We start from the raw sequence: 72,089 nt of genomic DNA on the forward strand, positions 1-72,089 counted from the left end.
CGAAGTGTTTAATCTGATATCAGTCGTTACAGGACTGAATATAGCAATAGAGCCGGGCCTCGCACTGCTCTCACTGGGAGCGGAGATGCTCCCCCCTTCCAAAAGAATTATAGCCGTACATATTCTTTTAAGTGCACGACTAGTAATTGCACGCCATTGGAAACGAGCACACCCCCCACCAATACAAGAGGTAATTACTACCACGCACTCTCACGTCACTTATGAAGCATTGTTAGCCTCGTCACAAAACTCCCTACTGACTACACGCCCTACCTGGCAATTATGGTTCGACTGGTACAAGCTTTACAGTACTACCTGAAAACCCGCTTAGAGATGACTTTGATGGATGAGTAATAGCTATCTTCTTCTTTATTTGTTTTATTTTCTTGTTCTTTTTATTTCTTATGTTATACACTGTTTGTGGCAAAGTGATGCTCGAAACTCGCTTACTTCCTCAAGGCTTCCACAATTAGATTCTCATCTGAAGAATTAATAAAAGAATGATAAATATATTTACTGCTTGTTGCTGTTGCATCAGCTATGGGCCTTGAGCCTTGTAATATGCCACTTGAAAAAATTTCCAATAAAAATCTAATGACTTTAAAAGGATATCTATGGTTACTGCTAGGGTTGTCCCGATACCACTTTTTTAGGACCGAGTACAAGTACCGATACTTTTTTTCAAGTACTCGCCGATACCGAATACCGATACTTTTTTTAAATGTCATGTGACCGTTTTCAAACCACAATACAGACCAAGGATATTTTCTTTAGAATTATGAAGAACTGGTACATCATGGTGTGGGGCTGTTTTTTAGCATACGGTACTGGAAAACTACATATCGTTGAAGGAGTGATCACTGCCAGTGCCACCTATCAGTGCAGCTCATCGGTGCCAGTGCCCAAAAGTGCAGCTAGCCAGTGCCACCTATCAGTGCAGATCAGTGCCCATTAGTGCATCAGTGCAGGGAGGCAGCTTATTAGTGCATCTCATCAGTGCCACCCAATCAATGCCAGTGCCACCTATCAGTGCCATCCATTTATGAGTGCCATTCAATCAATGCCAGTGCCACCTATCAGTGCCATCCAATGGCACTGATAGGTGGCACTGGCATTGATTGGATGGCACTCATAAATGTGGCACTGATGAGATGCACTAATAAGCTGCCGCCGGGCCCTGGTGAGAGAATTAAGCTTGGGCCTATATTATGATGGGGGCCTGGAGCTGCAGATCCATCATCCCCACGGTTAATCCGGCCCTGCCTCTATGCACCGCTCGATGTCACAAAAAAAAAAAAAGTATTCTATTTTGGTTTTGGGAGTATTTGCGCGAGTACGAGTACTAGCGCAAATACTCGGTATCGGTCCCGATACCGATACTGGTATCGGTATCGGGACAACCCTAGTTACTGCATAAGCTTTCATTTTCTAACATCAGCATTGTAATATCGTGACAAGCAATAGTTAACAATCCAATCTAAGTTTACTTAAAAACTCTTTTGTGTTTGGAGTCCTGCCTGTCTGCTGGCCTTCCTAGATTGTATGAATGCTTTACAACTTGTAGTCTGCTGAACCAAACCAAGCCAGATGCCCTCAACATTAGGGTGACCAGACATCCCCAGTTTCAGGGGACAGTCCCCTGATTGAGGACACTGTCCCCGGACCAAGTCTGTCTCTGTTCTTGTCCCCAGATTGGATTTAATAGGGGGCAGGGGCAATTTCAAAGACAATCAGTGCAGAATTAAAATAAAAAAATTAGAATTACACACCCCCGCTCCGCCTTGCCTACTAGCATAGGGGGGTTGTATTTTTCCCATTATCTGTGCCCCTTTCTGATGATCATATGCTGGTCGGAGCGGAGGGAATATTTCTTCAGTTTCGGGCGCATGCCCATTCAGCTTCGCTCGCATGTTCTTCTGCCTTGGCTCAAATCCTGGCCAGCCACCTGCCTATCTGCTAGCCTTCTCTGGCGGAGGATCTTCCTCCGCTCCCCATCCAGTAGTAGCCGGGGCCCGAAGAGTAAGACTTGAGAGGCTGTGAGGCAATGGGCAGACAGTCGCTGATTGTTGCCATTACTAGTAGAAAAAAAATATGTCCCCGGATTTCATTTTAAAAATCTGGTCACCTTACTCAACATGGAGGGGGTTCCCATGCTAATGGGAACAAGGACCCTTTCCCCACAACCCTGGTCCAGCCTGCTTTAAGATAGGGGGCCCCTAGATATCCAACCTTCCCTGCATAAATGAGTGAATAAGTAAGTAAGGAATACTTAGTGCCTCTACTCATTCACCAAAAAAAGTAAATTGAAAATAAACACACACAAGTTTAAAAAAAAATCCTTTATAAAACTGTAAAAACCTAGGAGCTGCTTTTTTCTACATGTTTTTACTCCTTGCAAGGACATTTATAATTTCTCTTTGACAGAGAGAGTTTGTATTTTTAAAACGCCACAATAAATCTCCCTTATTTGAAACGCCTGCACTATGGAATTTTTTTTCTGTTTCATTTCCATTGCGGCTTATCCACTGTCACTCTAATGCCGCGTACACACGATCGGTCAAACCGATGAGAACGGTCTGATGGACCATTTTCATCGGACCAAACTGATCGTGTGTAGGCCCCATCGGTTATTTATTCATAGGTTAAAAAAAAGCAATTTTGTTTTAAATTTAACCGATGGATACCTAACCGATAGAAAAAAAATGATTGTAGGCGCGTCCATCGGTTAAAAATCCACACATGCTCAGAATCAAGTGGACGCATGCTTGGAAGCATCGAACTTCATTTTTTTTAAGCACGTCGTTGTGTTTTACGTCACCGCGTTCTGACACCGATGGTGTGTAGGCACGACTGACCATCAGTCAGCTTCATCGGTTAACTGATGAAAACGGTCCATCAGACCATTTTCATCGGATGGACCGATCGTGTGTACAGGGCATGAGTGTGTATTCCATTAATCTAAACACACACCTGTGATACCCCTGGAAGGACCCGTGAGCTGGAGTCTGGAGCCATTGAGGACATGAAAGACAGAGGATTCTCTCAGCTGTCCCGCAGGACTCACTCATCTTATTAGCCTGTTTGACCCCCCTGAGAAGGGCAGTCACAGGCTTTCTGGTAAGCCTTTAATTTACCTTCAGGTGACGGGCTGGCTTCACGTTGTGGAATTATTTATCACACATTGGATGTTCACAATCTTCTTTGAATGTTTTAAATTCTTTCTTTGGATTTTCACCTGTGGATCTATTGGATTGAATATATTCATGGACTTTTTATGCTATTTGAAAATGTCACAATTTTTTATTCAATCGGTTTGATTGTCATAGATCATTTATTCAATTAGTTAGATTGATCTATTTATTATGATTTAATTTCCAGCGCTACACTGTTTTACACATTCACAATGAACAATTGATTGATGAAAGAAAAAAACTTCCAATACACCAATGCACCCACCTACGCTGCGCTCCATCGCTTGTTGTCTGGAGCTGTCATTAGTTTTATATACAAGGGGGTGGGGATGTGGTGACATCACTGACCAAAACTGACATGCAACGAGAATTGAAGTTAAAGCGCCACACCACTGCTAAGAGGTCTAGATACAACTTTATTCCATTAGAGCTCATAGGTTTTATTTTATTTTTTTGCAGTTAGTTTACATACAGTTACTTTGAAGAATTACCATTTCTGTTCTGTGTCCATTGATGCCAATATTCCCTCTCAGTCTAAGTCCTGGAGAGCAGCCCTCATCCTTGGAAAATTTTCTCTCTTAAAGTTTAGTGTTTTTGTCTTATCTGTATGTGTTCGTTGCATACATCTAACATTAAATGAAATCGTGTTATGATGATCACTGCTACCCAGATGTTCTTTTATGTGAATATTGGTAATAAGCTCTGCATGGTTTGAGATTTCCAGGTCCAGCAGAGCATCATTCCTAGTCAGGGTCTCAATAAACTGGACCATGAAATTGTCCTGTAATAGGTTTATAAATTATAAATTGTTGCCCTTTAACTGTCCCAGCAGTGCCATTACTCAATTTCCGGGTAGTTAAAATCCCCCATTATTATCACTGTTCCAGCCCTTGCAGCCCTTCCCATCAGTGCAAAGAGCTGAGTCTCTACCTCGTCACTAACACTGGGAGGTTTATAACAAACTATAACTATTACAAACTCCAATGACAACCTTTGGAGTACGCACACACCCATGTACAGTTTCACCCATAATGCTTCAGACAGATCACACTCTCCATCAACTAGGTCCTCTTTCCCACTCGCTTTGAGATCACTTCTCACAAAGAGACAGACACCAGCACCCCTCTGTTTTACTTTTCTGAAAGAGAGCAAAGTCAGGAATATTAATAGCCCAGTCATGAGAAGAATAAAGCCAAGATTCAGCAATACCAAATCCAATTAGATCATAGTTCACCTTGTGCACCAGAGCTTTCAACTCACTTATTTTTTTTGGCAGACTTCTGACATTGGTGAACAACAATTAAATTCATTGTCACATTTTGCAAACATATGTTGCATATTTTTTAATTTTAGTACAAAACAAATAGTACCATGATTATAACATAGGAACCTATTATCTTCCATAGCCCTCCCCATCTATCCCCTTTCCACCCACCAATAGGGGCTGACTCCTGTCTGACCTGTCTGCCCCATTATAATTTAATTCACCCTCACCACACTCCTAGTTAAAACACACCTCCAGCCTTCCCATAAACCTCTCCCCCAGCACAGAAGACCCCCTTCCATTTAGGTGCAAACCTGTTAGGGAAGAAACCAGAGAAGAACTGGCAGATATGCCAATATTCATTATGGCCATGCTAATCCGCTCATGCGCATTAGCAATCAGCGCGTCACGAACGCACGTTAGCAACGGCTAATGTGTGTACGCAAAACGTGCTAATTAACAGTGTTTGGCTGGCCAATATAAGGACTCCAGTTGCTCTCATAAATCGCTGGATTATCGTCAGCTCTGTAGTCTGTGTTCCTTGCTCCTGTTTGATTACCTGTTACCGACCCTGCTTACCCTGACCTGCTCTGGCTTCTCTCCTGGCTCTAAACCTGGCTTGTTTCACAGACCTGCTCCTTGAATGTTCCAGATTGACTTCCCGTGTTTGAGCCTGGCTTGATCACAACTATACATCCTGCCTCTGCTTCAGACTGCCTTCCGTTGTTTGACCCCCGGTCTGGCTTCTGACTACGTCTCTGGTTTTCCACCTGTTAAGATCCGCCAGTACCTCCAGGGAACCAATGGCTGTGACCAACTTCTCTGCTTCTGGGTGTCCGCTTCTGGAACCATCAGACAGCTTCACTGGCAGGCAACCCGTGCATCTCTGGGCATAGCACCCTCGGTCTCCAACTCCAGGGGTACTCTGCACTCAGAAGCAAGGGGAGCCCTCTTGTCACCTCAGCCTCTAGTCTGGTATGTGACAAAACCATCTTTAGCATCTTTTTCCAAATGTATGTGCTTGCTGTTCTTTATTTTCTCCACACCTGTGACCCACAACAACCAGAAAGCGCATGTGCTTATTCATCACTCCCCTTGTGAGTAGCACTCACTGAATAATGCACAGAGAAGAAAGCATGAGCTCAGTTAAATTTTTCGGTTCATATTGTTTTTTCCTTTTGGGACTTTTAATATTATAATCATCCATTGCCAATTTTATTCATATATTGATTGGGACTAATTTTTATCCACATATTGTTTTTTGATCCTTTTGGCACAGGGTTTACCTTGTTATACTCTATTTGTGTATGGTTTTCTATCACCATTTACGGTTTTGGTTTATGTTGATGCACCCTTTCTGTTTGCACTGACAACGCTTGGGGTTGAGCGCCTATTCTTTTTTAATTCCCACCTCCCACTCATTTTCTGAAGTCATGTGGTTACTTTTCTGGATTTTGACTGGATGTTAGTGATCATAGCAGAATTTAGTGTAAGGAATACACAAGAGAAAATGCATGTTGACAAGGGGAGTGTAAAGGTGGGCGGGGAGTCTACTGACATCACGACTCCACCCACCGAGCTCCAGACAACAGACCCACCCACAGAATCTGCAGTTTTTCAGTTCTTATAACAGACATAGGGGAGACATTTGACAGGTAAGGATACATGCAGGAGGCATCTATATCCTTATAGATCAGCACTATGGCAGTAGTTTAGAAAGGATGAGAGTGGGTTTACATCCACTTTAACAGTGAAAACAGTAAACTGCAGCAATAATCATAAACATTTATTAAGTCATCTCACCGACACTTTCAGCTTTACTTTATATCCAAAACATCAGTTTCATGTCTCAAATTCACATTGCCTTGACCCTTATCACTGTATTAAGTTTTACCATACGTTGGTGCATTATTCTATATTATATTAGTATTCTATATTATACAAATGTAAATACAGCCCACAATTCGACTAAACTATGTCAATAGCTCATGTTAATTAGGCAGGACCTCGGGGTCATCCTAAAGTTCAAATATTTTCATCTTGACAGATCACGCAGGCACAGTCCTCCACATGGGTGTAGGTGTAAGATTGTGTTTCACCATACAGACAACTGAGTTCAATGGTCTTGGTGCTTGTTTCTGTTTCCTGGCAGCAAGAACACGTTCGCATCATTTTTTGATATTCAAGAGAAAACCTGGAAAGTTTTGAAAATGAAAATACATATAATTAATACATATCACTAATTCAGTATAAATCCATCATCATCATCATCAGCATCATAAAAATAATTACGTCACTTGTAATTATTTCTGCAACCTCAACTTTGCCTCTGTGTCAACAATGAAAATATAAATCTTGGTAAATCTAACGCTAAAGCCGCGTACACAGGATAATTTTTTGGGTTGTAAAAAACATTGGTTTTTAAAAATGTCATTTAAAGTGGAGGTTCACCCAAAAAATCAATTTTTAACATTATATTGGACCTAATTACAGGAAGCAGAATCGGGTGTTTTGTTTAAAATCAATGCAGTACTTACCGTTTTAGAGATCGATGTTCTCCGTGGCTTCCGGGTATGGGCTGCGGGACTGGGCGTTCCTATTTGATTGACAGCCTTCCGACCGTCGCATACAGCGAGTCACAAGTTTCCGAAAGTAGCCGAACGTCGGTGCACAGGCGTCGTATAGAGCCGCACCGACGTTCGGCAACTCGTGACGCGCTGTATGCGACCGTCGGAAGGCTGTCAATCAAATAGGAATGCCCATTCCCGAAGACCATACCCGGAAGCGGCGGAGAACATCTATCTCTAAAACGGTAAGTAATGCATTGATTTTAAACAAAACACCCGATTCTGCTTCCCGTAATTAGGCCCAATCTAATGTTCAAAAAAATATTTCGGGTGAACTCCCGCTTTAAAATGATCGTGTGTGGGCTTCAGAGCATTTTTTTGGTTCTGAAAAACGACAAATAAAAAATTTGAACATGCTCTATTTTTTAACGACGTTTTAAACGATGTTGTTTTTCGGGTTGTAAAAAATCATCGTGTGTGGGCTTTAACGACGTGAAAAACCTGCGCATGTTCAGAAGCAAGTTATGAGACGGGAGCACTCGTTCTGGTAAAACTACAGTTCGTAATGGAGTAAGCACATTCATCAATCGTGAAAAAACAGACAGAAAAACGCGAATTGTCTTTTACAAACACAAAATCAGCCCCAAGGGTGGCGTCATCCGTATGGAACTTCCCCTTTATAGTGCCGTCGTACGTGTTGTACGTCAGCGCGCTTTGCTAGAGCATTTTTTTTCACGATCGTGTGTGGGCAACGTCGTTTTAATGATGAAGTGGGAAAAATGATCGTGTACACGCGGCATTACTGTTAATGAAGCCACCCTGAGGTACCATACCATCTCACTGTTTTCCTTCAATTGGTCTTCCTGCCATCAATACAAACCTCAATACTGGTTAGTGAAGCCAACTGATGGGTCACAGTAATGGGTCAATGCCAAACTTTGGGAGGTAGGACAAGGCGGGCCCAGCTTTTAACCCTGATGGTTGTGGATGCAGGGCTGGTATGGGGGGGGGGGCAAAAGGGTTGGATTCCCTGGGCGGTACAATTTCCTGGAGGGGTACAATTTTGGTACAATTTCCAGCAGTGTGCTTCACAACTGTGTCTCACTATACACATTAGTGATCGCCGCTGTGCCTGCAAAACTGTCTGTAAGATGTGCCGAGTGCACTCCTGCACCCAGCACAAGCCCTTCACCTCCATTCTCTCTCAGCAGCGGCGTATCATCCATGTATGCAGGGTGTTTACTGCACAAGGGCCTCCAAAGGAGGGGGCCCACTGTGACCCACCCTGCACACATGGAAGATTTTTCCTTGACACCCAGGGATGATTGGTGTGTTGAGGGGACAGTTGCAAGCATCCGGCATGGCTTTTCAAACAGCCGCTTCTTCTCCTCTCCCTTCTGCAGCTGTCAGCTAAAATACCATTCAGGGAGATCGATGCTTGCAACTTTCCCCCGCCGCACCGGTCATCCCCCCAATGTCCGCCATGTCCTCCTCCTCCAGTCCCCCCACAGCCTGCTTCCCTCCTCTCCTGCGGGGGATGTGTCAGGATGGAGAGCGGAGGAAGGGGCCGGTAAATACCGGCTCCTTCCTTTTCTGAGTTGGATACAGTGAGCAATCGCTCCTGTGTCCTGTAATAACTGAGCAAAGTAAAATGTGTGTTATTCTGCTTAAGTTTATAAATGAACAGGAGCCTCTGTCTCCTGTCCATTCATCTTCAATGCTGAGAGGCTGCTGAGAAAGGGACTGGAGAATCTCTGTCCTCATAAAAATAAAATTGCAATAAATAATACAAAATTAAATGACACCCCCGCCCTATCGACAAAAAAATCAAATTAAATTGTAAAAACAAAACATAAAAATGACACTGTCCACTGCTCTACTGACACTGTCCATGTTTCATGCAATTTAAGCCACGCCCACTTTCTATCTTGCACACGGACCCACTCCTTTCATGATACACCCCTGGTCAGCTCGCTGCGCTTCATACCCACTTAAGGAGGCTCCTCGTAGTCCTTGGAATGTGCGCGGCCGTCACAGATTTTTTTTTATAATAACTTGATTCTTGATGACTCACTGCTCTCTCCACCTGTACATGTGCCCTGTCTGTGTTGTATCTGGCCGTGGGGCAGCACCTGCACCCCCCTCTAGTCCTGCTGCATGCGGAGTGATCTCTCTGTTGGAGGGAGGGACTGGTATTTAGTTGTTTTGAAATAACACTGACTCTTTCTTTACACCCAGTAGGGAGGGGCACAGTTTGCCATCTTCACCATGGGCACCGAATGATCTAGTCTCGACACTGGGTGGATGTACTGTATATGTGTCAAAGCATCCCAATATTTATGGCTCTTAAGCATTGTGCAAAAAGTCTCACTTGACCAATAGGTGTTACTAAATCCAGGACCCTGCATTCATTATATCTCGTCTCCCACAGTACACAAAACATAGACATGCAATTATTTTAGTAAATATAAACTGTTAAATACCTTTTCTCATCATCAGTATATAGCAGTCTTGTGACTTCTATCAGTGTCCAGCTGAGCACTGGTTAAAACTTGTAGGAGGAGTTTTCTGACTGTCCTATGATACTGCAAGACACCTGACCCTTTGTCTGGACAGTGCTGATTGGCCCTGTGCTGACACATGCACTCCCCCAAGAAAAAAAAAACCTCTCTAGCAATACACACCAAACTGAGCATGTGCAGCCTGACTCCGTAGGCTCTGTGTTATCAGGAAATTATCAGAGGACAGTGGAAGGAGAAGAGGATCAGAGAAGACAGGTTTAGTAACACTTTAAGCCAGCGTCAGGGATTTTTTCTGCTCAGTTAGACTGGGTTCACACTGCTGCGAATTCTTTTGCGAATTTGAGCCGTTGCGATTGCTCAAATTCGCAAGTCATTAAAATAACATCGTTTTCCATTAGTGCCGTTCACATCAGTGCGGTGCGAATCTAAGCTGCGGGAAAAAAGGGTCCTGTGCGAGTTTGATCTGTGTGTGATGCGAATTCAGCTCCATAGACTGGCATTTCCTGAAATCGCCACCGCCAATCGTGGCAAAATCGCAGCAGAAGCACAGCCGCAAAATCGGGGTAAAATCGTGCGATTTTGAAGACGCAGCAGTGTGAACCTAAAACACAAAGAGAGGGGTAATCTAAAAGTGATTAAATCGTGAGGCAATTATGTGAGCTGCCATTATAAATTTTCTTCTGAAAATGCTAGTTAAATATCTAAGTCTGCCTTCAATGCTTTTCAATCACAGATGCTGAATGATTTAACTGATTGTCAGAAAAGTGCGAGAATTCATATTTCTATAAAATCAAGTCAATGACTAAGAACATTTTAAAAAGCAGTGGCATTGATCAGCAATTACACATTTTTTATTTATGTATTTAATAATATTATTCAGGGTTTATATAGGGTCAACATTTTGCTCGGTGCTTTACAAAATTACTTTCTCACAGTGAGCCCTGGTTCACCTTGATGCGATTTGGCATGCAATTTGACATGTCAAATTGCATGCCTAATCGGTGGCAATTGCCGGCAAGGGCAGCGTCCGAATCGGCGCAATGCCACATTTGCCGTTTCTGTGCTGTACTACTTTTGGCAATATCGGGTTGTGGTTTCCATTGACATATGTGCAGAAACCTGCACAGATGTCTCTGAAATCGCCCCCCGAAGACATGACTGACCTGCGGGAATAAAATTGTGCGAATTAAGCTGAACTCGCACGATTTCATTCCCGCTGTCAGTGTGAACTTAGGCTTATGCCGCGTACACACCATCACTTTATGTGATGAAAAAAAATGACGTTTTTAAAAACGTCACTTTAATTGACTGTGTGTGGGGGAAAACGTCGTTTTATGTCTTGTAAAAAACGACCCAAAAAAATTGAAGCATGCTTCAATTTTATGTGTCGTTTTTCAAAAGTGCACTTTTTACTTCACAGAAATTGACCGTGTGTAGCAAAAAACGTCGTTTTCTAAGACGTTTTTTCATCCACGCATGCCCAGAAGCTACTTATGAAGCAAGCTTCAATGGTAAAACGTGGTGGAACGTAACCTCACTTTGCAAGATCATTGTGAGAAAACGATGGTGTGTAGGCAACTTCGTCTTTGAAAATTGAAGTTTCAAAAACGTCATTTTTTACTTCACAGAAAGTGTCGTTTTTTTTCATCACATAAAGTGATGGTGTGTATGCGGCATTAGTCATCATTTATAATGGAGTTTGTAAAGGTCTTTTAGGAGATCTATGCAACAGAGTCCTTTTAAAGGGGTTGTAAAGGATAATTCTTTTTTCCACTGTGCAGCTCATTTTGCACAGAGTGGCCCCGTACCTGGTCTTCTGGGGTCCCTCGGCTGCTGTCTCAGCTCCTCCCCGCAAGAACTAACCCCCTTCATGGGCGCTCTCTCCCATGGGGGTTAGTTCTTGCGGGCGCGCACCCGTGATACAGCCGGCGGTTATAGCGGCTCACTGTATCACTTGGCCCCGCCCCCGGCATGCTGCGTCATTGTATTTAATTGACAGCAGAGCGAGCCAATGACTGCGCTGCTATCAATCTATCCACTCTAGCCAATCTACGGCCAGACTGAGCGGATAAGAGGACGTCAGGGGCAAGCGCAGCAGGTGAACGGGCTCAGGTAAGTAAAAAGTGGGGAGAAGGGGTGGGGGGGGTGTAACTGTCTGCATTAAGGTGAAACAACATGAACCTTTACAACCCTTTTAAAGGGGCTGTAAAGGTAAAAAAAAAAATCCCTAAATGGCTTCCTTTACCTTAGTGCAGTCCTCCTTCACTTACCTCATCCTTTGATTTTTTTTTTTTTAAATGTCCTTATTTCTTCTGAGAAATCCTCACTTCCTGTTCTTCTGTCTGTAACTCCACACAGTAATGCAAGGCTTTCTCCCTGGTGTGGAGTGTCGTGCTCGCCCCCTCCTTTGGATACAGGAGAGTCAGGACGCCCACTAACACACGAGCAAGCACGACACTCCACACCAGGGAGAAAGCCTTGCATTACTGTGTGGAGTTACAGACAGAAGAACAGGAAGTGAGGATTTCTCAGAAGAAATAAGGACATTTAAAAGCAAAATGGAAGGATGAGGTAAGCGAAGGAGGACTGCACTGAGGTAAAGGAAGTTATTTTGGGGGAAAAGTTACAGAGTATGACCATTTTGTTTTTCAATAGCTTACTTGCCTGTTTTTTTTTTTTTTTTCCTTCAACCTGTATTACACATGTACAATTAAAAAACAGAAGGGAAAGGGAATTCCTCACCATATGTTATTTCATTTACTTAATTAAATTCAGTTTGTTGCTGCTTAGAACTTGCTAAACTGATATATTTATTCTCTAATATTTAATACCATTATCTATATAACTCTGTTGTCATTGTGAGGGCTTTAATAAACTTGTTAATGTGAGAAAAAAAAGAGGAAAAGTGAAGCAAGCAGTATTTAAAAATATGTGTACTTACTTGGAATAAGTAGTACAATGTCCAACACAATAATTCATAGATATCATTTCTGGTGTGCTGCATTCTCCCACCGTTATAGTTATGTTGTACGCCTTTGGATAACATTCAACTGGCAGGATAAAATACAAAGGAATCAGACACAATGTTTCAAAAGCAGAATCAGCATATTGCAATACTATTGCATAAAACATCATACCATATTAAACATTTCTGCACCACACTGCAACTGTTTTTTCTTCTTTTCTTTCTAAGACCCCTTTCACGCTGTTGGCGTTTTGCAGGCGCTATATCATTAAAAATAGCGCCGGCAAAGCGCCCTAAAACAGCTGCTCCATTAACTCCTGTGTGAAAGCCAGGGGGCTTTCACACTGGAGCGGTGCGCTGTCAGGGCATCAGAAAAAGTCCTGCCAGCGGCTTCTTTGGAGTGCATTAGGAGCGGTAAACTCACTGTTTCTAATGCGCTCCTGCTCATTAAAATCAATGGGCAGCGCCGCCATGCCGTTGGCAAAACGCTGTTTGCTGCAGCCGGCGGTTTTAACCCTTTTTCTGCCGCTAGCAGGGGGTAAAACTGATCCGCTAGCCGCTGAAAAGCACCGCAAATCCGGCGGTAAAGCGCCGCTAAAAATATTTTAAACATGTTATCTTTTTCAGAATTAAAAAAAATATAAAAAAAATGGAACTTGCAAATACATCAATGGGTGTTATTTATTTAGCTGCAAAGATGTTTGTTTAGTCAGTTTGTAAGCACTCTGGGGGAGATTTACTAAAACTAGAGTGCAGTTGTGCATAGTAACCAGTCAGCTTCTGACTACAGGTTGTTTGAGTTAGCTTTGATAATAAAACCTAGAGGCTGATTGGCTACCATACCAAGTTATGTGTGTTTTAGTAACTCTCCCCCTCTGTGCCAGTGAAGTAACGCTAATTACATTACCTGTTCTAGGACAAAAATGCAGAAGGCTTGTTATTTTTTAGAGACTTTACAACAGTAACATTTGGATATGGAGGAGCTTTTGACCACCTCTCATGGGACAGTGCGTACGTCTATCAACCAATCCCTAGCTCTGAATCCAGAAAAAAACACATGATACAAATGATAAAAATTGAGTTGCAGTTCAGTGAGTGAAATATGTATTTGATCCCCAAGCAAAACATGACTTAGTACTTGGTGGAGAAGCCCTTGTTGGCAAGCACAGAGGTAAAGACTTTTCTTGTAGTCGGTTACCAGGTTTGCATACAATTCAGAATGGATTTTGGTCCACTCTTCTTTACAGATCTTCTCTAAGGGCCAGATTCACAAACAGCGGCGCAAATTAAGTTACTCAAAACGTATGTCATTTAAGTTACGGCGCCTTAATTTTTTTGCGGCCCAAATTGCGCAAGCGTAACTTAAATCCCGAGGTGTAAGGCTGGGTTATTGCAAGTGGGAAGGAAGTGGGCGTGCTCCATTGTAATGAGCCGTGACCCCATGCAAATGAAGGGCCGGCCGTACTGCGCATGCGCGCACGAATCAGCACCTCACTGGGCATGTGCAGAACTTGGCTCAGCGCAATCAGTGAGATAGGAAAAAGGCCAAGCGTACTTAGTTTGAGAATCGCCCTGTGTATAAATAGCCCCAGACAAACAGACTTCCCTTGCAAAAGTACATCCCTGTGTTCCCCTTTCCTAGAGCAAGTTGCTTCTGCTCTGTTGTCTGTTGGTGTGTGTTGGTGAGTTTCGTGTTAGTTAAAAGATTTGGAGGAGTAGTAGAGTGTAGTAGTTGTGTGTTTTTTCTGATTGTATTTTCTGTTTGTTTTTTCCGTGTTTGTTTTTTGCTGATTGTTTTTTTTCTGAGTTTTTTTTCTGTTTGTTTTTTCGGAGTTTGTTTTTGAATTTGTAGTAGCTGTCTGCTTGTGTGGTTTGATTTTTGTGTTTGTTTGTTGTGTGAGTATTTTTGTTTGTTTGTTGTGTGAGTATTTGTGTTTGTTTGTTGTGTTTGTTTTTTGTTGTTGCTGAGTGGTGGCTGTTATGGCACCGAAGCGCAGGAAGCTCAATTTTTCGAGCATAGAGGAGCAGATTCTTGCTAGGGGCATCGCCCAATATGGGCGTTATTTACATGGCCCTGAGAGCCGGAACACCCCTCCGGCCAGGAGGAAGGCGATCATCCAGAAAATTACGGATCAGATCAATGCGGCGGGGGGGGGAGACGAGGACCCCCGGTGGGATACAAAAGAAGATCAACGATTTTAAGAGCCTGGTCCGTGAGAAGATGGCCAAGATCAATGCCCATGCCAGGGGCACTGGAGGAGGCGCACCCTGCCCCATCAGGCTGAGTGAGGAGGAATAGGCAGTGGCCCGGTGTTTCCACCCACAGCAGGTGGTGGGCCTGCCTGGCTATCAATCTGATTCTCCTGTGAGGACAGGTACGTTTTGGCTTTTTCTATCTGGTGATTAGCATGTGTGGGTGGGGGAAGGGAAGATGTGCCAAGTGTGTGGATCCTCCAACCTGTGATTGTTTTGTGTCCTCCACAGATGGCCAGGAGATTGCTGGCCCATCAGGCCAGGAGGTTGCTGGGCCATCAGGCCAGGATGCACCATCCCCTGGACAAGAGGCTGCTGAGGAGTCCCAAGAAGGGCAGGAGTCCCCAGGGGAGGGGAGTGGCCACACCTCCCCTCATGAGGAGGTTGAGGGGAGGAGGATCAGGGGTTGGAGGATGAAGATATGGAGATAGCCAGGCAAGTCCTTTTGGCCTCGGATTTGTTGACCCCTGAGGCTACCCCTGAGGCTGGCAGCAGTCAGGCCACCATCAGGGGTAGCCCCTCCCACTCCTCCCCCAACAGGCCTCAACCCACAAGGGTCTCTCTCTCCCCTCCTCCCAGGCCACAAGACTCAGCTGCAGGCAGGATGGGGACCCATGAGACCAGGGGGGTGGCCGAGCGTCTGGCTCACATTAAACAGACTCTGAGCCAGATGGAGGACAGCCTGGGTTCAATGAAGGAGTCACTCACTGATGTGGCCACAAACTCCTTGGCGGTCATCACATGCTTGTGTGACCTGCAGACCGCCACAACAGGCGTGGCCCAAGAGGTTAGTGCCCTGACCCAGGCTGTCCAGGACAATACCCGGGCTGGCCAGGCCAATACGGCTGCCCTCACAATCTGTCTGACCAGGATAGCAGTGGCCTTGGAGGGCAGGCCAGCAAGAGGACAGTCACCAGGGGAGGCTCCTCCTTCCCCTGCTCACCCACCCCCCCAGGATGATCCTCCTTCCCCTGCTCACACCCCCCCAGGATGATCCTCCTTCCCCTGCTCACACCCCCCCAGGATGATCCTCCTTCCCCTGCTCACCCCCCCCCAGGAGGCTCCTCTGGTTGGCCGTGCCCGTGCCCGTGGGCGGCCCAGGCGTAGCTTACGCCGCCGCCGTTAATTTTGCAGGGTACTTTTGATTTTTTATTTTTATAATTTTTTTTGGTATACTGTACTTATGATTTGTTTAATGTGTGTGAATGATGTGTGAATGTGGGGGTGGCATTCCTGATTAAATAAGGGTGTCACCCTCAGTTTTGGTGGAGTAGGGATCCCCAGGACCAGGGAGAAGTGATCCCAAGTCCATGTGAATAGTGTATGAATGCACAGTGACATAATTGGAGCCGTGGCGGGGCGTTACTGCTCCCAAGTACCATTGGGGGGGTACTTGGATCTAATCCAATTAGATGTGCATGTGATGTGTCTGTGCTAGGGACCACAGTGGTGTGCATTCATGCATTCTCATTGTGACATAATTAATGTGTGTGTTTACTGTGCAAAGATGCATTCTGCGAGGCGTCTCCTGACTGCTGTTCCCTCAGAAGAGGGGGTACCCTCGGTTACTAAAGTCACTAGTCTAGCTATGCGCATGGATGCCCCTGGCATGTTGGCATACAGATTGTTGTCCTGCAAGTGTGTGTTCTCAGCTCTTCCTTAATGGTGTTGCTTTAGCTGACATTTACACGGCAGGTGTAAAGTTAAGGCTGCTTTTATAAAGTGTAATTTTACACCATGAAACTAACAGAAGCGCACAGGGCGTAATCTATGCCGCACACACTTAATTTTGTGGATCGCCTTATCTCCCTCATTTGCATCTTTGCCTATCAAAACAGCGGCGTGTCTATCGTATTTTGCGCTCGAAGAAGCGCTGGTGTAATTTTTTTAGGTAGGATGGAAAAAACTGGATTTCAGGCGTAACTCGTTTTCAGGATCAGGCGCAAAAATACGCGCGGCGAGTTAAGTTAAGTCGGCGCAAGTGCTTTGTGAATCTGGCCCTAAATCTTTAGGGTTTCTAGGCTGTTGCTTGGCAACTGAAAGTTTCTGCTCCCTCCATAAATTTTCTATAGGGTTAAGGTATGGAGACTGGCTATGCAGCTCCATGACCTTAACCACTTCCATACCGGGCCTATTTTGGCACGTCTCTCCTACATGCAAAAATCATTTTGCTAGAAAATTACTCAGAACCCCCAAACACTATAAATGTTTTTTTAGCAGACACCCTAGGGAATAAAATGGCGGTCATTGCAACTTTTTATCTCGCACGGTATTTGCGCAATAATTTTTCAAACGCCTTTTTTTGGGGAAAAAAACGGTTTCATGAATTAAAAAATAACAAAACAGTAAAGTTAGCCCAATTTCTTTGTATAATGTGAAAGATGATGTTACGCCGAGTAAATAGATACCTGACATGTCACGCTTTAAAATTGTGCACACTCATGGAATGGCGCCAAACTTTAGTACTTAAAAATCTCCATAGGCATCGCTTAATTTTTTTTTTACAGGTTACCAGTTTAGAGTTACAGAGGAGGTCTAGTGTTAAAATTTTTGCTGGCGCTCTATCGCACGCGGCGATACCTCACATGTGTGGTTTGGACTGCGTTTATATATGTCAGTGGGACTTGCGTGTGTGTTCGCTTCTCAGCGCGAGCTACCGGGGATAGGGGCGTTTTAAATATTATTTTTTTTACTTAATTTATTTTATTTTTACACTTTTTTAAAAAAAAAAATTTTTTTTGGATCACTTTTATTCCTATTACAAGGAATGTAAACATCCCTTGTAATAGGAATGGTTTGTGACAGGTACTCTTTATGGAGAGATGCGGGGTCAATAAGACCCCACATCTGTCCTCCAAGCTGGAAAGGATGAGATTGTGAAAAAAAAAATCACGGATCTCATGCTTACAGCCGCGATTGCGGCTTTGTTTACATTCCAGGACCCAGGCGTGACGTCATAACATCGCTCCTGGGCCTCCGGCAATCATAGAGATGACCAGTCATCTCTATGCCTCCCATCCGGCACGGGCAGATCATTTTTCCGGGTCTCCGATGGCACGGGAGAGCCCAGAGAAGCACCGGATGGCGGCGGGAGGGGGGGCGTCCCCTCCCGTCGCATATAAGAACGATCAAGCGGTGGAACTGCCTCTATGATTGTTCTTATGGTGCACAGGATCGCCGGCTGAAGAGATGGATATCTGAATGATGCCTGTAGCTGCAATGCGAACAATGCGAGTCAAGTTAATGCCAAAGAGCTTAATTTTAGTCTCATCTGACCACAGCACTTTCTCTCAATCATTCTCTGAATCTTTTAGATGTTCATTGGAAAACTTCAGACAGGCCTGTACATGGGCCTTCTTGAGGAGGGGGACCTTGTGGGTGCTGCAGGATTTCATTCCATTGCAGCATATTGTGTTACCAATGGTTTGTTTGGTGACTGTGGTCCCAACTGCCTTAAAATCATTCATAAGCTCCTCCCATACAGTTCTGGGATGATCCCTCACTTTTCTCATGATCATCCTTGCCCCAAAACTGGTGCTCCAAACCGAGGACGATTGATGGTTATTTTGAATTTCTTCCATTTGTGAATAATTGCTATAACAGTTGTCTCCTTCTCACCAAGCTCCTTGCTGATGGCCTTGAAGTCCATTGCAGCCTTGTGCAGGTCTACAGTCTTGTCCCTGACATCCTTTGACAGCTCCTTGGTCTTGTCCGTGATGATAAGGTGTGAATGGAAGAAGGAGATTTTGAGGACAGGTGTCTTTTATACACATGAGTTATTGTAGGGCACACCTTCTTAAATTGACATAACTAATCTGTGTACCACATGAGCACATACTGTAGCCAGTCTGTAGGGGCCAAAATTATTGTTGGTTGATAAGGGAACAAATACTTATTTTCAGTGGGTCCACCCAAAGCTACTCATCATAAAAAATAAATAAATGATAATAATAACAAAAAAAAAATACTTTCCCTTCATTAAGTGTGTGTGGGATGCCGGATGGTGACATCTAATGTAAAGGGGGATTCTTTTTTTTTTTACACTTCAGACTCATAGAGTGTGCGTTTATACGCTCATGTTCTGTTTGCCAGCCCTTAGCGTCTCTAATTTGGTTTCGCATCATTAGTGTGATTCTTTTTCTTTAATTACTTTTCTCTTTCCAATGTGTAAGTTTTTTGTTTTTTGTTTTTTTCCTTGTGTGATCTGTTGCTCATTCGCTATTTAGTTTATGAGTAAATATAAAAAAAAATTCAGATTTTCTCCTTATCATTAACCCTCCCTCCCCCTCTCCTCCACCACCCTCCCCATATCTCACCACAAATAATCCCGGATGCCTCCTGATGACTTCTTCTCTATTTTTAAATCATCACTAGGTCTCCTCCCTAAGTTTTTCAGCGTAACTCTAAGATCTCTTAAAAGCCCTCCAGTTATCCCACTTCTTGTCTTGGGCTATGTTATTGCCTTCGACTCCTTCTCTCAGTTCTTCCATTCTATAGGTTTCTTCCACTGAGTCTATCTATTCCCAGATTGAGGGGCAGTCTACCTCCTGCCATTTTCTCGGTATTATCCTTTTGGCAGCATTAAGTAAGTGTGGGACTAGGGTTTTCCGATATTTTTTGATTCCTTCCTCTCCCCCATGAAACAGTACGACCCAAGGGTCCAGCTTAACTTTCACTTTTGTGATCTCTTCAATGCATCCCAGGATTTTTTTCCAGAATTCCTCGACTTTAGGGCACTTCCACCACACGTGGGCCATGGTTCCCGGGAGCCCACATCCCCTCCAACAGTCTCCCGTTTGTCCCTCTTTAAATTTGGATAGTTTATCCGGGGTCATGTACCATCCAGCCATACATTTATAGCTCATCTCAGCTGTACGGCTGTCTACCGCCGAGGAGTGTGCCAATGTCAACATTTTCTCTATTGTGGCCCTATCCCGTTTTGATCCAAGTTCCCTCTCCCATTTTTTAACGAATGGGGGAACAGTCTGCTCGTCCACCTTTAGCAAGATCTTGTATAGTTTTGAGATAGTTACCTTGACCTTCTCAGAAATACATAATTTTTCCAGTTCGGATAACTGCTCCCCTGACCTCAATGGGTGCGGCAGTTTTTGTATAAAGTGGGCTAGCTAACGGTATCTCCATTCGTTGATTTCAATGACATTTTTTTTCCCTTTTAATTCTTGTAGTGTTACTATGTGTCCGTCTTTAATTACATCTCTTAGTTGCATCGTGTCCTTTTTTATCCAGTTTCCTCCAATCTGTGATTTGCCTGGTGCAAAATAATCGTTATTTTTTAGTGCTAATAGTGGTGAGTTAAATTCCTTTTCTATTTTTTTATACATAGTGTCCCAGATTTTTAGTGCATTTTTTGTTATCTCATGTGTATTCTTATCAAGTGCCCTATATTGGGGTGGGTTCCATATGATCTTGTCCAACCTTGCCTTCGACATTTCATTTTCAATATTAACCCACCTTTTTTCTTTACTGGCCCTAGCCCACTCCACCACCCTCGACAATACCACAGCCTCGTAATATGTTTTAATATCCGGTACAGCTAATCCCCCCTTATTTTTAGGTTGTCTTAGAGTCTGGAAAGATATTCTATGTTTCTTATTTCTCCATATGAAGTTCATGATCTGTTTTTTGAGAACTGAGAAGAGTATTCCAGGCTTATAGGTATCATCTGAAACTTGTATGTAATTTTTGGTAAAATAAACCATTTTACAAAAGTTTATTCGTCCTATCCAAGATATTGGTCTATTTTTTATCCTCCCTATCTCTCTCCTAATTTTATTTAGCAAGGGAATGAAATTTATTGCATACATTTTTTTAATTGATTTTGCTAGCAGAATACCGAGATACTTAAGTTCTTTTACCCAAGAAAAGCGGTATTCCATTTTTAAATCCCTTTCCTCGCGTCCGTTAACGTTTATACTCAGGATCTCGGTTTTGGCAACATTGATTTTAAAATTTTATATTTCTCCGTATAACATGCATAGATCTAGTAGCTTTGGAATTGAGGTTTTAGGATCTGTCAGATAGAAGAGGACATCATCTGCAAACGCAGAGAGTTTGTGTTCGTCCTCTCCTATTTTAACTCCTCTTATATCGGGGCACTTGTGTATCCTAGCCAGCAGTGGCTCCAAAGAGAGCACGAACAGGAGTGGGGACAGGGGGCACCCCTGCCTTGTTCCATTTTTCATTGTCAATACTTGGGATAGGCTGCCATTTATTTTTATTTTTGCCCTCGGCTCCTGATAGAGAGTCGCTATCCATTTCCTCATCCTTTGTCCGAACCCCATTTCTTCCAGGGTACGTAACATGAGTCCCCAGTCTACCCTGTCGAATGGCTTTTCCGCATCTATCGACAGGAGTAGACTCTGGGACTCAGTCACTTTCATTTTTTGAATTATCAATAGTGCTCTAACTCCGTTGTCCATCCCCTGTAAAGGGGGATTCTGATAGTGACATCTAATGTAAATGGGGACTATGATGGAGGTATCTAACGTAAAAGTGGACACTGATGGGATTATCTAATGTAAATGGGGACAGTGATGGTGACATTTAATGTAAAGGGGGACTCTGATGGGGACATCTAATGTAAAGCGGGACACTGATAGAGACATCTATGCAAAGGAGGACTCTGATGGAGACATTTAATGTAATGTAGGACAATGATCTAATGGTGACATCTAATGTAAAAGGGGGCTCTGATTGTGACACCATTTTTACATTTATTTGTACTGTAAAGCCCTGTACACACGATCGGTCCATCCGATGAAAATGGTCTGATGGACCGTTTTCATCGGTTAACCGATGAAGCTGACTGATGGTCAGTCGTGCCTACACACCATCGTTTAAAAAAACGATCGTGTCAGAACGTGGTGGCGTAAAACACAGCGACGTGCTGAAAAAAACGAAGTTCAATGCTTCCAAGCATGCGCCGACTTGATTCTGAGCTTGCGTAGATTTTTAACCGATTTAAAACAAGATTTCTTTTTTTTAACCTATGGATAAATAACCGATGGGACCCACACACGATCGGTTTGGTCCGATGAAAACGGTCCATCAGACAGTTCTCATCGGTTTGACCGATTGTGTGTACGCGGCACTAGATTTACTATTTATCACCATTTTTCCCATACATGATTTCATGTTTAGCACTGCACTGTTTATATCCATTTCTTTTGCACACGTCATCTATTGTAGTGCTGGCTGCTGCTTTACATTTATTTTTAACCACCTAAAGGGGAGTTCCACCCACAATTTCACTTTTTAAATATAAATACCCCTGTAATACACAAGCTTAATGTAGTCTAGTAAAGTTAGTCTGTAAACTAAGGTCCGTTTTCTTAGGTTGTTCGAGCATTTAGTTAGTTTATAATCTAGAAATAGACTGTGGCCATCTTAAGTGTGGGCATCATGAAGCCAGACTGTATGACTTCCTGGATTTCAGCCTTGCAGATCTCGCACATGCTCAGTGCTGCACAAGCGATGTAATAGGTTTCAGTCAGGTTTCCATAACAACGGGAGTGTCAGAGAAAGTTGCCGCCCCTTCTCTATGCAAATAGGCTATTTGCAAGGACTACTGGGATACATGATGCCTATCCCAGAAACCCTTGCGAATAGCCTTGTGACTTAATAGCCTAGGCTAATAAGGAGGAGGAAGTAATGAAGGACTACAAAATAAAGGTATTTACAAGCAACAAAATAAATAAAAATTGTCCATTCTGAACACTATGATATTAGGGCATGCAGCACAGACAAACATAAAAAAATGGGTGGAACTCCACTTTAAGACTCGGACCATTAAGCAGATAAAGGACCTGGCCAGTTTTTGCGATTCGGCACTGCGTCGTTTTAACTGACAATTGCGCGGTCGTGCGATGTGGCTTCCAAACAAAAGTAGCGTCCTTTTTTTCCTACAAATAGAGCTTTCTTTTGGTGTTATTTGATCACCTCTGCGGATTTTATTTTTTGCACTATAAACAAAAATAGAGCGACAATTTTGAAAAAAATTCAATATTTTTTACTTTTTGCTATAATAAATATCCCCAAAAAAGATATAAAAAACATTATTTTTTCTCCGTTTAGGCCGATACGTATTCTTCTACCTATTTTTGGTAAAAAAAAAAAAAACGCAATAAGCGTTTATTGATTGGTTTGCGCAAAATGTATAGCGTTTACAAAATAGGGGATAGTTTTATGGCATTTTTATTAATATATTTTTTTTACTACTAATGGCGATTTTTTTCTTTCAAATAACAGTTTTTTATTTTCGTGAAAGGTCAATACAGAATATAGCAGCATTTCAAGTGTAAGAGAAAAGAGGAGGTACAAAATTCCAGCTTAGTGTACTTACACAGTGGCTTCATACTTGTTTATACGATCAGTAACATGTAAAACAACTAGAGATCAAAGAAGAGGGAAAGAAAAAAGAGGGGATGGGGTGAGGAGAAGGAAATGGGAAAGAAGGAGAGGTGAGAAGGAAAAAGGAAAAGAAGAGAAAGGAAAGAGGGGGGCAGGAAGGTCGGGGATAGTAATGTACCTTGGCGACCTGTCGTCGGCTCACGGCGGGTCCTCCTCCACGTGCCACCTCTCCCAGACAAGATCATGATCCTCCAACCTGTCCCGGATCCTAGCCGTCATCTTTTCCATGAGCTCTACATCCTTGACCCTAGCATAGAGGGCTTCTTGGGATGGGGGCATTGGTTTCTTCCAATGAAGTGCTATCAAGCACCTTGCAGCTGTGGTAATGTGTCTTAACAGTTTCTTGTAGGGTTTAGCTATGCGAGGTTGGGATAGGCCCAGTAAAAATAGCTTCGGGGAGAGGGGTATGGGCGCCTCCAGGAGGCGAGACAGGAGCTCTCGTGTCTGAGTCCAGAACGGGACAATCAAGGGGCAAGTCCAGTATATATGGAACAGTGTGCCCTTGGTTTGTTTGCAACGCCAGCATCGGTCAGAGGTGGAAGGGTAAATCTTATGGAGAACGTCCGGGGTCAGGTACCAAAAGAACAGCACTTTGTACGTATTTTCCTTATAAAGGGTGCAAATAGAGCTTTTGGCCGCCTGCCTCCAAACCGCTCTCCACTCCTCCTCCGAAAGCACCTCCCCCAGCTCCCTCTCCCATCGGAGCATATAGGCGTGTTTACCTTTGTTTTGTAAGGGGTATTCGTTTAGGATTTGGTATATATCTGATATAAGGCCCCTTCGGGCTGTGCCCTCGAGTATGATACGCTCAAATGGGGTCGGTTTTGAGAAGAGGAGCCGGGGGGCAATTGTGTGGGCGTAATGGCAGATCTGTAAGTAGCTGAAAAAAGCTTGTCGTGGGATGTCATGTTTGGCTTGGAGATCAGTAAAGGAGTGCAGGGTGCGGGACCTGGGGTCTACTAAATGGCCAAAGTGAAAGAGGTTTCGCAAAGCCCAGGGCCATGACATCTGGTGGGTGAGACTTGTCGGTAATTTAGGGTTATAGAGAAAGGAGGTCAGCAGGGAACTATCGGATTTAAGTCGACAGTCTTGGGCTAGCCTCCTCCAAATGCGTTGAAGCTGCTGCATGGAGCCCAGTAAACGTCCGGGCTCCACTGCCGCATTCGCGTTCCATAGGAGATTATTAGGGTGTATTGGTGCCAGCCAGATCTTTTCCACCTCCATCCATTTATTGTAGGACTTCTGGGGAAACCATGATGCCACCGCTCGGAGTTGTGAGGCCTGGTAATATTTAACCAGGTCTGGGAAGGCCAGGCCTCCCTCAGTTCGCGCCGCCGTCATGACCGAGCGTGGGATCCTGTGGCGCTTGTAGTTCCACACATACCGGAGGAGATCCGCTTGTAGGGCACGCAAATGAGTACACGGGACCGGGACAGGGAGGGTCTGGGAGAGGTATAGCAGTTTTGGGAGGATCACCATCTTAATGGCCGCTATGCGGCCCAGAAGGGATATCTGATGGGACTTCCATTTAAGGATCAGCACCCTGATCAAGCTGTTTAGGGGGGGAAATTGGCCTGGTATAGGGATGCAAAGTTCGTGGTCAAATGGACCCCCAGGTATTTCAGGGAGGTTCGCTCCCAATGGTACGGGAAGACGGACTGCAGGTGTAAGGTCTCTGGTTCGGGCATGTTAATCGGCATAGCCATGGACTTGGACGTGTTGGTTTTGTATCCCGAGAGGGCCCCGTAGCGTTCCAGTTCCCCGTGTAAGTTGGGCAGGGAGATGCGGGGACGCGTCAATGTCAAAATGATGTTGTCGGCAAAGAGGAAAATCTTAAATTCCCTCCCCCTTACTGGTAACACCCCGAATATCCGGGTTGCCGCGGATCGTCGCTGCTAGGGGTTCGACGCAGAGAGCGAGGGGGGAGAGGGGGCACCCCTGACGGGTTCCATTAGTGACCGGGAAGGTGGATGAAGTGGCAAAGGGAGTTTTCACCTGTGAGATCGGATTGGTATAGAGGTGTCGGACCGCCTGAAGAAAAGGTCCCCTAAACCCCATATGTCTTAACGTGGCGAGCATGAAGGGCCAGCCAAGGCGGTCAACCGTCTTTTCTGCGTCCAGGCTCAGGAGCAAGGACTCAGAGCCCTCCCTGCCCGCCACGTCAATTAGGTCAATCACCTTTCTTGTGTTGTCCCCCGCTTGGCAGAGGGGGACGAAGCCCACCTGGTCTTTATGGACCAGGGAGGGCAAAACTACATTTAAGCGGAGGGAAAGGACCTTCGTAAAGATTTTGAGGTCTGAGTTTAGCAGGGCTATCGGCCTGTAGCTAGCGCATAATGAGGGGTCCTTGTCTGGTTTAGGGATGAGGGTGATAAACGATCGCTGCATATCTTGCGGGATGGGGGTCTGTTGTAGAAAGGCGTTGAAAAGCTTAGTCATGTGGGGGAGAAGTGTGGGGAGGAAAGTCTTGTAATATTCGTATGGGAACCCGTCTGGGCCTGGGGATTTGTGAGCGGGCAGGGCCCTAATGGCCAGGGTCAGCTCCTCTTCTGTGATGGGGACGTTAAGAGAGACCAAGTCGTCCGGTTGTAGCTGAGGTATGCCCGCCCGTGTCAGGTATTGTGTCATCCTATCTAGCAGGTCGGGGGAGGGTGGGTTATGGGGGATTTCCGGCTTGTTGTACAAGTCAGCGTAAAAGGTGAGATAAAATATTGCCTGATCTGTCCTGGACCTGGTGCGGGGTGGAGGCGAGCGAACGGTCCGTTAATTTCCTCGTCAATAGGGCTTGCGCCTTGTTGCCCTTGTCATAATATACCTGTCGTAGGCGAACCAGGGCTTTCTCGACTCGACCCAATGCGAGGTCCCGGAGTGTCGACCGTACTAGGGCAATGCGCTTGAGGAGCGTCAGGGAGGGTGAGTCTTGCAGATGGGTTTCTAGGGCTCGAAGCTGCGCTTCCGCCTGCTTTCTAGCCGACTCGGCATTCCTCTTAAGGGCCGAGGAGATGGCCATACAGCATCCCCTGATTACCGCTTTATGAGCGGCCCACAGTGTGGTGGTGGAGATGTCCTGCGTGTCATTTTCGCTGAAGTAGAGTTGCAGGGCAGAGTCTATTTCCATTTTGGAGGGGGTGTGCTTCAAGAGGAAATCATTCAGACGCCAGTTATAGGGCCTGCGGGTGGGAGCGTTCAGGTCAAGGGTCAGGGTAATGGGGGCGTGGTCGGACCAGGACATGGGCAGAGTCTGTGCGGAATCAGTAACGCGTAATGTGGCATTATTGACTATAAAATAATCTATGCGCGAGTGTGTGTGGTGGGGGGATGAATAAAAGGTAAACTAGCGATCCCCTGGGTAAAGCGCCCTCCATGCGTCAAATAGAGTATGCTTCCTTGTTAGCTGGCGGAAGAGCTTTGAGTCCCGCAGGGCCTTAGTCTGAGAGGCCCGGGGGTTCACTACCAGGCGATCCCAGGTCACCGAGTGGGATAAGTTAAAGTCCCCCCCCCCACCACCAATAGATCGTGAGGGGATCTGGCTAGGCGGGCGAGAACCCGGCCCAAAAATCTGTGCTGATGTGCATTGGGGGCGTATAGGGTGCACAGGGTTATGTCCCGCGAGTGCCATGTTCCCCTTAGGATGATAAAGTGGCCCAGGGGGTCAATGTAGGAATCTGTGCAGGTGAAGGGGGTGCCCCGTTTAACCAGGATTGCCACCCCTGCCCGTTTACGCGAACTAAAGGCCTGGTATATTAAGGGGGAGGATCTGGACGCGAACGTAAAGGAGTCACCCTTGGAGAAGTGCGACTCCTGTACCATTATGATCTCCGCCCCTGACTGCCTGAATTCCCTAAGTGCCAAATGACGTTTCCTATTGGAGTTAAGCCCGTGGACATTCAAGGATAGTAACTTAGCCATACTGTGGGTGGAGTGATCGTGAGTTATACTTAGCTGGAGTCAGGCGCGCTGCATCTGGTTCTGGGAGGGCGAGTGGGGGGGCCGCCAAGCCGACAGCCACCAAGGCGTGTCGTCGAGTCCTGCCTGCGTGGAAGGGGAGAGAGAGATATCTGAAGAGAAAGATGAGAGCAAAAAAACAAAAGGAGAACACATCAACATTCAACAATGGAGGCCGGAGTGGCCCGAGGGCCCTCGGGTCCCAACAGTTCCTTAAGGACCTCCCGACCAGAAAGTCCAAAAATGTGGGTCGGGGGGGCAGGGGGTGGTGTGGAGAAACTCCACCGTGGGGGTTGGGAAAGAAGGAACTCTCAGGCTATCAGCCATGGGGGGGGTCCGTAAACAGAAGGACAGCCTCTTCGGCGTCTCGTCCGAGACAGGCCCGATGTGTGGCGTAGGGGTAAGGCTGGGGCAACCGGGGGTAAAGTGAAAAAGCAAAAGCAAAAAGCAAAAACAAAACAGGAGGGCTTCATGCAGCGCTCAGGGCGGCACTTGTGGCCAGGATGACCGTCTCATGTGGGCCTGTGCCTGGGGGAGTTGCGGGCAGGGTCCCGGCCTCTAGGGCATTTGGGTGGGGGGACTCTCTGCCAGACCGCTGGTGGAGGGGGTGGTGTAGCCACGAGGTCCCAGTCCGGCAGCTGGGGGACGGGGATGTCCAGAGTATTGCAGAAGACGTCCAGGTCTTCTGGGTAATGTAAGGTGGCGGAGGTCCCCTGGTGGTTGGCGGACAGGCTGAAGGGAAAGCCCCATCGGTACACAATGTCTTTGTCCTGTAAGGTGCGGAGCAGGGGTTGTAGTAGACGTCGTTTTTGCAGGGTGATCCAAGAGAGGTCCGGGTAGAGCTGTAATGGGTTGTTGTTGAAGACTAAGTTACGAATGGGGCGAGCTTTAGGCATTATGGCTTCCTTCAGTGGGTAGGAGTTTACCCGGGATATGACGTCCCGCGGTTTGGAGGCAGGGCCCTTTGGCTTGAGGGCTCGATGAGCTCTATCCATCTCAATGGGCTTGTCTGTTGGTTCGCCCAGTATGTTATTGAATAATTTCTGGAGGGTAAGTTGGAGGTCCTCCGCCCCATCTGCGTCAGGGAGACCGCGTATGCGGACGTTGTTGCGGCGCCCCCTGGTGTCCAGGTCTTCAATGTGCCGCTGCATGTCTCTAAGCATAAGATGATGGTCTGATGCCTGAATTTGGGTGCGATGCACCGCCAATTTAGTCTCTTGGATCTCCTCCTCCGCCATCTACACTCTATCAGCTAAGTGTTTGAGGCCTGTGTGGAGAACCTGGATTTCAGCGCGGCAAGTTGCCTTAACATCTTCAATCAGTTGTTTGAAGTCGTCTTTCATGGGGAAGGCCTGCATGTAGGACTGCCACGGCGGGGGAGGATAATGGGGGGGGTCCCCTGGTGTCATGCGGAGGGTGTAGTGGGTTGGTGGGGGATGGCCGGTGGCTGGGAGCTGATTCTTCATGCCTTCTGGTCTCAAGGGGAGGTTGATGGGATGAATCCCATGGTGCGGACCAGGCCTCAGCCTGATCTCCCATTGAGGTAGGGGCGCCCCCGTGCCGCAGGGCGCTGGTGCTTGCCATAGAGGCATATGAGGGGGGAGAGATCCCTCTCCGATCCCCGACCTCGGGATGGATGGCCGGATGGATTTGTCCCCGGGCTGCAGGGGAGGTGTGTTGCGGCCTAGCATTGGCGGAGGAGCTGCCATGCTCAGGAGATCCGATGGAGGCCTGGGAGTTGGTGGGGGCTTGCAGGGCCGGAAAGTCCTCCCGGGTGAACGTGGGAGAGGGGGAGAGCTGAGCCCCGTTTTGTGGTTCAGGGTCTGGGGCAGTGCGGAGCAGGCGGGGGAAGGCCCCCGTGCATTGAGTCATGGGGGCTATGGAGAGCCGCAGCCTGTGCCGCATGGTCCGGGGCGGGGGTGCGGGGATCCACTCACCCGTAGCTGGGAGCCATCTGGGCTCAAGGAGGAGGCCGAGGTCGGCGATCAGGTCGGGGATGGCTCTGGATGGTGAAGCCGAGGCGAGCGAGGGGGAGATGTCCCTATGCTGAATGTGGCTGCGTCTGGCGCCATCTTGTCTCCTTCACCCGGCGGCATGTCGGGTGGCTTAAAATAGCGTCCGAAAGTCGTGGAGGAGCCTGGCGGGGGTTGAGATGATCCCCGTGCCTTGGTGGATCTGGTGGTCCGCGATTCGCCCATGGATGGCTGCAATAACCCCCGTTTTTTTGCCGATTTGCTGCGGGCAGGAGAGGAGCTCTCAAGGGATGCTTCCTTCCAGGCTGGCTTCCGGTCACGCCCCCCGGCGATTTTTTTCATGACATGCGACATTATGGCGGACACATGGGACAATTTTGACACATTTTGGGGAAAATTGTCATTTTCACAGCGAAAAGTGCTATAAAAATGCACTGATACTGTGAACATGACAATTGCAGTTTAGGAGTTAACCACTAGGGGGCGCTGTAGGGGTTAAGTGTGACCTCATATGTGTTTCTAACTGTAGGGGGAGTGGCTGGAAATGTGACGTCAGTGATCGTTGTTCCCTATATCAGGGAACAGACGATCACTGACATTGCCACAGTGAAGGTGTGTTTATACACACCTCTCCCCGTTCTTCAGCTCCTGTGACTGATCATGGGACACCGGCGGCGATCGGGTCCACAGGTCCCGCGGGCGCAGTCATGGAGCTTCGGAACAGGCCACGTGTGCGCGACCCACGGTTGGGCTCTTAATAGCGACGTACCTGTACGTGCCTGTGCCCAGCCGTGCCATTCTGCCGATGTATATCAGCGTTAGGCGGTCCTTAAAGTGGAGGTTCACCCTAAAAAACATCTATGTACCATCCCATCCAGCTGACTTGCGTCATATATAGTATGTTTTTTATTTTATTTTTTTGCGCTGTATTTACCGTTTAATCATGCAGTTTTGTTTCAAACTCCCGCGGGGAGTAGGCGTTCCTATGAAGAGGGGAACATGATTGACGTCCGGCTATGGCGCGTCATGCGTTCCGAAAATAGCAGGAGTAGGACTTGGCTCTTCACGGCGCTATACGGCGCCTGCGCACAGACTAGAAGCTGACTGTGCAGGCGCCGTATATATCCGAGTCCTATTTCGGCTATTTTCGGAACGCGTGACGCGTCATAGCCGGACGTCAATCATGTTCTCCTCTTCATAGGAACGCCTATTTCCCCGTCGGACTCTGAAACGAAACTGATCGATTAAACGGTAAATACAGCGGCAAAAAAAAAAAAAACATACAGTAGATGACGCAAGTCAGTTGGATGGGATGGTACATAAAAAAAAAAAAAGTTTTAGGGTGAACCTCCGCTTTTAGTGGTTAAACACTAGCGCGGTATAACATTATACTTTCTTTTACTAAACACCTTGGACTGTCTACTTTTCAAAAAGGGGCCATTTGGGGGTTATTTGTACTTTCCTGACATTTCAGGGCCATAGGCTGGGTTCACACTTGTCCTACAACGGTCCTACATTGGGAGCTCATGTAGCATGACGTGTGAAAATCAATGTTTCCCTATGAGAGCTGTCTTAACTGGTCCTACACAAGTCGGTCCGACTTTGAAAATGCTCCCTGTACTAATTTGGTCCTACATTGATCCTACTTCAACCCATTGAATATCATTGAAGTCGGACCAAAGTAGGAGCCTTGTCCTAACCATCCGACTTTTGACATCCTACTTGTGATTACAGCAGCAGTAAAAGGAATTTATCTCACTCTGGGATTGTTTTGATTGGTCAAAGAACAAGTCAGACTATCACAAAGTCGGATCAAAGTAGTATCCTGTTCATGAAAGTAGGATGGATGTAGGACCAATGTAGGATCAATGTAGGACCGATGTAGGACCAATGTAGGATCAGTGTAGGACCAATGTAGCAGAGCAAAGTAGGATCAAAGTAGTGTAGTAGTGTGAACCCAGCCTTAAGGCTGGGTTCACACTACTACACTACTTTCATCCTACTTTGCTCTGCTACATTGGTCCTACATTGATCCTACATTGGTCCTACATCCATCCTACTTTCATTAACAGGCTCCTACTTTGGTCCGACTTCAATGATATTCAATGGGCCTGAAGTAGGATCAATGTAGTAGCCTTAGGCTGGGTTCACACTACTACACTACTTTCATCCTACTTTGCTCTGTGTTCAATGTTTCCCTATGAGAGCGTCTTGTAGCGTCCTACACAAGTTGGTCCGACTTTGAAAATGCTTCCTGTACTACTTTTGGTCCTACATTGATCCTACTTCAGGCCCATTGAATATCATTGAAGTCGGACCAAAGTAGTATCCTGTTCATGAAAGTAGGATGGATGTAGGACCAATGTAGGATCAATGTAGGACCAATGTAGCAGAGCAAAGTAGAATGAAAGTAGTGTAGTAGTGTGAACCCAGCCTCAGAAATTAGATAAGCCGTCAGTGCATCAGGTGTGATCAATTTTCAATGATTTGCACCATAGCTTGTAGATTCTATAACTTGCACACAGATCAAATAATATACACGTATTTAAATTATTTTTACCAAAAATATGTAGCAGTATAAATTTTGGCCCATATTTATAAAAAAAAATACTTATTTGCTAAATTGTATCATAGAAACTAAAAAAAGTGTTGTTTTTTCAAAATGTTCGCTTTTTTTCTGCTTATGTCGCAAAAATATGAAGGGGGTATAAGTGCCCTGTATTGAAGTGGTTAAAGGCGCAGCAAGACGTAAAATGCTAAAAAAAATCCAAATGTGTGTGGATGTCATCTTTTTTAATCTCCTGTGAGCTTTTAGTATAAGTTTAAATACCTTTGTTTGATAACTTTGTCCACCATTTTTGACTGCTGCCAATTTTATATTTAACAGTAGAGAGCAAATCCCAGTTTCATAACAGTAAGGCCCCAAACACACGACCGAACATGTCTGCTGAAACTTGCCCGCGGACCAGTTTCAGCAGACATGTTCGGTCGTGTGTACGGCCGACCGGACAGGTTTCCAGCGGACATTTCTCCAGCCGACCGTTTTCCAGCGGACAAATGTTTCTTAGCATGCTAAGAAACATGTCCGCTGGAAGCCTGTCCGTCGGACATGTTCGGTCGTCTGTACAGACTCACCGTACATGTCCGCTCGGCCGCCATCCCTCGCATGCGTCGAAGTGATACGACGCATGCGTGGAAGCATTGACCTTCCAGGGCCGCGCACGTCGCCGCGTAATCGTCGCGGCGACGGCGCGGCCACGTCACTGCATATCGTGTACGCGCGGATTTCTGTCTGATGGTGTGTACAACCATCAGACAGAAATCTCCGGGCGGACATGTCCGCTGAAAACGGTCCGGCGGACCGATTTCAGCGGACAGTCCGTCCGTGTGTACGAGGCCTCAAAAACAGAGACATAAATGCAGGTGTAATGATTGGAAACCTCAAGAAATGATAACCAAATAGGTCATTTAAACAATAGCTTTCACCACAAAACGAATTGAGGTCAGTATAACCTTTAATATCTCATTTGAATAGACTTCAATTGGACAGATATTAAGGGAACATTCACACAATGGACACAAATTATAAATAAGAACTCCAATATCAGATAGGCATTAATAATTAACTATAGAAGCAATACCTGTTAGTGTTGTTTTGCTTTCAGTTGTTGAGGCGAAAGAGCTCAATCCAGTTTTTAGTTCTTCAGTGGTGGCTAAAGTTTTTAAGGTTTTGGTCATCTTAGACATTGTGGTGTAGAAGGGAAACCTGGTTGTGTTGAAAGAAGATGTGGTTGAAGGGATTGAATAAGCAGTAATGGTGGTCCGAGTTTGAGTTCTTAATGTTGTATAGTCTGGTTGAGGCAATGAAACAAAGGTTGTTAATGCTGTGGTAGGTGTAGTTCTTATTTTGTGTGTAGAAGAGCTTAAGGTTAGAGTTGAAGGTGGTGACTCAGTGTAAGTATACACTGTAGTAGCAGGAGTAGTTCTTTTTCTGGGTGACGATGAGCCTGTATACATTTCTGTGGTGGCAGTAGTTGTTTCTCTTGGGGAAGATGAGCTTAACGGTACAGTCGAAGGAAGTGAAGAAGTTTCAGCAAAAGAATGCACTGTAGTCATTGTTTTTCTGGGTGAAGATGAGATTAATGGGACAGTCATAGGTGATGGAAGTGTTTCTGCATGTGTATGCACTGGTGTGGCAGGAGTGGTTGATTTTATGGGTGAAGACAAGCCTAATGGGACAGTTGTAGGTAATGGAGATGTTTCAGCAGAAGTAGTAGTTTCTTTGGGTGAAGTTGAGCTTAATGAGACAGTCGTAGGTGGTGGAAATGTGTCAAAATATATATGCACTGGTGTGGCAGAAGTGGTTGTTTTTATGGGTGAAAATGATCTTAACGGGACAGTTGTAGGTAATGGAGATGTTTCAGCATAAGTGTGCACTGTTGTGGGATAAGTAGTTGTTTTTCTGGGTGAAGATGAGCTTAATAAGAAAGTTGTAGGTAGTGAAGATGTTTCACCATAAGTATGCACTGTTGTAGCAGCGGTAGTTGTTTTTCTGGTTGAAGAAGAGCTGAATGGGACAGTTGTGGGTGGTGGAGATGCTTTAGCATAAGTGTGCACTGTTGTGGCTGAAGTAGTAGTTTCTCTGGGTGGAGTTGAGCTTAACGAGACAGTGGTAGGTGGTGGAAATGTGTCAAAATATATATGCACTGGTGTGGCAGAAGTGGTTGTTTTTATGGGTGAAGACGAGCTGATTGGGACAGTTGGAGTCATTGGAAAAGTTTCAGAGTAAGTATGCACAGCTGTAGAGGGAGCAGTTATGTTTTCAGGTGAAGATGAACTTTTAAGAACAGTGGAAGACTGTGGATATTTGTCAAGTCCTGTTTGTCCGGCAATAGTTGTTTTACTAGGCAAAGAGGAGCTTAATGAGACTGTCATTAGTGGACTTGTTTTGAAATAAGTATGCACTGTTGTGAAAGAAGTCGTTTTTGTTTGTTTTGCTGAAGATGAGCTTAACAGGACTGTTGTGGCAGAAGTAGTTGTTTTTCTGGGTGAAGGTGAGATTAATGGGACAGTCATAGGTGATGGAATTGTTTCAGAATATGTGTGCACTGGTGTGGCAGGAGTGGTTGTTTTTATGAGTGTAGACAAGCTTAATGGGACAGTTGTAGGTAATGGAGATGTTTCAGCATAAGTGTGCACTGTTGTGGCAGAAGTAGTAGTTTCTTTGGGTGGAGTTGAGCTTAATGAGACAGTCATAGGTGGTGGAAGTGTGTCAAAATATATATGCACTGGTGTGGCAGAAGTGGTTGTTTTTCTGGGTGAAGACGAGCTTAATAAGACAGTTGTGGGTAGTGAAGATGTTTCACCATAAGTATGCACTGTTGTAGCAGTGGTAGTTGTTTTTCTGGTTGAAGAAGAGCTTAATGGGAAAGTCGTAGATGGTGGAAAGGTTATAGAGTAAGAAGGCACTGTTGTGTAGGCTGAACTTGATTTGACAAACATAGGTGGGAAAAATGTATAATCAGCATAAGTAGGTAATCCTGTGGAAAGAGCTGTTATTTGTCTGGGTGAAGATGAGATTAATGGGAAAGTAGTAGGTAGTGGAGAGGTTATAGAGTGAGAAGGCACAGTTGTGGAGGGAGTCATTTTTTTACTAGGTGAGGAGGATGAGTGGAATGGAAAAGTCATAGGCAGTGAAGATGTTTCAGTATAAAAATGCACTGTTGAGACAGAAGTAGTTGGTTTTCTGGGTGTAGATGAGCTGAATGGGACAGTTGTGGGTGGTGGGGATGTTTTAGCATAAGTGTGCACTGTTGTGGCAGAAGTAGTTGTTTTTCTGGGTGAAGGTGAGATTAATGGGACAGTCATAGGTGATGGAATTGTTTCAGCATATGTGTGCACTGGTGTGGCAGGAGTGGTTGTTTTTACGGGTGTAGATGAGCTGAACGGGACAGTAGTAGGTGGTGGAGATGTTTCAGCATAAGTGTGCACTGTTGTGGCAGAAGTAATAGTTTCTCTGGGTGGAGGTGAGCTTAATGAGACAGTTGTAGGTGGTGGAAAAGTAGTAGTAGGTAGTGGAGAGGTTATAGAGTGAGAAGGCACTGTTGTGTAGGCTGAACTTGATTTGACAAACATAGGTGGGAAAAATGTATAATCAGCATAAGTAGGTAATCCTGTGGAAAGAGCTGTTATTTGTCTGGGTGAAGATGAGATTAATGGGAAAGTAGTAGGTAGTGGAGAGGTTATAGAGTGAGAAGGCACAGTTGTGGAGGGAGTCATTTTTTTACTAGGTGAGGAGGATGAGTGGAATGGAAAAGTCATAGGCAGTGAAGATGTTTCAGTATAAAAATGCACTGTTGAGACAGAAGTAGTTGGTTTTCTGGGTGTAGATGAGCTGAATGGGACAGTTGTGGGTGGTGGGGATGTTTTAGCATACGTGTGCACTGTTGTGGCAGAAGTAGTTGTTTTTCTGGGTGAAGGTGAGATTAATGGGACAGTCATAGGTGATGGAATTGTTTCAGCATATGTGTGCACTGGTGTTGCAGGAGTGGTTGTTTTTCTGGGTGTAGATGAGCTGAATGGGACAGTTGTGGGTGGTGAAGATGTTTTAGCATAAGTGTGCACTGTTGTGGCAGAAGTAGTTGTTATTCTGGGTAAAGGTGAGATTAATGGGACAGTCATAGGTGATGGAATTGTTTCAGTATATGTGTGCACTGGTGTGGCAGGAGTGGTTGTTTTTATGGGTGTAGATGAGCTGAACGGGACAGTAGTAGGTGGTGGAGATGTTTCAGCATAAGTGTGCACTGTTGTGGCAGAAGTAATAGTTTCTCTGGGTGGAGTTGAGCTTAATGAGACAGTTGTAGGTGGTGGAAAAGTAGTAGTAGGTAGTGTAGAGGTTATAGAGTGAGAAGGCACTGTTGTGTAGGCTGAACTTGATTTGACAAACATAGGTGGGAAAAATGTATAATCAGCATAAGTAGGTAATCCTGTGGAAAGAGCTGTTATTTGTCTGGGTGAAGATGAGATTAATGGGAAAGTAGTAGGTAGTGGAGAGGTTATAGAGTGAGAAGGCACAGTTGTGGAGGGAGTCATTTTTTTACTAGGTGAGGAGGATGAGTGGAATGGAAAAGTCATAGGCAGTGAAGATGTTTCAGTATAAAAATGCACTGTTGAGACAGAAGTAGTTGGTTTTCTGGGTGTAGATGAGCTGAATGGGACAGTTGTGGGTGGTGGGGATGTTTTAGCATAAGTGTGCACTGTTGTGGCAGAAGTAGTAGTTTCTTTGGGTGGAGTTGAGCTTAATGAGACAGTCCTAGGTGGTGGAAATGTGTCAGAATATATATGCACTGGTGTTGCAGGAGTGGTTGTTTTTCTGGGTGTAGATGAGCTGAATGGGACAGTTGTGGGTGGTGTAGATGTTTTAGCATAAGTGTGCACTGTTGTGGCTGAAGTAGTAGTTTCTCTGGGTGGAGTTGAGCTTAACGAGACAGTCGTAGGTGGTGGAAATGTGTCAAAATATATATGCACTGGTGTGGCAGAAGTGGTTGTTTTTATGGGTGAAGATGATCTTAACGGGACAGTTGTAGGTAATGGAGATGTTTCAGAGTAAGTATGCACAGCTGTAGAGGGAGCAGTTATGTTTTCAGGTGAAGATGAACTTTTCAGAACAGTGGAAGACTGTGGATATTTGTCAAGTCCTGTTTGTCCGGCAATAGTTGTTTTACTAGGCAAAGAGGAGCTTAATGAGACTGTCATTAGTGGACTTGTTTTGAAATAAGTATGCACTGTTGTGGAAGAAGTCGTTTTTTTTTTTTGCTGAAGATGAGCTTAACAGGACTGTTGTGGCAGAAGTAGTTGTTTTTGTGGGTGAAGGTGAGATTAATGGGACAGTCATAGGTGATGCAATTGTTTCAGGATATGTGTGCACTGGTGTGGCAGGAGTGGTTGTTTTTCTGGGTGTAGATGAGCTGAATGGGACAGTTGTGGGTGGTGGAGATGTTTCAGCATAAGTGTGCACTGTTGTGGCAGAAGTAGTAGTTTCTTTGGGTGAGGTTGAGCTTAATGAGACAGTCCTAGGTGGTGGAAATGTGTCAGAATATATATGCACTGGTGTTGCAGGAGTGGTTGTTTTTCTGGGTGTAGATGAGCTGAATGGGACAGTTGTGGGTGGTGTAGATGTTTTAGCATAAGTGTGCACTGTTGTGGCAGAAGTAGTAGTTTCTTTGGGTGAGGTTGAGCTTAATGAGACAGTCCTAGGTGGTGGAAATGTGTCAGAATATATATGCACTGGTGTTGCAGGAGTGGTTTTTTTTCTGGGTGTAGATGGGCTGAATGGGACCGTTGTGGGTGGTGTAGATGTTTTAGCATAAGTGTGCACTGTTGTGGCAGAAGTAGTAGTTTCTTTGGGTGAGGTTGAGCTTAATGAGACAGTCCTAGGTGGTGGAAATGTGTCAGAATATATATGCACTGGTGTTGCAGGAGTGGTTGTTTTTCTGGGTGTAGATGAGCTGAATGGGACAGTTGTGGGTGGTGTAGATGTTTTAGCATAAGTGTGCACTGTTGTGGCTGAAGTAGTAGTTTCTCTGGGTGGAGTTGAGCTTAACGAGACAGTCGTAGGTGGTGGAAATGTGTCAAAATATATATGCACTGGTGTGGCAGAAGTGGTTGTTTTTATGGGTGAAGATGATCTTAACGGGACAGTTGTAGGTAATGGAGATGTTTCAGAGTAAGTATGCACAGCTGTAGAGGGAGCAGTTATGTTTTCAGGTGAAGATGAACTTTTCAGAACAGTGGAAGACTGTGGATAGTTGTCAAGTCCTGTTTGTCCGGCAATAGTTGTTTTACTAGACAAAGAGGAGCTTAATGAGACTGTCATTAGTGGACTTGTTTTGAAATAAGTATGCACTGTTGTGGAAGAAGTCGTTTTTTTTTTTGCTGAAGATGAGCTTAACAGGACTGTTGTGGCAGAAGTAGTTGTTTTTCTGGGTGTAGATGAGCTGAATGGGACAGTTGTGGGTGGTGGAGATGTTTTAGCATAAGTGTGCACTGTTGTGGCAGAAGTAGTTGTTTTTCTGGATGAAGGTGAGATTAATGGGACAGTCATAGGTGATGGAATTGTTTCAGCATATGTGTGCCCTGGTGTGGCAGGAGTGGTTGTTTTTATGGGTGTAGATGATCTGAACGGGACAGTAGTAGGTGGTGGAGATGTTTCAGCATAAGTGTGCACTGTTGTGGCAGAAGTAGTAGTTTCTTTGGGTGGAGTTGAGCTTAATGAGACAGTTATAGGTGGTGGGAAAGTAGTAGTAGGTAGTGGAGAGGTTATAGAGTGAGAAGGCACTGTTGTGGAGGGAGTAATTTTTTTACTAGGTGAGGGGGAATAGTGGAATGGAAAAGTCATAGGCAGTGAAGATGTTTCAGTATAAAAATGCACTGTTGAGACAGAAGTAGTTGGTTTTCTGGGTGTAGATGAGCTGAATGGGACAGTTGTGGGTGGTGGGGATGTTTTAGCATAAGTATGCACTGTTGTGGCAGAAGTAGTTGTTTTTCTGGGTGAAGATGAGATTAATGGGACAGTCATAGGTGATGGAATTGTTTCAGCATATGTGTGCACTGGTGTGGCAGGAGTGGTTGTTTTTATGGGTGAAGACGAGCTGAACGGGACAGTAGTAGGTGGTAGAGATGTTTCAGCATAAGTGTGCACTGTTGTGGCAGAAGTAGTAGTTTCTCTGGGTGGAGTTGAGCTTAATGAGACAGTCGTAGGTGGTGGAAATGTGTCAAAATAAATATGCACTGGTGTGGCAGGAGTGGTTGTTTTTCTGGGTGAAGATGAGCTTAATAGGACAGTAGTAGGTGGTGGAGATGTTTCAGCATAAGTGTGCACTGTTGTGGCAGAAGCAGTAGTTTCTTTGGGTGAAGTTGAGCTTAATGAGACAGTCGTAGGTGGTGGAAATGTGTCAAAATATATATGCACTGGTGTTGCAGAAGTGGTTGTTTTTATGGGTGAAGATGAGCTTAATGGGACAGGTGTAGGTAATGGAGATGTTTCAGCATAAGTTTGCACTGTTGTGGCAGAAGTAGTAGTTTCTTTGGGTGGAGTTGAGCTTAATGAGACAGTCATAGGTGGTGGAAATTTGTAGGCATATATATGCACTGTTGTGGCAGAAGTGGTTGTTTTTCTGGGTGAAGATGAGCTTAATAAGACAGTTGTGGGTAGTGAAGATGTTTCACCATAAGTATGCACTGTTGTAGCAGCGGTAGTTGTTTTTCTGGTTGAAGAAGAGCTCAATGGGAAAGTCGTAGATGGTGGAAAGGTTATAGAGTAAGAAGGCACTGTTGTGTAGGCTGAACTTGATTTGACAAACATAGGTGGGAAAAATGTATAATCAGCATAAGTAGGTAATCCTGTGGAAACAGCTGTTATTTGTCTGGGTGAAGATGAGATTAATGGGAAAGTAGTAGGTAGTGGAGAGGTTATAGAGTGAGAAGGCACTGTTGTGGAGAGAGTCATTTTTTTACTAGGTGAGGAGGATGAGTGGAATGGAAAATTCATAGGCAGTGAAGATGTTTCAGTATAAAAATGCACTGTTGAGACAGAAGTAGTTGGTTTTCTGGGTGTAGATGAGCTGAATGGGACAGTTGTGGGTGGTGGAGATGTTTTAGCATAAGTGTGCACTGTTGTGGCAGAAGTAGTTGTTTTTCTGGGTGAAGGTGAGATTAATGGGACAGTCATAGGTGATGGAATTGTTTCAGCATATGTGTGCACTGGTGTGGCAGGAGTGGTTGTTTTTATGGGTGAAGACGAGCTGAACGGGACAGTAGTAGGTGGTGGAGATGTTTCAGCATAAGTGTGCACTGTTGTGGCTGAAGTAGTAGTTTCTCTGGGTGGAGTTGAGCTTAATGAGACAGTCGTAGGTGGTGGAAATGTGTCAGAATATATATGCACTGGTGTTGCAGGAGTGGTTGTTTTTATGGGTGAAGACGAGCTGAACGGGACAGTAGTAGGTGGTGGAGATGTTTCAGCATAAGTGTGCACTGTTGTGGCTGAAGTAGTAGTTTCTCTGGGTGGAGTTGAGCTTAATGAGACAGTCGTAGGTGGTGGAAATGTGTCAAAATAAATATGCACTGGTGTGGCAGAAGGGGTTGTTTTTCTGGGTGAAGATGAGCTTAATGGGACAGTTGTGGGTAGTGAAGATGTTTCACCATAAGTATGCACTGTTATAGCAGCGGTAGTTGTTTTTCTGGTTGAAGAAGAGCTTAATGGGAAAGTCGTAGATAGTGGAAAGGTTGTAGAGTAAGAAGGCACTGTTGTGTAGGCTGGACTTGATTTGACAAACATAGGTGGGAAAAATGTATAATCAGCATAAGTAGGTAATCCTGTGGAGCTTAATGGGACAGTCGTAGGTGGTGGAAATGTGTCAAAATATGTATGCACTGGTGTGGCAGAAGTGGTTGTTTTCATGGGTAAAGATGAGCTTAATGGGACAGTTGTAGGTAATGGAGATGTTTCAGCATAAGTGTGCACTGTTGTGGCAGAAGTAGTAGTTTCTTTGGGTGGAGTTGAGCTTAATGAGACAGTCGTAGGTGGTGGAAATGTGTCAAAATATATATGCACTGGTGTGGCAGAAGTGGTTGTTTTTATGGGTGAAGGCGAGCTTAATGGGACAGTAGTAGGTGGTGGAAATGTTTCAGCAGAAGTGTGCACTGTTGTGGAAGAAGTAGTAGTTTCTCTGGGTGGAGTTGAGCTTAATGAGACAGTCGTAGGTGGTGCAAATGTGTCAAAAAAAAATATATGCTCTGGTGGGGTTGTTTCCATGGGTGAAGATGAGCTGATTGGGACAGTTGGAGTCATTGGAAATGTTTCAGAGTAAGTATGCACAGCTGTAGAGGGAGTAGTTATTTTTTCAGGTGAAGTTGAACTTTTCAGAACAGTGGAAGACTGTGGATAGTTGTCAAGTCCTGTTTGTCCGGCAATAGTTGTTTTACTAGGCAAAGAGGAGCTTAATGAGACTGTCATTAGTGGACTTGTTTTGGAAAAAGTATGCACTGTTGTGGAAGAAGTCGTTTTTTTTTTAGCTGAAGATGAGCTTAACATGACAGTCCTAGGTAAATGAGATGTTTCAGCAGAAGTATGCACCGTTGTGGCAAAAGTAGTTGTTCTTGGAGAAGATGAGCTTAAGAGGACAGTTTTAGGTAGTGGAGATGTTTCGGAATAAGTTTGCATTGTTGTTGCAGAAGCAGTTTTTTCTCTGGGTGTAGATGGGCTTAATGTGACACTTGTAGATTGTGGAAATGTGTCAATGTAAATATGTGTTGTTGGAATAGCTGTTTGTGTGGATAAGGGGGGGCTTAATGTGACAGTTGTAAGTGGTGGAAATGTTTCAGAAGAAGTATGTGCAGTTGTCAGGGGAGCAGTTGTTTTTCTAGATACTTTTTCTCTTGTTGTGAGCGTTGGTGAAACTGATGTAAGCAAAGTGTAATATTGGGTACTGGGAATTGTGATCTCAGTTGCTGTGGTTCCAATGCTTGTCTCTATTTCAGATACTGAAGAAGTCGTGGTGGAAAAGGGCTTGGTGGAGGTCTCCGTCGTTTCAACTGGAGCTTCAGAAAGAAAAAGCTCATGTTAACTAAATAAGCACAGCTGAAAATACTGAAATAATTGCAAAACACACAAACATAAATAAAGCTGCACTCCAAGCAAGATATGTAGCCAAGGTTTGCTACTATGCTTATGATTAAGGGTCAGTTTCTTTATTGTTGTATGGGTTTGGTTCCCTCTAGTGCATGCTGGACTCTATATGTGTGTGTTTCTTTTTTACACTGTATGAAGATTCAGAGCAAAGCATCATGGGACATGTAGTTCTGGATCAGGAAGTGACACTATCAGCAGGGTTAATCTGGACCACAGGTAACAGAATGCCGTGCGCACAGAACAGCCTGCTGGGAGAGGAAATAAAAAGGCGGATGTGGCCTGATTTCTCTGGACGCCATTCTGAACCTGCTAGCAGGAGGTCTGTGTGACAGGGAGTGCTAAGAATCTGTGGCCTACACAGTAGGAAGCCGGATAGCCAGCCCAAGAGGGATCTCTGGGGACATCATCGCTATTCCAGCCCCAGCGGACCGAAGCGTGTTCCAGACCATCTGGAGGTGCCTGCAATCCAGTCCACCGGGAGCTGCAGTGTGGTGGGGTGCTGCCATTTCCACAGGAAGAGGGATACAGAGGCAAGGAATTCCGGTTTGAACCATTTATCCATCTGATCCATTCATCTGATGGTCGTAGTGGTGAGCTGGCATAGCCCTTTTGTTAATTAACACCTATACAGACTGGCTGGTGATACTTGTAGTTCCACGAATGTGAATAAACTTCTACACAGGCCATACACAGCAGGCGCTTGGTTTATATACCCTTTGTGCTTTAAAGTCAGTATTGTGAACACTTCTTTGTCACAGTAAAGGAGGAGCACACACTGGTTATCATTTCTTGAAACAAATTGCAGTCTAGTTCACTTCTACTACCCTTTCTATCATTTTGGATTACAATTAACTGCAGTATAAAGAACTCAGGCTAGCTAAAGATAACCGGAAACAAGGAACATTGCTTATTTTCTCTCTATTGTGTACAACTTCTTTAAACCCATTTGTATACTGCATCGATTCACTTCAGGGAGCCACCCTATAGGAGATTATTTGATTTGTATTGTAATTGTTATATTGCATTTTCTTTTGTTGGTCTCTGCATGGAGGACCCAGAGGGGAGAAATCCAATGCATGTGATATAGTATTGGATATTTATTCCTCTGTCCATCCTGTTCACATAGGCCTCTTATTAGATTTATGTCATGTATAGATTTGTGTTAATGCATAATAACTTACAGTCATGTCCGAAATAGTTGGCACCCCAGAAATCTTTCCAGAAAATCAAGTATTTTTAACTGCTTGCCGACCAGCCGCCGCTCGCCCCTGACGCTGATGCGCGTGCCCGGTGGTCGCGATCACCGCCGGGCACCCGCGATCGCTCGTTACAGAGCGAGAACCGGGAGCTGTAAACACACAGCTCCCGGTCATGTCAGGGGGGGAAATTACCTATCGTCTGTTCATACAATGTATGTCAGTCCACCCCCCCTTCAGTTAGAACACACCCAGGGAACAAACTTAACCCCTTTCTCACCCCCTTGTGTTAACCCCCTTCCCTGCCAGTGGCATTTTTATAGTAATAAATGCATTTTTATAGCACTGATCGCTAAAAAAATGTCAATGGTCCCAAAAATGTGTCAAAAGTGTCTGAAGTGTCCGGCATAATGTTGCAGTACCGTTAAAAATCGCTGATCGCCGCCATTACTAGTAAAAAAAAATATTAATAAAAATGCCATAAAACTTTCCCCTATTTTGTAAACGCTACCAATGTTGTGCAAACCAATCAATAAACGCTTATTTCGATTTTTTTTTTTTTACGAAAAATATGTAGAAGAATACGTATCTGCCTAAACTGAGGAAAAAATATATTTTTTATATATTTTTGGGGGATATTTATTATAGCAAAAAGTAAAAAATATTCATTTTATTCAAAATTGTCGCTCTATTTTTGTTTATAGCGCAAAAACTAAAAACCAAAAACCACAGAGGTGATCAAATACCACCAAAAGAAAGCTCTTTTTGTGGGAAAAAAAGGACGCCAATTTTGTTTGGGAGTTACGTCGCAATTGTCAGTTAAAGCGACGCAGTGCCAAATCGCAAAAAGTGGCCTGGTCTTTGACCAGCAATATGGTGCGGGGCTGAAGTGGTTAACAGAAAAGTATTGCAGTAACACATGTTTTGCTATACACATGTTTATTCCCTTTGTGTGTATTGGAACAAAACAAAAAAAGGGAGGAAAAAAAGCAAATTGGACATAATGTCACACAACTCCAAAAATGGTCTGGTCAAAATCCTTGGCACCCTTAACTTAATAATTGGTTGCACACCCTTTGGAAAAAATAACTGAAATCAGTCGCTTCCTATAACCATTAATAAGCTTCTTACATCTCTCACCCGGAATTTTGGACCACTCTTCCTTTGGAAACTGCTCCAGGTCTCTTTTATTGAAAGGGCGCCTTTTCCCAACAGCAATTTTAAGATCTCTCCACAGATGTTCAGCGGGATTTAGATCTGGACTTATCGCTGGCCTCTTTATAACTCTCCAGCGCTTTGTTTCAATCCATTTCTGGGTGCTTTTGACGTATGTTTGGGGTCATTGTCCTGCTTGAAGACCCAAGATCTTGGACACAAACCCAGCTTTCTGACACTGGGCTCTACAGTCCGACCTCAAAACCTTTTGGTAATCCTCAGATTTTATGATGCCTTGCACACATTCAAGGCACCTAGTGCCAGAGGCAGCAAAACAACCCCAAAACATCATTGAACCTCCACCATATTTCACTGTAGGTACTGTGTTATTTTCTTTGTAGGACTCATTCTGTTTTCGGTGAACAGTAGAATGATGTGCTTTACCAAAAAACTCTATCTTGGTCTCATCTGTCCACAAGACGTTTTCACAGAAGGATTTTGGCTTTACCAAAGTACATTTTGACAAACTGTAGTCTTGCTTTTTTATGTCTCTGTGTCAGCAGTGGGGTCCTCCAGGGTCTTCTGCCATAGCATTTCATTTCATTTAAATGTCGACAGATAGTTCGCGCTGACACTGATGCTCCCTGAGCCTGCAGGATAGCTTGAATTTCTTTGGAACTTGTTTGGGGCTTCTTATCCACCATCCAGACTATCTTGCGTTGCAACCTTTCATCAATTTTTCTCACGCCCAGAGAGATTAGCTACAGTGCCATGGGTTGCAAACGTCTTGATAATGTTGCGCACTGTGGACAAAGGCAAATTTAGATCTCTGGAGATGGACTTGTAACCTTGAGATTGTTGATATTTTTCCACAATTTTGGTTCTCAAGTCCTCCGACAGTTCTCTTCTCCTATTTCTGTTGTCCATGCTTAGTGTGGCACACGCAGACACACAATGCAAAGACTAAGTGAACTTCTCTCCTTTTTATCTGCTTTCAGGTGTGATGTTTATATTGCCCACACCTGTTACTTGCCCCAGGTGAGTTTAACCACTTAACCCCCGGACCATATTGCTGGTCAAAGACCAGAGTACTTTTTGTGATTCGGCACTGCGTCGCTTTAACTGACAATTGCGCGGTCGTGGCTCCCAAACAAAATTGGCTTCCTTTTTTCCCACAAATAGAGCTTTCTTTTGGTGGTATTTGATCACCTCTGTGGTTTTTAGTTTTTGCGCTATAAACAAAAATAGAGCGACAATTTGGAAAAAGATGAATATTTTTTAAATTTTGCTGTAATAAATATCCCCCAAAAATATAATAAAAAAAATGCAATAAGCGTTTATTGATTGGTTTGCGCAAAAGTTATAGCGTTTACAAAATAGGGGGTATTTTTATGGCATTTTTATTATTTTTTTTTTACTAGTAATGGCGGCGATCAGCGTTTTTTCTCGGTACTTGTGACATTATGGCGGACACTTCGGACACTTTTGACACATTTTTGGGACCATTGGCATTTTTATAGCGACCAGTGCTATAAAAATGCATTGGATTACTATAAAAATGCCACTGGCAGTGAAGGGGTTAACACTAGGGGGCAGGGAAGGGGTTAAGTATGTCCCTGGGTGTGTTCTTACTGTGGGGGGGTGGCCTCACTAGGGGAAATCACTGATCTTCTTTTCATACACTGTATGAACAGAGGATCAGCATTTCCCCCCCCTGACAGGACCGGGAGCTGTGTGTTTACACACACAGCTCCCAGTCCCCGCTCTGTAACGAGCGATTGCATGTGCCTGGCGGCGATCGCGCCCCCTGTAGCCTGCGAGAGAGCCGACGTAGAGCTACGGGGTCTCTCGCGCAGGAGAGCCAACCTGCCGCCGTAGAATGACGGCGGCAGGTCGGCAAGCAGTTAAAGGAGCATTACATGCTTGAAACAATCTTATTTATCCACAATTTTGAAAGGGTGCCAAGAATTTTGACCAGCCCATTTTTGGAGTTTTGTGTGACATTTTGTCCAATTTGCTTTTTTTCCTCTTTTTTTGTTTTGTTCCAATACACACAAAGGGAATAAACATGTGTATAGCAAAACATGTTTTACTGCAATACTTTTCTGTGAGAAATACTTGATTTTCTGGAAAAAATCTGGGGTGCCAACAATTTCAGCCATGACTGTATAGGGTATCTTTACTGTTGACCTAAGCTGAGTGTACTTATGCAATTCTTTGTGTTTCTTTACTTCCGTAAACGTATCTTATTTGTTTCTTGACATTGTGTGAAGCCTCGTACACACGGCCGAGGAACTCGACGTGCCAAACACATCGAGTTCCTCGGCCAGTTCAGCACTGAAGCCGCCGAGGAGCTCGGCGGGACGAGAGCTCCCATAGAACAACGAGGAAATAGAGAACATGTTCTCTATTTCCTCGTCGAGCTCCTCGTCGGCTTCCTCGGCTGAAAGTGTACACACGACCAGTTTCCTCGGCAGAATTCAGCCAGAAACTCGGTCGGAAGCTGAATTCTGCCGAGGAAACTGGTCGTGTGTACGGGGCCTCAGTCTTTAATTACTATCACAGCTGTGACAGGATGGACCCCAAGGTGTCTGAGGTAAGAGATGATTTGCAGAGTCGAGGTAACCAATGGGGTATTAAGTCTACTAGCAGCCCTCACAGAGGTACTGCTAAATATAATAAAACAAACTTTAACCTTTTTGCTGCCAGGCCCTGTGCTCCACTTTTAAACTTAGCTGGCCGGATAATTTTTGCAATTTCTCAATTGCTTTTTTTTTTCTTACAGCTTTCAGAGTTTGCAACAGACCCCCCAAACCATATATTTTCTTAAAGCACATGACCTGTAGGATAAAAAAATGTGCTACAAATTTTTAAGGCCCCGCAATTTTTGCGCAAATGTTTATCAAACCAAATTTCTGCTGAAAATACACTAAAATCATTATTAGCAGATAAAAACACAGCAAATTTTATAAAACTCATGCTATATTTAAAAGCTTAACCTGTATAAATAACAAATATTTGTAAATTGTAAGTTGTGCCTTTTTGCAAAATGGTGAAAATCGAACATACGCAAAAATGTAAATTTCCAAAAGCCTCTAAAAATCTAGAGGATTTTATTTTTCACTTACCGCTTTCAGAGTGTGTAAAAGACTCCCCAAACCATACATTTTTCAAAAGCACATGACCAGTAGGATAAAAAGAAGGTGATATTGATTTTTAATGCCCCTAAATATTTGCGCAAATATTTATCATATAAATATTTTCGCTGAAATCATTAGCAGATACAAACACAGGAACGTTTACAGAATTGCTGCTAAATATAAAAGCTTAACCTGTATTGAGTTAATAAATAACAAATATTTGTAAATCTTAAGTTGTGCATTTTTGCAAAATGGTGAAAATTGAACATATGCAAAAATGTAAATATCCAAATTTCTCTCAAAATCTGGAGGTTTTAAATTTTTGCACTTACATTTTTCAGAGTGTGTAAAAGACCCCAACAACTATACATTTTCTAAAAGCACATGACCAGTAGAACAAAAAAGAAGGTGCTATTGATTTTTAATGTGCCTAGAAAATTGCACAAATGTTTATCAAAAGAATTGTTTCGCTGAAAATACACTCAAATCATTATTAGCCGATACAAACACAGGAAATTTTACAGAATTCCTGCTAAATTCCTACTAAATATATAAGCTAAACCTGTATTGAATTCATAAATAACAAATATTTGTATATTTTAATTTGCTCCTTTTTGCAAAATGGAGAAAATCGAACATATGCAAAAAGATCTCTAAAAATCAGGAGTTTTTACTTTTTCACGTATAGCTTTCAGAGTTTATAAAAGAATCCCCAAACTATATATTTTCTGAAAGCACATAATCAGTAGAATAAAAATAAGGTGCTACTGAATGTTAAGGCCTCATTATATTCACACAGATGTTTATCAAACAATATTTTTGCTAACAATATCAATACTAGCAGATACAAACACATCATTTTTTACAAAATTCCTGCTACATTAAAGTTAAACCTGTATTGAATTCATAAATAACAAATAAATGTAAATTTTAAATTGTACCTTTTTGCAAAATGGGGAAAGTCAAATGTATGCAAAAGATCTAAATAACCACATTTCCCCAAAATCTGGAGGTTTTCATTTTTCCCTTATAGCTTTTAGAGTTTGCAAAAGACCATCCAAACTGTATATTTTCCTACAGCACATGCCCAGTAGAACAAAAAGAAGGCTCTACTGATATTTAAGGCCACACAATATTTGCGCAAATGTTTATCAAATCGCTATCCCCCCTCCCAAAAAACAGTAAAATTCCTATTTGCACACATAAACAAGGCATAACTTACAAGACTCTTGCTAAATTCCTACTAAGGCCTCATTCACATAGGGTGTAATTAAGCGTATGCCCATGGAGGGCCTTGTTTACCTGTACTTGGATGCACAGTTGCTCTGTGTATCACTGAGTAGGCAGTCCTATTTGTGTCAGTTTGGACACAATGGCTGCATAGACAGGTCTGACATCTGTGCGGAAGTAAATGCAGACAGTGTGAGTTCAGGGACATGCACCCACATCGATGTCACATGCAGCTGCTGCATCCCAATTGATATGGATGGGACTGCCTGCACAGGAATGCACGGAACACCTGCGCATTCCCATGCAGCTGCTACTGGGATGGCCTGCATGGGGATGCATGAAATACCTGTGCATCCTTGTGTAGCTAAACACTGCCTGGCTGTAGTATGCCCTGCATGAATGAGGCTTTAGGCCTTGTTTACACTTGCGGTTGGGGGCAGAAAAAATGTGTGGCTGAGCTGCGTTTCTGCTCCCCGCTAAACGCCCCCCCCCCCCTTAAGCTGCAATTGGCAGTGGATGGGGGTGTTTACATGCTGTGGGCATGATGTTTTACATGACTTGTTGACCTGACTTGTAGTGATGCCTCCTTCACAATGCTACACATTCAGAATGTCCCACAACTGCGTGCAATGCATGCAGTTTGCACCGTATTTGTTGCCAAAAAGGGGGCTAAGACAGGTGGTGAGGAGGCATCGCATTACTTTCTCACTGCCTCTCAGTAGCCTCTGGAGTGCAATCCGAACACGGATCAGGCTTCAGAGGCAAGGGAGATTTGGACACCTGTCTAAAACTATCCATACCATTTTTTTTTATTTTTATTCTTTTTTTCAATTGTTAGAGAGGGTAGGGGAGGCATTTCAGTATCGTACAGCAGGGGAAGTGGAGGACAGGAAGGGATGGGAGAGAGGCAAAGAAGCAGCAGTGGCATGGTGGGTGTCTGTCTTTTTGGGGAATAGCTCTTATGAGCGGCTTGGTTGGCGCTAATCAGACCTATTGTTTTGTTCAGCAGAGTCTGCTAAAAAGTTTGGCTATAAGCTCATGGTCATTTAAGTGACCATGAGCTTATAGCAGAAGGTGGAAAGACCTAGCCAGCTGGAAGCAGTGCTATAGGGCCGAACGGACCAGGCAGTGAAAGGGTATGTTTTTTTTTTTTTTTTTTTTTTTTTAAATAGGTAAATGTAATTTTTTTTCATACAACTAAAATAGGTATGTGTTTGAAATCAACCTCCAGCTATTGCTTGGACTCAGACTGGGAGGGGGAGCAGAAGTAGAAGCCAACTGGACTTTGCAACATACACATGTCCTGACAGGGAATAGCAAGTAAGGAGCTGATGATTTATCAACATCATACACTCCTCTCCTGCACATAATACTCACCTCCATACACTGCATACTTCTCTCCTGTACATACTACCCACCTCCATACACTCCACACCCCTCTCCTACACATACTACCCACCTCTATACACTTCACACCCCTCTCCTACACATACTACCCACCTCCATACACTCCACACCCCTCTCCTACACATACTACCCACCTCCATACACTCCACACCCCTCTCCTACATATACTACCCACCTCAATACATTCCACACCCCTCCCCTGCACATACTACCCACCTCCATACTAGAAGTCGACCGATATATCGTCAGGCCGATATTTCGGCCGATATTTGGCCGTTTTGAAGAAATCAGGATCGGATGATTTTCATCCAAATTAGGCCGATATTTAACATGGCCGTTAGCGGTGCCTCGGATCCGGAGCTAGACCGAAGCTGCGGCCTTTACTGATGCTGTGACCGCGGCGGCAATCCGCGGATTGCCGCAGCAGTCACAGCATCAGGAAAGGCTTCGGCCTAGCTCCGGAGCCGCGGCCATCTTGGTACACCCAGCACGGCGGCCCTCCCCTCTGTTTACACCCAGAGGAGGAGGGGCCCGCTCGCTGCTATCTGCTGACTTTTTTTTTTTTTAGTTTAAGGAAGTCGGCAGCGGGCCTGTAACAGCCAATCGGCGGCTGCCGCTGCCGACATCCTCCACTCTGCAATAAAAACGTCCCCTGACCTGCTGCGGGCCTTTCCATCTGCCTACAAACCCCAGAATGCAGTGCAGGCTGGCAGTTACCGGCCCGCGCTGCATTCTGGGGCTTGTAGGCAGGGCGCGCAGCAGTCAGGGGACGTTTTCTTTACAGTGGAGGATGTCGGCAGCGGCGGCCGCCAATTGGCTGTTACCGGCCCGCTCTGCATTCTGGGGATTGTAGGCAGAGGCAGGGCAGCAGCACGTCAGGGCCAGGGACGAATGGAGTCTTGTGCTAGGCTGGTGGGCATTGATGAGTGAATGACATTGGGCTGTACTGGTGGCCACTGGTTGGCACTGATGAGGTGATGCACTGGTTGGCACTGATGAGGTGATGGACTGGTTGGCACTGAGGTGATGCACTGGTTGGCACTGATGTGATGCACTGGTTGGCACTAATGTGATGCACTGGTTGGCACTAATGTGATGCACTGGTTGGCACTGATGTGATGCACTGGTGTTATGCGCTGGTGGGCAATGATGGGATGCACTGATGCATTGGTGGGCATTGATGAGGTGGCACTGATGGGCTGCATTGGTGGGCACTGATGAGGTGGCACTGTTGGGCACTGATAGACACCAATGAGGTGGCACTGATGGACACTGATAGGCTGCACTAATGAGGTGGCACCGATGGGCTGCACTGGTGGGCTCTGATGTGGCACTGACAGGCTGCACCCCACCTCTCCACCCTAAACAATTATCTCCTCTCCACTTTAGGTTTTTTGAGATGAGGGAAAAAAAATTGGCCTAAAATATCGGCCGCAACACATATCGGCCATCGGTCGCCCCGATTTCCAAATATCGGCATTGGCCAGAGAAAAACCCAAATCAATCGACCTCTACTCCATACACTCCAAACCCCCTCTCCTGCACATACTTCCCACCACCTTACTCTCCTCTGTACATTCCCTATTTAACATTACCACATTCTGCATTATGTAAGTAATCTCAGACCCTATTAAACCACACCCCTTTAAGCCACGCTGAACATTTCACGCAATTTAAGCCACGCCTGCATTTTGTTTTTATTTTATCAATGCCTGGGGCCCACTTTTTATCTTGCCCACAAACCCACGTATTTCATGCTACACGCCTGTTGGAAAGGTATCTAAGGCCTTCTTATCTGTATATTTTAGATCAGTAAAGTCATCTGAGTTTCACCTATCATGCTGATCATGACTATCAATATGCTGAACAATTGTGCTATTAAAATTGCTAGAGATTAATCACCATAGGAAGCAATCAATTGTTAAGCAAATGGAAAAAATAGTTCACTAATGTGTTCAGTTAAACAATTCAAAGTACCTTTTAGTACCAGTCACTAATTTCTCTTGATCTCACAATGCATTATAAATGTGTAGTCGATTACTAGTAGATGCTATTTATGTAGCTTATATCATAAGGAGCCATTTTGTTCATCTATATAACTATCGTTTACTATTCAAAATTGTTATTACATGATTGTTACTAAAATCACCCCATTGTAGCTAGGGCTGTCAAACAGTAATTGCAACTGGGTCCTTTCTCATATTGGAGGAGTGTATTTACACAAATGTTCCTGGTACCAGTACCCAAAATCTCCATACTCCAGCACCACACTAAATTTAGTTGCACCCTGACAAATCCACAGGTAGACCTGAAGGGCTAGATTCACATAGATCAGCGGATCTTTCGATCCGTGTGACCTATGTGATTTAAGATCCGCCACCGCAAGTTTGAGAGGCAAGTGGGTAATTCACAAAACACTTACCTCCAAACTTGCGGCGGCGGATCGTATATCCCCCGGCGGAATTCAAATTCCGCGGCTAGGGGGAGTGTAGCATTTAAATCAGGCGCGTCCGCGAATTTAAATGCACATGCGCCGTCCGCGAATTTTCCCGGCGTGCATTGCTCCCAATGACGTCGCTTGAACGTCATTGGTTTCGTCGTGAGCGTAACTTGCGTCTAGCGCATTTGAGAATCGGCGTATGCAAACGAGGTAAAAAAAAGAAATTACGCGGGAACGACGGCTATACTTAACATTGGCTGCGCCTCATAGAAGCAGGGGTAAGTATACGCCGGGAAAACCGCTACGTAAACGTCGTAACAACACTGCGTCGGGCCCGCGTACATTCGTGAATTGGCGTATCTCGCTGATTTACATATTTCTCAGCGTAAATCAGCGAGAACGCCCCCCGCGGCCATTTTTAAGCTGCAGTTAAGATCCGACAGTGTAACACAGTTACACCTGTCGGATCTTAGGCATATCTATGAGTAACTGATTCTATGAATCAGTCGCATAGATACGACGGGCCTAAGTCAGAGATACGACGGTGTATCAGGAGATACACCGTCGTATCTCTTTGTGAATCTGGCCCCTAAGGTCCTTCTTTTAGTAAGAACTAAAGTTATTTATTTTTCCTCAGTCCCCAGTCAGCATAAGACCTGAATAAGAATATGTGGATGCATGAGTCCCTGTGTACTCTGAAAATGGGAAATAATGAAATGAGTACATCTCCAAAATGTTACCTGTTGTACTTGTAAATCCACAGATTGAGTCAGTAATTTCTATCAGACCAGCATCCATGCAATATCCAATCACACATTTCTCTCCATTAATTAAAACAATTATGTTCTCTCCTGTCTTGTAAGTCTGTCCCTCGTAGCAACACAAGCATTCTGCACGTAAGAACAGGAAATAAGGGTAATCATGTTACTATCCGCAGTTAATGGTATAAATAGCAGTACATATTTGATTTCACAATAAATACAATTTTTTACATAGTTTTTTGGGCATAATGGCAACAAGCAGCATGTAAGGCTTCTTACACACGACCATTTTCCTCGACAGAATCCATCAAGAAAAATGGTGGCAGAGCTTTTTTGCTGAGGAAAACGGTCGTGTGTATGTTTTTCATCGAGGAAACTGTCGAGGAACTAGACGAGAAAAAAAGAGAACAAGTTCTCTTTTTCCTCGATGGGAGTCTCAATTTCCTCGTCGGGCTGGTTTTCAATGAGAAACACGTTCATGTGTATGCTAAGAAACACGCGCATGCTCAGAATAAAGTATGAGACGGGAGCGCACCTTCGGTAAAAGTAGCGTTTGTAATGGAGATAGCACATTTGTCACGCTGTAACAGTCTGAAAAGTGCAAATTGTCTCTTACCAAACTTTTACTTAACACGCAGCAACATGAGATTAACAAAAGCAGCCCCAAGGGTTGTGCCAGTGGAATCAAACTTCCCCTGCCGTTGTATGTGTTGAACGTCACCGCGTTTGAGAACAAGGAGATTTGGTCTTGACAGTGTGTACGCAAAGAAAGCTTGTCAAGTTTCTCCACAAGCCTGACAAGGAACTTGTCGAGGAAAATTATGTTTCATTTACTACGACTTCCTCGGTCGTGTGTACGAGGCCTAAGAAACTTGCTGGGAGATATTTTTTTGCAGAGGAAACCGGTCGTGTGTACATTTTCGTTGAGGAAACTGTCGAGAAACTCGACGAGCCAAAAAGAGAGCATGTTCTCTATTTCCTTGACAGGAATGGAGAAAATTGGCTTGTCGAGTTTCTCGACAGCCTAACAAGAAACTCGACGAGGAAAACTGTGTTTCGCCCATCGAGTTCCTTGGTCGTGTGTACAAGGTTTAAGAGTATATAACATGGAATCTAGCAAGATTTAATATTGTGTGCTGGTAAGAGTTTTGAAAAGGCTTCTCTCCAGAGATGTAGCTCGAAGCTTGTGGGCCCCAATGCAAAAGTTGACGTGGGGCCCCCCCAATATCACCTGCCGCTTTCACTGTGTGCCAAGATACACCCACCACGCAGCTGTACGTGCACACACGGTGGGGGTAGAAAGGCCACACTCTGAGCTGCTGGGTAAAAGCGGTAAGTAGTTTGGCTCCAGAACAATTTTTGTTCTTTGTTGCATACATTTAAAAATCCAAATTGTTGTCAATAAAATGACATAAACCCCCAGAACATTATATATTGTCTGTAAGCATAGAACCTGTAGAATAAAAAGGAGATCATTGCAAATTTTTGTTTCAATATTTGCACAACTGTTTATTACATGCAAATTTTCAGGAAAATGTATAATACAATAAATTTCAGTGCAAAATCACACCATATAATACACCTTTTTGGTTAAAATATAAAAGATGAGGTAGCATTAAGTAAACAGATACCTTACATTCCATGTTTTAAAACTGCGAGCGCCCGCGATATCGCCAAAAACTATGATGTCCAAAAATAATTATAGGTGATGCTTTAAATGCCGTTATAGCTCATCAATTTAGCTCTTCTGCTAGAATTAGTATTCTCACTCTACCGTTGGGGGTGATATGTCATATGTCTGGTGCGACTGAGATTTACATACACGTGCGCACCCTGGGCTTGCGTTTTCGCAGGTGTGTGGGGCAACAGGGGTTTTGCTCATTTTTGTTTTACAATTTTAATATATTTTATTATCATTTTTGCTATTACAGGGGGTTAATAAACCCATATGTGATAGCATTGGGCAGGTGACAGGTACTCTTTTTGGAGACATTAAGGGTCTAATAGTCCCCAATGTCTCCCTTGCCATTCACACCATCTAACTAAGCACATATCTGTTGGTTAGATGTGTCTCCTGGCTGTACTGGCCAGGAAACTGTGCATATGAAACTCGAAGTGGCATCACTTTATTGTTTGAGCGGGAAGGGGGGCACAGCGTGGCCGGCTGTGTAAAAGTGGTTGGCAGCAATGCTTTGCCAAATCGGGGAGCAGTAAAACTGGTTGTTAAGGAGCAGAGCCAGGAGGCTGGTCACGACATCCTTAACAACTGATGAGACATCAGCTGTCAATTGGCTGCCCCGCTGACAGCTAATTAAAGAAATTATAAAAAAATAAAAAATAAAAAAAATAAACGGAACAGGGTCACCCCCAAAATCCATATCCAGACCCTTATCTGAGCATGCAGCCTGGCAGGTCAGGAAAGGGGGGGAACGAACTCTACTAGGTGGGTGCCCCAAAGCACCTTGATCCCATGTTTATGGAGACAAGGGTCTCTTCCCCATAGGGCTGTCTTAATAGCATCATGGGCCCCTGGGCAAAGTAATGCACTGGGGCCCTACCAGCTTGTCCCAATTTACACACCTACTCTCAAGAATTATAGAAGTATAAATAGTTGATAGAATTAAACATAATACAATTTATTTTAAACAATGAGAAATTGCCATAAATCAAAGACTAATCAACACAAAGGGCACAGTACAGGGGGAGTCAGGAGGGAAGAATACTGGGATCAGGAGGGCACAGTACAGTTTATGGGATGCTGGCCAAGAAATGGCCACCCCAGGACAGCTTAGTAGAAAACGTGACTGTCCCGGGAAGTATCATGCAAGATCATGGGGCCCCCATGCACCTGGGGCCCCTGGGCAGTGCCCAGAGGGGCCCATGCATTAAGACAGCCCTGTTTCCCCATAACCCTGAGCTGTGGTTGTGGGGGTCTGTGGGCAGGGGGATTATCTGAATCTGGAACCTCCCTCTAAGTAGGGGGGCCCCCTAATCCCATGTGAATGAGAATGTGGTACATAGTACTCAAAAAAATCCCATGTGAATGAGAATGTGGTACATAGTACTCAAAAAAATACCACAATGGTCACTCTCCTGCGCTGTGCAGTAAACCCCAACATAGTCACCGTCTTCTATCCTGACACATTTGAGTAGATAACGCACAGCTTTTTGTCCGGTAAGGATTTTAGGGGAGCCCCACGCCAAAAAAAAACGGCAGGGCCCCCCAAAATCAATACCAGACCCTTTTTCAAGCATGCAGCCTGGCCGGTCAGGAAAGGGCGTGCCTTCAGAAATGCAATTTTTTATGCTGCATGTTCTATATATGCTACAAATGTGCCACTACGGGCAGACTAAGGGGACCCCCAAGCACTATATTAAGAGCCCTTTCACACTGGTGCATTTTTGCGGCAAAAATAGCGCTATTAAAACGCTCCAAAAACGCCCCTCTCCATTGAAATGAAATGAAAACGCTGTAAAAACGCGGTAAAAACACGGTAAAATTGTGGTAAAAACGCGGGAAAATAGCGGTGTTTTACTGCTATTTTAACGCTCCACTATAGGCGTCTCCAGTGTGAAAGGGCTCTTAAGGATATTTTTCATTTTTATTGTTTATTGTTTTTAGGCATCATTAAAATCACTGCTCCTAAAAAAACTGTTTAAAAAAAAAAAGGGACAACTAAGGAAGAAAAAGGGACAAAGAGATTTGGTTCTAAATGAGGGACAGTTAGAACCTAAGCTTGTTTCTAATTGAACATTGCAACATCTAACCAGTGCCGGTGATACCACTAGGCAAACCAGGCAGGGCGCACTGCTCCCAAGAGCACCCGGCCACTGGTGTTCCTAGTCTCTTCAGCATTGATGGACGCTGGTGAGGCTGCATTGATGGGCGCTAATGAGGCTGCATTGATGGGCGCTGATGAGGCTGCATTGATGGGCGCTGATGAGGCTGCATTGATGGGCGCTGGTAGGCTGCATTGATGGGCGCTGGTAGGCTGCATTGATGGGCGCTGGTGAGACTGCATTGATGGGCGCTGGAGAGGCTGCATTTGATGGGCGCTGGAGAGACTGCATTTGATGGGCGCTGGAGAGGCTGCATTTGATGGGCGCTGGTGGGCTGCATTTGATAGGCGCTTCTTTAAAAAGATGGGGAGGGCAAAGGGGTGGAGTCAGGTGTGGAGCCAGGGGGCAGTAAAATAGGTGTCAAAAATCCTTGCACCAGCCCTGCATCTAACCTAGATTCATATCCATCCTCGTATTTATTTTTAAAGAAGAAATCACATTTTTTTCACAGAGCAAGGCAAGCCCCTAAAAAAATAAAAAATAAAACACCCACCTCCTGTATATGACATTGGTGATTGAATCTCCAACTACTAAATACTGAATTGTTGGAGGCAGGAAGACTGTGCACATTTGCTCCATATCTGGAAGTACCAGGTACAATGGGCCAAATCCACAAAGACCCGGCGTAACGGCGAATTTCTAATTTAAGTTACACTGCCTTAAAATTTCTACCTAAGTGCCCGATCCACAAAACACTTACCTAGAAATTTCTGGCCGTGTAACTTAAATTCCGCCGGCGCAAGGCGTTCCTCATTTCATGGGGGCGATTCCCATTTAAATGAGGTGCGCTCCCGCGCCGGCCGTACTGCGCATGCTCGTGACGTCATTTTCCCGACATGCATAGCGCGAAATTACGTTACGTCGGGCTTTGTGGATTGCGACGGGTCAATAAAGTTGCGTCGAAAAAAAAAAAAGATACGGCGCGAAAAAAAAAATTCAAATTCGAAAAAAAAACGCGTCACTAGACAGAAGGGTCTGCTTTTACATGGTGTACTAACTTTACACCATGTAAAAGCAGCCCTAATTTTGCGTATGCAACTTAATACTTACGGAGAAACAACGAAGCAGAAAAGCTTTGTGGATCTCCGTAAGTGTTAATTGGCATACCCGAGGCGGATGCCCCCAGCGGCGGATGCGGTACTACATCCTAAGATCCGGCAGTGTAATTCAATTACACATGCCGGATCTTCTCCCTAACTATGGAAAACTGATTCTGTGGATCAGTTCCATAGTTAGGACCAGGGATACGACGGAGTAACAGCAATTACTCCGTCGTATCTCTTTTGAGGATTTGGCCCAATGTATTTTACAAGGATTCTGGTAGCACATTCCATAAGCTGGGGTGGGGGTGGCTGAGGCATTCACAAAAAAACAAGAACTTTATGGTGCCTGCTGTGTATTGGCAAGTCTTTATTTATGTATGTACTTTTTGCAGATTTGCTTTATCTATGATAGCATGGATACTGGACTGTGTAAATCCCCCATGTTAACATGGTCCAGAGACTGCTATAATTATATGGGCTTACCTCCTGTGTTTTCATCGCAGAGTCCATTGCCTTCAATACTTTATAAAATAAAGAGATAAACATTATTTGCCGTACATATTTAAAAAAAAAAAAAATCAAGTAGAGCAACATATCATATAGCACTAAAATGTAAAAACAACTTGAAACAATAAAAAATATAGGGTACAACAACATACACATACAATACAATATAGTGGGGAAGGGTTAAAACCTCTGTTAGTTTACTTTTGCTGTCTGTGGGGTCAATTGACTAAGCGTTAAATGCTGCATGAATTTTTGTGTTAAAATACCTTGGGGTAGATTCAGATAGATTAGCGGATCTTTAGATCCACGTAATCTATCTGATTTACGATCCGCCGGCGCAAGTTTGAGATGCTAGTGCTGTATTCAGAAAGCACTTACCTCAAAACTTGCGCCGGCGGATCGTAAATCCCCCGGCGGAATTCAAATTCCGCGGCTAGGGGGAGTGTAGTATTTAAATCAGGTGTGTCCCCGCGCCGATTTAACTGTGCATGCGCCGCTGGCTAAATTTCCCAGCGTGCATTGCTCCAAATGACGTCGCTAGGAGGGGCCCATGCATTAAGACAGCCCTGTTTCCCCATAACCCTGGGCTGTGGGCAGGGGGGTCTGTGGGCAGGGGGCTTATCTGAATCTGGAACCTCCCCCTTATCCCGCCCACCCCCATGTGAATGAGAATGTGGTACATAGTACTCAAAAAAATACCACAATGGTCACTCTCCTGCGCTGTGCAGTAAACCCCAATGTAGTCACCGTCTTCTATCCTGACACATTTGAGTAGATAACGCACAGCTTTTTGTCCGGTAAGGATTTTAGGGGAGCCCCACTCCAAATGACGTCGCTAGGACGTCATTGGTTTCGACGGGAACGTAAATTCCGTCCATCCGTCCAACCGACTTACGCAAACGACGTAAAAAAATCAAAACTCAGCGCGGGAACGAAGTCAATACTTAACATAGGATACGCCGCATATAGCAGGGGTAACTATCTGCCGGAAAAAGCCGAACGCAAACGGCGTTCGTTTCTGAATCGGCGGATCTCCTCATTTATATATTCGTTGCGTATACAAATGGAAGCGCCACCTAGCGGCCGGCGGGAGATTGCAGCCTAAGATCCGATGGTGTAAGTCACTTACACCTGTCGGATCTAAGGGAGATCTATGCGGAACCTGATTCTATGAATCAGCCGCAATAGATCCGACCGTCGGATCTCAGAGATACGAATCTACCCCCTTGTGCGTATTTATCTCAGAAGCACTCAATTTACTAAAAAAATATAAATATATATTTTTATTTTGCAGTACTTATCAAATTTTTTGTCACCTTACTTTTTTTGGAGACTGGACCTCCAGTTGCATCCGAATGTGATACATTTAGCATTGATATTACAACTACTGCTAAATATGACACCTCCTTCTCAGGGATGCTGGCTGTCAGGAAGACAGCTCCAGCCCACATCCTTCAGCTATCAGCCAGGGATTCCTGGCTACAAATAAAGGAGTGAATGAGGAGTAAGGGCTACTTATTCATAAAAAAATAATAATAAAAAAATTGAAAAGGGACACAGAAAACGAATGTAATAGAAATGGTCACCCAAACGTTTGACAAGTTCTTTATATTCTTTATTATATAAAAAAAAAAGACAAAAATCCAGTTGCCCACAGGTCTATCTCTATCATGATTAACAATGCCATAAATGTGGGACATTTTTTTTTAAATAAAGGACTTATCAAACAATGGGGGTTATTTACAAAAGGCAAATCCACTTTGCACTACAAGTGCAAAGTGCACTTGAAATTGCACTGAAAGTGTACTTGGAAGTGCAGTCTCTGTAGATCCGAGGGGGACATGCAAGGAAAATAAAAACCGTTTTAGCTTGCACATGATTGGATGATAAAATCAGCAGAGCTTCCCTTCATTTCAGATCTACCCCTCAGATTTACAGCGACTGCACTTCCAAGTGCACTTTCAGTGCAATTTTAAGTGCACTTTGCATTTGTAGTTTACACTTGTAGTGCAAAGTGGTTTTGCCTTTCGGAAATAACCCCCATTGTTTTTTGTTTTTGTTTTTAATGTGTAGGGGTACTCATTTGCATGGCAGATATTAACCAGTATAGAGGGGCTTCCTTTTTGTTGAAAAGGGCTACTAGATTCTGATAAGCCCACAGATTCTCACAACCACCGAGCCAGGGTAGTGGGGAAGAAGAGGTAATAATGCCATTTTTATTTTCTGATGTTCTTGAACGTGTCAGGTCTCGTACACACGACCAAGTTTCTCGTGTCTTCTTTTTCCTCTACGGGAATGGAGAAACTTGCCTTGTCGAGTTCCTCGACAGCCTAACAAGGAACTCGACGAGGAAAACGATGTGTTTCGCCCGTCGAGTTCCTCGGTCGTGTGTACGAGGCTTCACTCTGATATCCATCCATCTGCCAAACCTTTAAATTGATTATCCCTCACTTCCCAACAGCTCAAGTTCCACACCTTTCTAAAAATACTTTTCTACTCCTATTCTGATTCTGTCTTGCAAATATTTTAACTAAGTAGATGTCTTAAAATAATTGTTTAACCTCCCTGGCGGTATGATTATGTCAGATTTTAGGTGCTGAAAGCGTTACAATTATTTTGCATGGAAATTTGGCGTTTTATATTGTAGGCCTGTAATTCTTAGGAATGAATCACTTAAATCTGTCCAAACCAGAGTCTAGTAGACATCTCAGGTATGATAAAGTTTGAAACACAAAATAATAATAAATAATAATAATAATAAATAACTATAAATAATTATAACAAATAATAATATAATAATAATAAAAATTAATCAATAATATAATCAAATCAAAAACACTGATATTTGCTCAGTTGCAGAATTGTCATTACTTTCAGTGTTTGATGATAAATTTCGCCACAAATCACTATCGCTCAATTCTGCAAGTGATTCTAATTTATTATCACTGTTTGTATTGTGTGTTTTTACTTTTTAGAATTTGGCGCCGATCTCCGCACCCGTGCGTCACAACGTCGCAGGGAACGGAGCTCGGCGGCACTCGGGCACTGTGTGAATCGAGCGAGGAGACAGCTCGCTCAAACAGTGGGGAGGCATCGCATGATCCAGGGACAAGGTAAGTAACTTTGCCTGGATCCTGCAATGCGATCCAGAGTCTGGCTTGGGGATACCGCTAATCGTACTGAAATTTCACCCCGAGTCAGACTCGGGAATACCGCTAGGCAGGTTAAAATAAAAGTATCCCTACTACTTATGGCATAAGTTCTAACCAGGGATTAGACCAATTTGTGATATGCATGTACATTGCATTATGTTTGGAATGATTGTAAGGTGTTTTGCAGCAAATGATGCCTATGCTTGTATATACAGTATACTTAAAAAATCTCTAAAAATCTGGTGAAATAACAGGAGAAAATTGATATATTTTACTACATGTAAGACAGTAGATCTACTAAATGTACAGGGGTGATTTTACATTCTAAAGGAGCATAGACTGAGTACTCCAGAGCTTAATAAATGAAATGCAGCTCTGCTGGCTTCCAGCATCCAATGATATGCAAGCAAAAGTGCAATTTGTTTTACATTTTCCTTACATGCGATATGTTCTGTTAAAGTGGTTGTAAACCCTCGGTAAAAAAAAAAAAACTGCAAGTCAAACGCATAATGAGCTAGGATGCTTAGTATCCTAGCTCATTATGAATTACTTACCTGAGATCGAAGTCCCTGTAGTCGTCGTCGTACACCGGTCTGGCTGCCGACTAGTGATGTACAGAACGGTTCGCCGGCGAATAGTTTGCAGCGATTTTCGCTTGTTCATGTTCGCCGATGCCGGCGAACATATGAGATGTTCGACCCGCCTCCTATTAATTAATATTGAGCAAACTTTGACCCTCTACCTCACAGTCAGCAGACACATTCCAGCCAATCAGCAGCATACCCTCCCTCCCTGACCCTCCCACCTCTAGGGCAGAATCCATTTTAGATTCATTCTGAACCTGCATTCTTAGTGAGAGGAGGGACAGTGTTGCTGCTGCTGATTTTATAGGGAAAGCGATAGCTAGTCCAGTGTACTCCAGTCCTGAAAGACTCATTTGATCTATGCTGTTAGAACAGCACCCCAAACAGCACTTGTTAGGGCTAATCAATTAGTCTGCTTTTTTTTTCTCTGTAATCTGTGCTGCGTGGTTTACAGAGAGAGACAGAGAGAGAGAGAGAGAGTGTAATTTTTTGGAGTTAGATAGAGCAGGCAGGCTAGTCAGTTAATGGTACAGTGTGTAGAGGATATATATACATCCCAGGAGTTGTACATATATTTATACACTGTATAGTTTAGTTAGATTAGAGGTGCAGGGTGCTGTCTAATATAAAGGGGCCCAGTGGTGCAAGCTGCTGTGTAATATAAAGGGGTCCAGTGGTTTTGGGTGCTATGTAGAGGGGCCCAGAGCTGTGGGGTGCTGTGTAATGTAAGGGGCCCAGTGGTGCAAGCTGCTGTGTAATATAAAGGGGCCCAGTGGTGCAAGCTGCTGTGTAATATAAAGGGGTCCAGTGGTGCAAGCTGCTGTGTAATATAAAGGGGTCCAGTGGTGCTGGGTGCTATGTAGAGGGGCCCAGAGCTGTGGGGTGCTGTGTAATGTAAGGGGCCCAGTGGTGCAAGCTGCTGTGTAATATAAAGGGGTCCAGTGGCGCTGGGTGCTATGTAGAGGGGCCCAGAGCTGTGGGGTGCTGTGTATTGTAAGGGGCCCAGTGGTGCAAGCTGCTGTGTAATATAAAGGGGTCCAGTGGTGCTGGGTGCTATGTAGAGGGGCCCAGAGCTGTGGGGTGATGTGTAATGTAAGGGGCCCAGTGGTGCAGGGTGCTATGTAAATGGGTCCAGAGCTGCGGGGTGCTGTGTAATGTAAGGGGCCCAGTGGTGCAAGCTGCTGTGTAATATAATGGGGCCCAGGAGTGCAAGCTGCTGTGTAATATAAAGGGGTCCAGTGGTGCTGGGTGCTATGTAGAGGGGCCCAGAGCTGTGGGGTGCTGTGTAATGTAAGGGGCCCAGTGGTGCAAGCTGCTGTGTAATATAAAGGGGCCCAGTGGTGCAGGGTGCTATGTAGAGGGGCCCAGAGCTGTGGGGTGCTGTGTATTGTAAGGGGCCCAGTGGTGCAAGCTGCTGTGTAATATAAAGGGGTCCAGTGGTGCTGGGTGCTATGTAGAGGGGCCCAGAGCTGTGGGGTGATGTGTAATGTAAGGGGCCCAGTGGTGCAGGGTGCTATGTAAATGGGTCCAGAGCTGCGGGGTGCTGTGTAATGTAAGGGGCCCAGTGGTGCAAGCTGCTGTGTAATATAATGGGGCCCAGGAGTGCAAGCTGCTGTGTAATATAAAGGGGTCCAGTGGTGCTGGGTGCTATGTAGAGGGGCCCAGAGCTGTGGGGTGCTGTGTAATGTAAGGGGCCCAGTGGTGCAAGCTGCTGTGTAATATAAAGGGGCCCAGTGGTGCAGGGTGCTATGTAAAGGGGTCCAGAGCTGTGGGGAGCTGTGTAATGTAAGGGGCCCAGGCTCACAGCGTAAACTGTGCCCACCTGTCCAGTGCCACATCTCATCTATATTGTGTTGGCATAGTTGATAAGATATAAAAACAAAATTCACTGCAATACATAATAGTAGTCATTTGTCTGCCAGGGTGTCTTTGCCTCACAGGGTAAACTGTGCCCACCTGTCCAGTGCCATATCTCATCTATATTGTGTTGGCACAGTTGATAAGATATAAAAACAAAATTCACTGCAATACATAATAGTAGTCATTTGTCTGCCAGGGTGTCTTTGCCTCACAGGGTAAACTGTGCCCACCTGTCCAGTGCCACATCTCATATCTGGTGGCACAGTAGCTTGCACGCATAGTACAACTAAACTAATCTAAAAAAAATGACAGGCAGAGGCAGGCCACCCCGCAGGGGCCGTTGTGGTCATGGTGCTGTGATTCCCTTTGGCCCTAGAATAATGCCCAGTGTTCAGAGGCCACGTACCCTGAACTCGAAAAGTTCTGAGGACATAGTCAGAGTTTGGTCTGTCACTGTGAACCCTAACCCTAATACAGACAGGGTTAGGGTTACAGATAGGGTAAGGGTTACAGATAGGGTTAGGGTTAGGGCTACAGACAGGGTTAGGGTTACAGATAGTTAGGGTTAGGGTTACAGACAGGGTTAGGGTTAGGGTTACAGATAGGGTTAGGGTTACAGACAGGGTTAGGGTTAGGGTTACAGACTGTAACCCTAACCCTATCTGTAACATAACCCTAACCCTGTCTGTAACCCTATCTGTAACCCTAACCCTAACCCTGTCTGTAACCCTAACCCTAACCCTAACCCTTACACTACCTGATCGATACAACATCATACCTGATGTTTTAAAGCACGTTATTCCAAACAATTTATGAATGCTAGGTGATTTATGCCCTTTATGGATTAAAAACGGACTACGTAATTTTCCATGGGAGTTTTGCCATGGATCCCCCTCCGGCATTCCACAGTCCAGGTGTTAGTCCCCTTGAAACAACTTTTCCATCACTATTGTGGCCAGAAAGAGTCCCTGTGGGTTTTAAAATTCGCCTGCCCATTGAAGTCTATGGCGGTTCGCCCGGTTCGCCCGTTCGGGAACATTTGCGGAAGTTCGGGTTCGCGAACCGAAAATGTTAGGTTTGCGACATCACTACTGCCGACATCCCGGGGGGTTACCTCTAAGTATCGTGGCTCGGCATTGTGATTGGCCGCAGCCACTATGATGTCACGGCCACTATGACGTCACAGTAACGGCACACGGATGAAAGCAATGGCATGTGCCGATGACATCAGCACATGCAGGGGACATGTGCAGGTTTAGGAGATACTGTATCCTGGGTAGCTACAGGTAAGCCTTAATATAGGCTTACCTGTAGCATAAAGTGGTTGTAAAGGGTTTACAACCACTTTAAGTGAAGCTTTACCTCATTTACTAAGCTCTGGAGCAACTTGCAAAGTGCACAGTCTATTTGCTGCAATGTAGAACTATAGCCACAACTTTTTGGGGTTTTCATTTTGGATTGGGTAAGCCTTTAGTTATACTTTAAGTAAATCGAACCCAATGGTTCTGTGATTTTCCATATTTAGATTTCTATGCATTACTGTGGAGAGAACTCATACAAAAAGGTAGACACTACTCACAACTGGCAATTATATTTTTACATTCCTTAAATACTGCATGCTTGGATCACTGCTTATTTAACTCATGCATTTAATTATTTATGTCCTTTTTTTAATTGACTTTAACGCCATTGTATGAGGTATTTACAAAGCGTTTTTTGGATTTTGAAGTACCGTATTTATCGGCGTATAACACGCACAGGCGTGTAACACGCACCCTAACTTTAAGAGGCAAGTTTCAGGAAAAAAACTTTCCACAGCCCCCTGCGTATAACACGCAGGCACAGTTTACCCTCTATTTTCAGGGTAAAAAAGTGAGTGTTATACGCCAATAAATACAGTAAATACCACATAAGGTGATAGTGAATTAACATTTTCAGAAACACATGCGTAATTTAGCAATGTGTCAGTTCACTTAAATACTGCATGCAATCTGCTTTAGTTAACGGAGCTCACCATCTTCTGACAATTGTTATCCAGAAAAATTGATTGAGTGAATATCCATAGACACAGACACCAATATACAATCTAATATCTCAGTATGGTTAGTTATGAGAACATTGATTTGCTAATCGGGTGAATCGAGTCAAAAATTAGATAATCAACAGCCATCCTGATTTGATCATCAATAATAGTGACTTAAAGTTGAAATAAAGGCTACATATAAGTATGCCTAAAACCACTGCTTCCCCCTCCTAGCTAAATGTTGTACAATGCTTTAAAAAAAAGATCTGTGTAAATACCTTATTTCAATCCAGACCGGGCATGTGATTCAGAAGCTCCTACTCTCCTGTGTCATGGAGCGCTTGACAATGGAAATGAATTCTAGGAACTGGGGGCGTCACTTACCAGCTTCCATTGCCCATCCATTCTGGCGCTCCTTTCTCTCCCATGTAGCAGCAGAACCTCCATGACACGGGGGGGCGGAGCTTCTCCATCACCTATTCAGACCAGAGCGGATTGAAATGCGCTATTTATACACACAGTAAAACCTTGGATTGCAAGTATAATTTGTTCTAGAAACATACTTGTAATCCAAAGTACTTGTATATCAAAGCAAATTTCTCCATAAGAAATAATAGAAACTCAAATGATTCATTCCACAACCATTTATTCAGAGGTCCTTCGGTTTATAGTCCATATAAAATGATTTTAGCTATGTGACCAGGTTGTGTAACCATAAAATGTCCATCCACAAATGGCAGCCTCCACAAGAAGAATAGAAGCAAAATCTAGCAAGAGTCACAGTATAACAAAAGAGAAGAGAGGCCCCTCTCCAAGACCCTATACAACTTTTGTTGTCAGATTTCCTTTAGATTTACCAAAACCATTTAGTGCAAGGGCCTGATTATATGCTTTTGATAAATCTGAAGGAAAAAAGAATCTACAGAAAATTGTATAGTGTGCTTAAGTGTAGCAATATGTTGCTAAATGTTGTACCTTCATTAAATATAACCATATTGTTACAATTAGAGGCACCTATTTTCTTTTATACTCAGTCTTGACATGACGCTACTTGTATATCAAGACACTGCTTGTATATCAAGGCAAAATGTATTAAAAAATGTTGCTTGTTTGCAAAACGCTCTCAAACCAAGTTATTCTCAAACCAAGGTTTTACTGTATTCTCTTTTTTACCAGCACTATACAGCATAGGTAGGAGGAGGGAGTAGTAGTGGTTTTAACCATAAGTATACTGGTATGTAGTTTTTCCATTATGGTCGCTGATTATACATATCAGGAGTTACATTGTCTCCAGCAGGCAGATCAGCATGCTGTGATTTGCAGTACACAGAAAAGAAAAAGCGACCAGGTTTTTGTCAAAAGAGACTTTGCATGCAGAATAAACTCTACCCTCTCAGTTACAGTATATATATTTTTTAAAGACTTTAATTACACTTTAAATATTGTATTTTTAAGCCACCTACCAGACAGAGCAGTTTAATGCAGAAACACACATTTGGCTCTCTGAATCAAAGTAAGGCCGCTCTGCTTTGCATTCTGGGTAACAACCTATGAGAAGAAAAACAGAAAGTCCTAATTATTTGGAATTATTCAATGTTTTTAAATATTGGACAGAAAGCCCTAGTTCACACCAGTGAGAATTGTCATACCACTTGACACTTCAGTCACATCCCATTTGCAGCAATGGAACAGCTGACATCGATGTGACTCAAGTGTCAGCGACTTTGAAAAAGGTTCCTGCATTATTTCTGTGCAATTTCAGTGGAACTTGCATTGACATCTGTTAAATTAGGAGGGTCAACAAGCCGTTGATCGCGATCTACTGGTCCACCCTTGGGAGCAGTCAGGTAGATCGTGAACATGACTTTGCCTCCCTTAGCTTCTGTCACTCTCATGTTCATTGCAGAGCAGAGAGCCGGAGGCAGCATAGTGCTGGATGGAGGGCAGGGGTGGGAGCTGCACCAGTGCATTGAGGTTGGTGGGCACCGGCCCAAGTAGGGCTAGGTGCCACGGACTGCCTGAGGTAATGGGACAGTCCAGGAAAGGGTTAAATGTGTCTCTCCCCTTTAGTTCCCCCCCTTCCTCCCTCCCTCCCTCCCTCTGGGAGGGTGGGTTTTACAAGGCAGACAGGACCAATTAAACAAGAACGAGGGGGTGGGTTTTGGGGAGCATGTGACCAAGGCTTTAAGGGGGGATTTCCCTCCCACCTTCTTCCTCTTACCTGCAGCAGCCCCCAGCAAGTGAGATTCCCGCCCTCCCTCCCCTGGTTTTTTCCCGTTTTATCCAACAGCTTAGGTGGTTTTAAAAAAAAAAAAAAAAAAAAGGAAATAAAAGGATATATATTGTTAAAAAAAAAATGTTACGGTGGTGTTATGACGGTGGTTATCCCGTACGGTTTACGTTTTATGGCTTTGGTTTTACAGGCCTTGTTATCGTGTCTAAGTGAGATATTTATTGTTAAGTCACAGCTGGCGGTAATAATAATAAAGGAAAAGGGGGAAGGCTTTTATGCCCGTCGGTTTAGGCCGGCGGCTGGCTGGTTGCTTCCCCCCCCCCCCCTTGGTAATTTACCATAAGATGGTATTAAGGTTAAACAGATGTTGTTTATGTTTTAACAAATAAAGCTGTGGCCGACCCCTACGTCCATTCAAGGATAATATGTGTGGAGTTTTTATTTATGGAAAGGGGGGAGACTAGGACATAGATATGGGTAAGTGGTTGGTTCAGGTAGTCTGGCTTGTAAGTTGGAGACATCATGTAAAGATATTATTCCACTGCATAGCTTGGTCTCATCTGCCATTACTTAAATGTTATTTTTAATCCCAGACTCTATATCATATATACTGTAAATATTTTAAAAAGTAAGAATACCAACACTGAACCTTGGAGCACACAACTAATAATTTTAGTATGAATTTTTCTTCTACATAAAAACGCAGTTCCTTGCACAAGTGTGAAGCTGCCCTAAATAGTAGGGATTGGCCGATATCATCATTTTCCGAAAAATTGGGATCGGTCACAAACTAGACCGATATTGCTTCAAGGGGTTTTACCGGGGTGCTGCATGCAGCTGCAGGCATCACCCTGGAACCATTCTTTATAGCGAACTGTCAGCTTCATTGTAATAACAACCAATATGGCTCAGCAGCCACTCGGCTGTTATTACAAGCAACGAGAAGGGACACCCCCCCTCCCGTCGCCTTCCACCGCTCGCCCGGGCTCTCCCGCCCCACCGGAAAAACAGAGCAAACTTCATCCGCTGGCTGGCTGAAGACCCAAACAAAGTCGATGCTTCATTCGGGTGTCGGATCTAGTAACACAGGAAACGATGTCATGACAACACTTCCCGGATTACTGGCATCTTAACCACTTAAGCCCCGGACCATATTGCTGGTCAAAGACCAGAGCACTTTTTGCGATTCGGCACTGCGTCACTTTAACTGATAATTGTGCGGTGGTGCGATATGGCTCCCAAACAAAATTGGCGTCCTTTTTTTCCCCACAAATAGAGCTTTCTTTTGGTGGTATTTGATCACCTCTGCGGTTTTTAGTTTTTGCACTATAAACAAAAATAGAGCGACAATTTAGAAAAAAATGAATATTTTTTACTTTTTACCATAATAAATATCCCCCAAAAATATATATATAAAAAAAAATTTCCTCAGTTTAGGCCGATACGTATTCTTTTTTCGTAAAAAAAAAAAAACAATAAGCGTTTATTGATTGGTTTGCGCAAAAGTTATAGCGTTTACAAAATAGTGGGTAGTTTTATGGCATTTTTATTAATATTTTTTTTTACTAGTTATGACGGCGATCAGCGATTTTTTTTTTCCGGTATTGCGACATTATGGCAGACACTTCGGACACTTTTGACACATTTTTGGGACCATTGGCATTTTTATAGCGATCAGTGCTATAAAAATGCATTGATTACTATAAAAATGCCACTGGCAGGGAAGAGGTTAACACTAGGGGGCGGGGAAGGGGTTAAGTATGTTCCCTGGGTGTGTTCTAACTGTAGGGGGGGTGGACTCACTAGGGGAAATGACTGATCGCTGTTCATACATTGTATGAACAGATGGTCAGGCATTTCTCCCCTGACAGGACCGGGAGCTGTGTGTTTACACACACAGCTCCCGGTTCTCGCTCTGTAACGAGCGATCGCAGGTGCCCGGCGGCGATCGCGCCCCTATTGGCTGCTCGGCGAGATGACGTATAGCTATGTGCTCTCGCCCAGCAGAGCTGACCTGCCGCTGTATAACTGCGGCGGCTGGTCGACAAGCAGTTAAAGGTGTTAAAGTTTTTAAAAAAAAGAAAGGATTCAAAAACGCATATCTTGACGTTTTGAATACTTTCAAGTGCAGAGGAGGGGTTTGGGGTCTTATAGACCAGTGGTCCCCAACCTTTTTGACACTGGGGATCGGCTGCATGAAAGTAAATTAAGGGGTAAGCGATATTTTGCGGGCGATTTGTTGAGGCAATGGCTGGTGTTTGCGCTTCGATCATCCCAGCACCATGGTTGATATGGTGTCAGGATGATTGAAGCGCATAATTTCCATGATTACATTGTAATAAAAAAAAAATAGTTCAACTTACTGTAGCGCCTGTGTACTTATCAGTACAGGTGCTATGTTAAATTTAGTAGGATGAGAGACTTACTTGCTCTCATCCATGTTGATTTATTTAAATTTGGCTGTCGCCAGCCCTGAACTGTTCTCTGGGTAATTCTGCGCTTCAGGGATGCCATTTCATCCCTGGATGGTAGGTGGCGCCAGAGGGGTCCAGGCGGAGCCGCTTCTTCCCAGCAGCCAATTAGAGGAGTTTTCCCTCGCGGAACATGCTGGGGAGGGGTATTTCTGTGACGGAGGCCATTGCTCAGTGTTCTTCGCGGGTTCCTGGTTTAGGGTGTGCGCACATCACGGGCCCCGGCGATATGGCCTACCAGGCCGGGGCGCACGTGGTACGCGGAGTTCCTGATTTTGGGCTCTCATGGCCCGGAGCATCTGATGCTGTAAAGGGGCCCCAGTGACTTTCTGGGTCCCCCACCTCTATTGAGAAGATCCCAAGCGAGTTGTGCTGTTTGGTGGGGAGTCGGTCTGAGGTGAACCCGGAGGCAGGTGATCCAACAGGGCTTGAACGAACCTTTGGGGATCTGGGTACCGGACACTGACAGGTTGTATGTGGCAAACTGTCAGTCGGTGGCCCCAAATTGTACACTGGGAGGATTCGCTCTACCATCGAAACTTTTAAAGCACTAGGCCTGTGACAGAGGTCTCATACTAAAGTCTTTATTCTATTTGAGCCAAGTCTGTGGCAGAGACTTGTTCCTTCCCAGTAGAGCTAAGTGACACTCTGGCTGCCAGGCCTGTGAGAGGGACCTGTCCAGGGGCACTTTACCCACTTTGACTGAAGTGGCGACGAGGAAAGATTTACTATTCGGAGGCAGGACTGTTTCTGTTCATCCATTGCCTGTATCATCAATCTGTCCTATCTACCTCGAGTTGACTGTTGGTCATGTTGGACCAGAAATAAAGCATTGAAAATGTCAATCAACAGTCTGGACATTCCGTTACTGCTCTAATCACTATCATCACCCCTAAACATGTCACGGAGGTAACTTAAATACGCCGATCCCAAATCTAATCAGCGGCTCCTTCGGGGGTAGCGCTACATCACCATAATGCAGAATCAGTGGGAGCCCCGAGTGTGTCCCTTGCCACTGTCGCCTGCCACCAGATGCAGCATGTCTTTTGCCACCATCGCCTGCTTCCAAATTCAGCTTGCCACTGTCGCCTGCCAACAGATGCAGATTGTCACTTGCCACCATTGCCTGCCAACAGATGCGGCTTGTCACTTTCCAACAGATGCGGCTTGTCACTTGCCAGGTGCCGCTTGTCACTTGCCAGGTGCGGCTTGTCACTTGCCAGATTCAGCTTGTCACTTGCCAGATGCA

At 44.4% G+C, this 72,089-nt stretch overlaps 1 protein-coding gene across 1 annotated transcript; it reads right to left on the reverse strand.

Annotated features, from left to right (window-relative positions):
• Positions 1-6,226: 6,226 nt before the first annotated feature.
• Positions 6,227-37,400, reverse strand: LOC120916767 (mucin-2-like). Its single transcript, XM_040327707.1, has 3 exons — positions 32,752-37,400; positions 12,486-12,594; positions 6,227-6,649 (listed from the first exon to the last, which is right to left on the reverse strand). The coding sequence occupies exons 1-3, from the start codon at positions 36,863-36,865 to the stop codon at positions 6,481-6,483; spliced, it is 4,392 nt and encodes a 1,463-aa protein (XP_040183641.1). The 5' UTR covers positions 36,866-37,400; the 3' UTR covers positions 6,227-6,480.
• Positions 37,401-72,089: the final 34,689 nt, after the last annotated feature.

The sequence above is a fragment of the Rana temporaria genome, chromosome 11 (assembly GCF_905171775.1).
Source record: "Rana temporaria chromosome 11, aRanTem1.1, whole genome shotgun sequence".
Taxonomy (NCBI): Eukaryota; Metazoa; Chordata; class Amphibia; order Anura; family Ranidae; genus Rana; species Rana temporaria.

What these genes read in the sequence shown, in the direction of transcription:
- LOC120916767 (XM_040327707.1), bottom strand. Translation starts at nt 36,865, where the DNA reads ATGACAGTCTCATTAAGCTCCTCTTTGCCTAGTAAAACAACTATTGCC. An exon ending in AAGCAAAACAACACTAACAG is followed by an intron (nt 12,595 to 32,751) that starts GTATTGCTTCTA and finishes TTATCCTGCCAG; the next exon opens with TTGAATGTTATCCAAAGGCG. An exon ending in CATTGTACTACTTATTCCAA is followed by an intron (nt 6,650 to 12,485) that starts GTAAGTACACAT and finishes AAAACTTTCCAG; the next exon opens with GTTTTCTCTTGAATATCAAA.